The sequence below is a fragment of the Saimiri boliviensis genome, chromosome 14 (genome assembly GCF_048565385.1).
Source record: "Saimiri boliviensis isolate mSaiBol1 chromosome 14, mSaiBol1.pri, whole genome shotgun sequence".
NCBI classification, from domain to species: domain Eukaryota; kingdom Metazoa; phylum Chordata; class Mammalia; order Primates; family Cebidae; genus Saimiri; species Saimiri boliviensis.
In genome coordinates, this window is record NC_133462.1 from 51,356,150 (window position 1) to 51,426,494 (window position 70,345).

The 70,345-nt window shown below is 52.9% G+C and overlaps 1 protein-coding gene across 1 annotated transcript; it reads right to left on the bottom strand.

Moving 5' to 3' along the window:
• Positions 1-315: 315 nt before the first annotated feature.
• PKP1 (plakophilin 1) lies at positions 316-49,129 on the bottom strand. Its single transcript, XM_003938260.4, has 14 exons — positions 48,720-49,129; positions 39,770-39,873; positions 21,058-21,452; positions 17,761-17,905; positions 16,670-16,877; positions 15,695-15,872; positions 14,210-14,324; positions 12,466-12,621; positions 11,421-11,597; positions 10,066-10,219; positions 9,539-9,725; positions 8,835-8,919; positions 4,744-4,849; positions 316-3,227 (listed from the first exon to the last, which is right to left on the bottom strand). The coding sequence occupies exons 1-13, from the start codon at positions 48,919-48,921 to the stop codon at positions 4,775-4,777; spliced, it is 2,181 nt and encodes a 726-aa protein (XP_003938309.1). The 5' UTR covers positions 48,922-49,129; the 3' UTR covers positions 316-3,227; positions 4,744-4,774.
• Positions 49,130-70,345: the final 21,216 nt, after the last annotated feature.

The window sequence follows — 70,345 nt, forward strand, 5'->3', positions numbered from 1 at the left end:
ATACACCACCTGGATGGGTTCAGGCTTGGGGACATGTATAAGCTATGTGACCCTGGGGGCATTTGTTCCCTCCCTAAGTCTCACTTTACAATCCTAGCATCATGGAGCTATGGTGAGGCTCAGATGTGCTCACCATATGTGAGCTACGGTGCTCTCTCAGATGTGCAGGTATCCAGGGATAGTGTTGCCCCTGTGCCCTCGGGTGGCCTTCTCAATTCTTGCCTGATACAGGGTCTGTAAGAGGAGATCATGGAAGGAAGTGAGTAGCCCCTTCATCCCTCAACAGCACCGCAAAGAATCCACTCCTCGAAAAAGTTCAAAGAAACACTAGCAATTTATTGATTTTCTATATTTCCAAAAAAGCAAATACATTCGTGTATCACACAAGGAAACTGGTCCTGGCCAGCACAAGATTCTTCTACAAGCAGGAAGCAAGGGAAGGGTGGGCTACAGGGAGGCTCCCAGGTCCCTCACAGCAGCCCTGGGCTTCCCTTCCCTGCCCAGCCCTGGCTGCAGTCTGGGTCCTCCCAGCCATCCACCTCTCAGCCAGGTTTCAAGGTCACCGCCTCTTGCGTCCCTGGAGGGAGTGTGGAGTCAGGGCTGGTGGTGTGGTCCCCACTGCAGAGGTGGCTGGTGGCCAGTGACTGGATTTGTCTTAAGCACAGGAGGTCCCAGGGTCAGGGTAGGGGCAGAGTCTGTGTCCTTCCTCATTTGGCCCCAAATTGGAACTTCTTATTTTGGGCATTGGTCCTGGTAGTGCGATGCCAATGTGGACTTAAAATCCCAAGGTACGTGTTGGCTAAGATGAAGCCTGGCAAATTCCTGGTCTCTTTCTCTACGAAAAGCCCCTCTCGATTTTGCTCCTTCCAAAGTGACAGGCCTGGGTCAGAGGCCCAGATGACCTGAGCTGGCCTGAGAGGGAACGGGCAAGATCACCAAAGTCAAGCCTGCCCTAACTGTCCACCTGAGCCCCTGAGGCCCAGGAAGCTGCCTTGTTCCCAGGGCAGGGGCTGAGCCCACCGGGCTCTTCATCTTGCAGGGGTGGGAGGAACGTGAGGCGAGGGGCTGCAGGAGGCCAGGGCAGTGCTAAGGGGAAGGGGCTCCCTCCCACCTGGGCTGGTAAGTTTCACATGGATTTCCCTCCCGCCCTGACTGGCTGAACAGCCCCTATCTGGAGGAGCTCTAAGGCCAAGAACTCATGTCTCCTCTTTCCTCCAGGAAAACATGAGCTGCATGAGGACAGGGATGTGGTCTGTTTTCTTCCCTGATGTGGTCTAAGTGCTTAGGACACTGCCTGGCACAGATTGGTGTGCCACAAATCTCTTTTAGGAGATGAATTTCTCTGGGTTCTGATGACAGCAGAGGAGGCACCCTGAAACCTATGCCCAGAACAATCCAGGGAGACCAGCCTCCCACGTGGGACCCCAAGAGGGAGAGGTGGGCCAGGATGGGCCTCCCGGTGTGAGCAGAAGCAAGGGAGGGTATGACAGACCCTCAGCACTGCAGCACAGCTGGCTGATGGCCAGGGACACCTCTCAGAGGACAGCGTCCTCACATGTCCGGCTTCTCACCCTCAGTTGTCATTCTGAGTCCACATCAGTGTTTTCTCGTTCTGATTGCTGGGGGGCAACAGGTGGGTTTGGACTTGGGGGTGGTGCAGAAGAGGAGACTTAGGAGGAAGCTGAGAAGGAGTGAGGAGGAAGAGCATCTTATATTTGTCTAGAGAAGGGCACAGACCAGGAAGTCAATTCCTCTCTACCACCAGCAATGCTAGCCCGGAGGCGAAGGTTGGAAGGAGCAAGGCTTGGGAGCCCTGGGTTCTGCTCGGTCTTAGTCTTCACCAAGGGCCGTCCACGTGGGTTTCCTCATAAGGCCCTCGGGAGCCCTCCTGCTACTGCTCATTTGAAGTGCACAGAGTCCGGGTGCTCAATATGGCTGATGCCCCTAATGGGCCTGTTTATCACATCTCCTGGGGGTTCCGCAGAGTGGAGCCAGGACAGCTGGGTTCAGGGGAAGTGGGGGGCAGCCCCTGGCTGGGCTGTGGGCTTGCCGGTACTCTGATATGGCACTTTCCTTTCCCAGTCTACCTAAACTCCCCACCTCCAAGACTCCTGGGACCCCAAACACTCCCTCAACTGACTCACAGCAGGCTTGGTGGAAACATCTTCCTGGTTCATTTCTACCCTCCAACTCCATCCCACTAGAAGCTGGCATTCCAGCCTGGTATTTGCCCAACCCTTCCTGTTCCCCTCTCCACGCCACTGGGAATATGAAGACCAAACAGCCATTCTCAGAACAGCTCTTGGGGAAGAGCTGCAATAAAATAGCTTTGGCTAAAAAATAATAATAATCAACAAATCATGTTTTACCTTCTTTCTCCTGCAACAGGTAGATGACAAGACCTCTGAATGCAGGCACTTTGGAGGTTGAGCCTGCTCTGATGGGCACACAGCCCAAGAAAATGGCAGGTACCACCTTTCAGCTCCTACTCCCCTGAGAAAGCCTCATTTGGCAAAGCATGCGAGCGTGTCCTGCCGTCCTCTGGAGCCTCACACCTGCCCAACCTCAGTCCTTGTGGCACGGCCTGAGGGCTGGCATCATCAGACACGCCAGGTTTTCCCATGAGATACACCAGACATCCCTTCTCGGAAAGTAGCCTTGTAAGCGGGGAGGCTGGCCCAGCCCCAGTTCCTCCTGCACCCCTGGAGACCGCTGGTAGGAAGCCCGCAGGACTCCTCCAAGGGCCTGACTGCAGAGATGCCCCTTGCCCTGGGACCATACATCTCAGGAACTATGAGCAGCTCACCAAAAAGCACGTTGTCCTTGCCTATGAGTAAGAAAGTGGAGAGTCCTTTCCACCACCTTAGGAGCTGCAATAAAATAGCTTTTTGCAGTTTGCAGTTATGCTTTAAGACACTCTCTCACACACACATGCACGCTCACACGCATGCACACACTTACATTATACACATATATATATACCATTTCTCAGAGGAAGAAATATTACATATAAGCCCCTTTAACTCAAGAAAGCCCCCTCCTGACCTCCCTAACCCCCATCGCCTGCCATTTCTCCCAAGGAAAAAAAAAAATTTAAAAACATTTCTGTTATCCACAGTTTCCAGGTTTCTTCTCAATTGCGTGTGAACTTTTCCAAATACTGCACAGGATGGACAGACTAACCCATCCAGAGAGGACTGAAGCCTACTCAGCTGGGTCACATCTTCCTGGAAAAGGAGAAGTCCTACAGTTAGCGTTTACAGTGACATGTTCCCACAGCACACGCCCAGCCCGTACTGCCACCCTCTTCTCACATCTGCCCCAAGTGTGCCCTGGCCTGAGACTGGATTCAAGGCTGCCCTAGACACGTTTATAGATTGCCCTGTGGATTCAGAAGCTTGTCGGCTTTGTCTGGCATGCTGCCCCACTGTCCCCTGCCCATGCTGTCCTGCACTAAGCATGAAAGCAGTGTTCATTAAGGATTTGCCATATTGAATCACTTTCTCCTTTTCTGCCTTCAAGCTGCTGCTGTTTACCAGGAGAGGATATCTGAAGTCTTTTTTTTTTTTTTTTTTTTTTTTTTTTTGAGACAGAGTTTCGCTCTTGTTACCCAGGCTGGAGTGCAATGGCGCGATCTCGGCTCACCGCAACCTCCACCTCCTGGGTTCAGGCAATTCTCCTGCCTCAGCCTCCTGAGTAGCTGGGATTACAGGCACGCACCACCATGCCCAGCTAGTTTTTTGTATTTTTAGTAGAGACGGGGTTTCACCATGTTGACCACTTGGTCTCGATCTCTCGACCTTGTGATCCACCCGCCTCGGCCTCCCAAAGTGCTGGGATTACAGGGGTGAGCCACCGCGCCCAGCCTGAAGTCTTATTTAACCTTCACGCAGACCAAAGTTAAAGTCCTCTCTCCCCACCAGGGATGGGGTCGGGGGTGCTGGCAGACAGCCGGGGCTCAGAGGCCCCCTTCAGCTCAGGAGAGCCTGTCTTTACCCCAGGCTATTTGCAGATGGTGCCACGCTGGGCTGCCTCTGAGGCCCTTCTCTAGGAGTGATGACGTCTGGCTGGAGTATCTATTTGTGATTCTCGGCTTACCTGCTACAGAAACATTTTAGATGCTTGTTTAAAAATAGGCTTTCCTGGATCCCACTCCAGGGCTATTGAGTCAGAATAGCTGGGGTTGAGGCCAAGCGTGTGCATGCTAGCAAGCAACCCAGATGCCTCCAATGAACGCTAAGGTTTGCAAGCCTTTGTCATAGGATTGGTTCTGAGTTTTTGGGCCCTAGAATCATTAGCTTGAAATAAGCTTGTCCATACTGGGCATGTGCAGAACTGGAAAGTGAATTATGAAAGGATAAAAAAGTGAGCTGTGGATGACCAAACCCAGAATGACATATTCTAGAACTCCAGTTATCCATATTGCAGAACTCACTGTAGCTCGTGTGAATGGCACCAACTGTGTTGTTCAGTGTACATCCTGCACATCTGTACCTAGCAGTCCTGCTCAGACCCTCTGACCCCTCTGACACTCCTAGGACATTAGACACCCCTAACGTCCTGAGGGTGGGACAATCCACGACACCAGCCAAGCTGTCTACACAACTGCTTGTGTTGGGCAGAGCCAGGCGAAAGGAGGCTTCTGTGTCCTGGGAGCACAGGCCTCGCCCCTGTCTCTGAGAATGGCTGAGGCTGTCACAGTCCTGAAGGCATCCCTTGTCCTGAGGGTGGGGCGATTCTTACCTGCAAGCCAACTTGCTTGGATAGCCTCTTCTTAGAATCGGGAGGTGAAGTTCCTGAGGCTGTTGGCCCCGGCTAAGGTTCCCAGCATGTTCCTATCGAATCCTTGCTGCAAGGGAAAAAAGGCAACCAAATGACACAAAACTGTGTGGGGCTTGCTCTGGGTCAGACACTGTCCACCACCCTCCCAGAGCATCCTCGGCTCACCCAGCCTCTGCTCTTACCGCTATGTACATGTGTCAGGGCTAAAACCGGGCTCGTTAAATGTGCAACCAATTATAACTCTCCACGAGTTGGTGAAATGTGTTTGAACTTCCACTGGCATGTTTGAATTTCCTACTTGCATTCGTAGAAACCTGAGTCAAAGCATGAAGATGTAGGCTGGTACTCATTTGTTTTTAAACAGAGCAGCAACCAACAGCAGATCAGAGAAGTCGTCCGTTGTTCTTCCCTCTGACCATCTCTATCGTTTTTTTTTTGAGACGGAGTTTCATTTTTGTTACCCAGGCTGGAGTGCAATGGCGCGATCTTGGCTCACTGCAACCTCCACCTCCTGGGTTCAAGCAATTCTCCTGCCTCAGCCTCCTGCGTAGCTGGGACTACAGGCGTGCGCCATCATGCCCAGCTAATTTTTGTATTTTTAGTAGAGACGGGGTTTCACCATGTTGACCAGTATGGTCTCGATCTCTTGACCTCGTGATCCACCCACCTCGGCCTCCCAAAGTGCTGGGATTATAGGCGTGAGCCCCCACGCCCAACCTTTTTTTTTTTTTTTTAACAACTCTGACAAGACCTCTTGGGCAGAAAGGACATGCCCAGTGTTTCTCAAACACAGGAGCAGGGGCTAGCACTGGTGAGAAGCTGCTGTGCTAGAAGGTTATGTTTACTTGTCTGCTCTCCCCCTCCAGCCCCACTAGCCCCTGAGTGGCTATTTGATGGAGAGTGAGTCTTGTTCCTGTTATTCCTCCTAGCATACAGCAGGTGCAGTACATGCTTCCGAGTGAATGTGGACAGCGTAATGTGAATGCAGCAATAGACTTAGGTGCCCTGGAGAAGAGGGTCCTGTTGCCAGCCCTGAGCTCTGAGAGCCAAGCCAGCCATCACGGACCTGTGGGAACAGGAGGGGAGATGGCATAGGGGATCCGAAACAGCAGCTGGTTTGAAGCCCTGCTCCTGCCGCCTTTAAGCATGTATTACATGATGCCGTTTTTCCTCTGCAGATTTGCATGCTCATTCCTGTCGAGCTTGGCTCCTGCCCTGACTCACTGAATCAAGATAAACTCCTTGGACCCTGATTCCCATTCAGCAAAATGACACAAGCCATGTGGCCTGTCTCACCTGTGCTTGTGACAACTCAATGTGTGGTGGATGTGAAGTCACTTTGGGAACAAAAGCACCAATTAGATGATGCCCAAGGTTGTTGTCAAATGCACCTGGAGGGAGGGCTGGAGGCTGAATGGGGATGCTGGTTCCCAAAGGCATCAGGAAGAAGGGAATTCCCATGGAGGGTGATGTCAGTGGATTCTGTGTGTGTCTTAGGCCAGGGGTGGGCTCTGTTTGTGCTTTGGTGTAGGCTCAATGCTTTGGACCACCATCACACAGTGGGAGGAGGCTCTCACTGGTCCTCCTCCCTTTTCCCTTTGTTTACCTGGCAGCTGCCATTTGCCAAGCCCACCCTCACTGCAGTGCTGTTAGAAAGGAGGCCTAGCAGAGACGGGGTTTCACCATGTTGACCAGGATGGTCTTGATCTCTCGACCTCTACTAAAAATACAAAAAACTAGCTGGGCGTGGTGGCGCGTGCCTGTAATCCCAGCTACTTAGGAGGCTGAGGCAGGAGAATTGCCTGAACCCAGGAGGCGGAGGTTGCGGTGAGCCGAGATCGCGCCATTGCACTCCAGCCTGGGTAACAAGAGCGAAACTCCATCTCAAAAAAAAAAAAAAAAAAAGAAAGGAGGCCTAGCTTGTCACATGGAGAACAAGGGCCACTCTTTGCTGTTACCTTCAGGTTTCCCCAGCCATCTTTGGTCACCATGGGTTCCTGGTCTCCCTATTGTCCCCTGCTGTGCTGGAGGAAGAGCTATGCCTCCTTCTGCCCCAGGCTACTCAACCGGTCCCCAGGCTTCCCTGTCCTCCATCCCTGTCCTTCTTCCTTCTCTGCCAACTCCCTTTCCTCCCATGACAGAGATGCTTGGGTCCCCTCTGTCTTTAAACAGATCTCTTTTTACACACTCTTTTGCTCCTTTTTCTCCAGGCCAAATTGCAGTGAGCAGCGTCTCCTCTGAGAACCTCCCCATCCATCCCCACCCGCTGCCCTGCCCGCTGCAGCAGGCCCCATGAGGCTCCCCTTGCTCGGTCAGCAGTGCTCCTGGAGGGCTCCAGAGACTTCTGAAGCACCTGATCCAGGGCCTTTCCCGGTGTCCATCCCCTGGTCCTCTCAGTAGTGCTGGGAACTGCTGCCCTGACTTCCTTAGAGCTTTCTCTGCTCACCAGATCTTCAGCCCCTTCTGGCGCCCTGTGCAGTTCCTCCTGTACGGTTTCCTCCTTGTCTCCAGTGGATGGTCTGCATATTTCTGTCCTGTCCCTCAAGACTTTTCCATATACATGCATCCCGTTGTGATCTCGCCTGTTCTCATGGCTCTGCCTGCCTAAACAAAGCTCCACTCTATATGGTAGCTCTGACCCCTCTGCCAGGCCTCACACTACCTCTAGCCTGGACACCCATCCCGGTCTTCCAAACCCAACCTCTCCAAATTGGGACTCCTCTTACTCCCACCTCAAAGCCTTCTCAGCCTCCCCGATCTGATCTGTCTTTGTGAATATAACCACAGCCTCCAAGCTAAAAGCTGCAACCTCATCAGCCCCACTACTCTGTTTCTTCTGCCTCCTGTACTTTACGTCCATCCTCATCACCGAGGAATGGGAAAGACCCGGGGCCATGTGAAGATGTCATACAACGAGACCTTATACCCTAGAAGACTCTGTACCTGGTTAGGTGGGGAGGGGTTGAGGACAGAGAGGAGGCCAATGTCACCACAGGACAACATGTATTTAGCTTGTATTTAGCCACAACTGTGGAATAGAAATATAGTTATGGAATTATGCTGAAGAAGAGAATGTAAGGAATGTTCTTTATTACCTTAATTCCCCTTACTCCAGGGTTGCCACAGGCCTATGCAGGATTCAACCTTAGGGTGGATCTTGATTGGTCTGTGGTCTACCCTGGAGAAGACCATGCGTTTCTACACATGGCTTAGCAGGCCCTTCGCCCTTTGGTGATGCTGGGCTTCCGCCTCCATGTTGCCATCTGCCACCTTCCTTTCTCTGAGAGGAGGATGGAGGGTGTGGCCATTTGTAAAGGCTTTTGTGGTCTATTTTGTCTGTAATCTGCAAGACACGCAGATTACAAACAGATGTCCACTGGCAGCAGAGAACAGAAGTGGGGCTCCTCCCACCACGGCAACTACATTCACAGCAGGATCCTGTGAGGGCTTTTGTCAGGGCTGAAGTCAGTCTGTGTAGTTTGGTTGGACTTCAGATCATTCAAGTGTTCTCTTTCAATTATAGACAAGGACAGCAGCCTGCAGGCTTCTCAGCCCACCCTGCCTTGCTCACGGTGTGGGATTAGTCTTTCTAGTGCTGCTTTGATCATGAGACCCTCTATTCAAAACTTCGAATGGCCCCTGGGGCCGAAGGTACAAGTCCAAGCTCTTTAGTCTGAAATAAAAAGGGTTTTGTAATCTAGCTCCAACCTACTCTTCTAGCTAGAACACACACCATGCCCTCAAGTGGCTTGTGTGCTTTTTGTCCACCCTGCTTTTCAGTTTGCTCCTAAAGGATCCCACCCCAGGCCTCTCACACGTGTTCTTGGTTTCCTCTGCCCTCCATGTTCTCAGCATGCCTCGCAGATCCCAGAGTCTAGAGACCTGATGAGAATGTTTATCACACTCATTTTCATATAGATATGTCTTTGTTTCTCAGACTGTCCTGAGGGTAGGGTTGTTTCTCCAGTGCCCAGCCCAGAGCCCAGCATACGCCAGGCACTCCGCTCATGTGCAGGAAGAACTCAGAAGAGGAAGATGTCCTGGGCTCTTACCTGTCTGAGGACACCCTGCAGTTCCTTGCTGGACCACATGTCAGACAGGAGAAGTCGGGCAGCTTCTGCAGCCTTGGGCGAGACGCTGGGTAGTTGAGAAGCACAGTTGTGAGATGAGATTCCAGGAGGCGTGAGAAGGAACACCCTCTTCCCTCTCACCCCCATGGCCGGGGCCTGGACACAGGGGAAGCCTCAGAGGAGGCCTCAGGTGTGCAAAAGAGAGGAGCCCCATTGAAGTGTGGTGAGCCTGGTCACCGTATGCAGTGGGCACGACCCCATGCACCTGCCCACCTAGAGCTCCCCAGGACTCTCCTCAGGGGCCGTGAAGTGGTAGTGTTCTTCCACTCCAGTCCCCAGCCCTTGTCCTGGGGAGAGGGAGCTCTGCAGAGCAGGATCAAGTCCTTCTGCAGTTGCACCTGCTGCCCCACGCCTCTTGCTGGCCCTGTGAGGACCCTTTGCCCCCAAGTCCCCCAGCGGGAAGTGTGTTGCCTCTTCCCTCTGTGCAGCCCGGAGGACTGGATGCTGGACCCTTCGCTCCACGTGCTCTCGGCTTCTGGAACTTCTCCATTCAAGCCTTCCGCGTCCCCAGCTCGCCCTGCCCTGAGTGCTTCCCCTGCTCCATGGAGAGCTGCGGGACGGCCTCCTGCTGTGCAGGTGAGGAGGGGCACCGACTGGGGCCTAGCCCGTGGGGTCACCCCGCCCACCTGCTACGGCACAGATTGATGACATTGTTGAGCATGCTGCTGGAGAAGTACTGCCTGGCCAGCTGTGGCTGCGAGGTCATCAGGTTCCTCACGGTGTAGCAGGCCGAGGACAAGATGTCTTCGGAGTTGCTGGTGTTGCCAGTGTGGCTGGTGAGAAGCCTGGTCACCTCCGAGAACACCTGGTTCCCTGGGAGAGGAAGGAGTTGGGGCACAGGGTCAGGATGAGTGAGGGGTTCCCTCTGGGTCATACTCTTGGATAGCCTTCTGCCAGGCTCTGAGCCAGGTGGCCTTCAGGGCTTCCTGCCAGCTCCAACTCAGAGCTGAGAGACCCAGAGAGGGCCTTTGCAGACCTGCTCCCAGGGCTTAGGTGACAGGCCCCCTCCTGTCTCCACACCTGCCTTTGGCCAGCTTCTTTTCCTGGAATGCTTATCCCAGGGAGTGGCTTAAAGGGTGACCTTCCCACAGGCTTCGAGTTGTAGGGAGCCTGCCATGTCCTGGCTGGAGGGGGAGGAGATGGAGGGTCTTACCCATCACTCTGTGCAGCACAGGGTGGCGAGACATGTTGCTCAGGAGGGAGGCTCCGGACCGCACCACATCAGAGTTGCCAGATTGCAGGAGGCGGGCAATTTGCGGCAGGCCCTTTTCCTTCAGCCCAATCAACTGGCTCATGCCACTGGACATCTAAGAGAGGAGAAGCGGGTGAGGAGCTTGCCTGTGGCTTCCCAGGCACCACGGCAGGCAGAAAGGGGCAAGGAATCCCAAAGGCAGACATCCCAGAACCCTTTCTTGTTCACCTTGGAAACACTAGCAGACACAAAGATCTGCTCACACGTGGGCTACAGAAACCCAGGCTAACACACACCTCCCCTTTCCTGCCCTGATCCTGTCTCCCAGATCAGCCCACAGCCCAGATGGATGGAGAGAGAGAAGTCTCATTTCCCTTACTCATAGTGACCCAGAGTCAGCTTCTAGACTAACCCAAGCGTCTGACGCTGCTCTCATCCGTCTCAGCGCTGTGCCCGTTACATCTCCCAGTGCTACCTGCCCATATGAAACTATATGGCCAAGAGTGTGTGTCAGTTAAAGATCTGGCCATCTTCTTCCAACTTCCCTACCTCTCTAGAATACAACATATTTGTCGATGGCTTGCCTGAGAAAAGAGGGCTAAGAGAGGGTCTAGGCCCCCATGGAGACAGAACTGGGGTCCCCTAGAGGTAGGCTGCTTGTCCAGGCCTCTAAGCAACACGGCTGCCCTGGGTGTAACAGGTCCAGGTGGGCTTGGTGTTCTCGGAGCTGCCCAGCCTCATTCTTCACAGCTGGGGAAGTTTTCTGCCCTCAGTTCACTCTAGAGCTGCTGCTGCTCAGTTCCCTTGCCCTAAGTAAAGCTGAAGAACAGGGGCCCACCTGGCCCATCTCCACTCCTCCCGATTGCAAACAGGTTTCCTCTGGCTCCACCCCATACCACTGTGCCCCCCAACCCAACATCTATATGCATTCTGTCACATCTTCTCTGGACCTGCTTGGACCCTAAACCCTCTTTTTCCACCTTTGTCAGTTCAACAAATGGGACACTCCTTTTGCCACAAACACCCTCTCCTCCCCTCTCCCTGACCCCAGGCAGAGCCCCTGGGACCAAGAACCATGTGGCCAAGAGGGCTGTGGGCATGGACAGAATCCAACCTCAGTGGACCCACCCAATCTGTGGCCCCCAGCAGCTCCCAAAGGGCAGGGGCATTTCCCCAGTGCCCAGCCCAGAGCTCAGCATATGCCAGGCACTCTGCTCATAGGAAGCTCCGAAGCCAGGGGTCAGCGTGGGGGCAAAAGCAGGGAGCAGTGGCTGGAGGATGGGGTGCTGCGGGAGGGAAGGTGCAGCCCCACTTACCAGCCCCTTGCTGGCCGTCAGGTTCTGCAGGGCACCCGCACAGGCCTCCAGGGTGGCATCTTTCTTGCTCTTGCCCATGAGGTTCAGGTAGGTGCGGATGGCATCTGAATGGTACAACCAGCCACTGCCCTTGGGGTTGGTCTCCTCCTCGGGCAGGGGGCAGTCGAAGTTGTTGTTCTGAGGAGGGAGGGCAGGTCAGTGGGGTCAGTGAGGAGTCTCATGAGACGACATGACGCAGGCACTCTGTCCCCATCTCCCCAGCCTCAAGGTTGTGGTTCCAGATAGGGCGAGCTGAGGACCTGCCTGTGGAGGCAGGGAGCCTAGGACCGCCCCACAGCACCCCTGTCCTCTGCGCCCTGCAGCAGCTCCATGGGCTGCAGGAATGGGCCACGGTCCTCCAGAATTCCCAGGGCATGGGAGAAGAGGGCATCCTGGCATCCTGGGAACTGTGCTCCAGGGCAGCCTCGGCCCAAACCTTCAGATACATGGGGCTGCTTTGGGTTCTCCCATTATGAAGCTTCCTCTCCATCCAGACTCAGAAAGTAGGTTTAACCCACCCCGGACCAACGGGGGTGGTCCTGGATTCCACAGCAGAGTCCAGTGAAGGAGGCCTGACCGCCCCTCCCCGGCAGGCTTCTGCTTCCGGGGAAACCTGGGAGGGCTCAGGAGATGGTGGGAACCAAGGCCAGAAAGGTTGAGAGTTCCGGCTTCCCTCAGATCCTCAAGGGTAAGGGAGAAGATGGGGGAGACTTGACCCATTATGCAGTAAGAAAGACCAAGGCCTGCAAACAGAGGGCTGGAGTTTCTGACCTCTAAGGTGGTCTAGCCCCTATAGTTCCAAGAACAGATTCCCCGCTGTGCAAGACGAATGGCCTCTACCCAGTGCCCGGAGTGCAACAGGAGCCCCAGCCAAGGCTTCGGCCTGGGCCTGGCCCTTAGGACTGGCGTCAGGCCCCAGGAGGGCCCAGTGGAAAGGGCAGATGAAGCGGCGGCACCTGGTGGGTGCTCGATGGGCAGGCCCCGGCCCTGCCGATGCTGGACTCACCATCATCTTGTCACTCTTGTTGCTGAAGCAGCCAGTGGAGGATTTCTCGGTGTAGGTGTTGCGGGCGTTGTACTCCAGTTGGCGGTAGCGGGTGGGCACCTCGGCGTCCAGGCGGTAGGAGAGGTTGTGCAGGACACACATGCAGTTTTCCACGGACTGGGGACCAAGCAGAGGCAGGGGCCTGACCCTCCACCCAGTCTGATAGGCTCCTGGCCTGCCACCTACCCTAACTAATAAGAGAGCAGAGGCCCCTGGGCTGCATCGGGAGAGACGAGCCCAGGCACCCAACACTCTCAGCCCGGAAAGTCTCCCAGGGCCACCTCTGGGACCTGAGTTTGAGTCTGCCATTTCCTGGCTGTGTTAACTTGACCGGCCTCACTTCTCTGGACCTCAGCTTTCTCAGCTGTCAAATGGGACTACAGTCATCCACTTCACTAGGCTGTTGGAAATAGGATACAGAGAAAGTAATTTTCATGGGACCTAGCATGTGGTAGGACTGCTATGACAACACGCCCATGGGCAGACTGGGATACTGAAGAATGCATCTTTCCTCCCAGAACAAACTCCTCCAGAAGAAACCCCATGCCTCTAGATGCCAAAGCCATCCAGTGCCCCCATCATTCCCTCTTCCCATGACCAGTCCTCGGCTGTCAATGTCAGCGGTGCTAACTCCACGCAAACAACACCCAGGGCTTCATCATGGCAGCCGGGCCCAGAATGTTGTCAATTTCCTTTGGCAAACCTCCAAGACTAGGGTTTGGGAGCAGCATATTTACCCTCCCTAATGTCTGGGCCTTGCTGGGGTCTAAGGGAATCTGACTTCTGGGGCTTACAGGTACTGGGGATGTTGCGTCCACAGCAGAAAAGCATCTTGCCCGTTGGAACCAGGCTGAGCAGCCCAGTGACACGGCTCTCAGATGCTTGGGTGAGTCACTGTGAGCTGACTCACAGTGACCCAGAGCTACTGCTTCCAGTGCGGGGAGCAGGAGATAAAAATCCCTCCTGAGGGAAACTGTGCTGAGAACCGAGGTGCCGTGATGCCCAGCCAGTGCCCTGGTGATCTGGGGCCTGCTGGACCTGTCTCCTGAGCCACTGTCTGCCGTGGTGGGGACATAGCAGCCTTCTGTTTATCTGCCCTTCCGCACTTGTTTTTCTTTCTGTTTGTGCTGTGGGTCCAGAAGTCTAGAGAGGGCAGGAAGGTGACTCTGCCAATGGCTTTTCTGGGCGGCAGAGGGAAGACAGCAGTGGCAGAAGGAGCCTCGTCTCAGAGGACACTAAGCCCGGGAGCACCAATGTGGATTCCTTGGGGCTGCGGGGCAGGGTTCAGGCTGCGGGGCAGGGCTTGGCAGCGCCAATGCCAGCACAGCCAGCAGACACTGGCTGGGAGCTCCCTCTGTGCCAGGCCCTCTTCGTGTTTTGTTTTTTAACTAATCAAGTCCTTCACACAACCCTTGAGGTTGATATGATCATGACCATTTCCATGAGAGTGAAGCGTGAACTGGGGAACAGAGATTAGGAAGCAGCTGCATCCACTCCGCTTCTAAGTGCGGGAGATTGGATTTGCACGGGCACGCTGTCCCCAGAGCCCACCCCTGGAGCCACCACTAGGCCCTGTATCCAGATGCCCCCTCTACCACCCCTGACTCTTTGCTCCTGTCTTGTCACTGGGCCAGGCCTCGGAGGCACCCAGAAAACATAGTGGGCTGGGCCTGGGGGTCGGGGTACCACCAGGGGAGGCACTCACCTTGTCGTCACAGCGGCTGGCCGCCACACAGTTCTGGACATAGGCCATGAGGGAATCAATGAGCCCTGAGTAGTTACGCATGGCCTGGCGGCCTGCATCGGCTGAGCTCAGGTTCCTGGGGGAGAGGACAGAGGGTGGGAGAGGGGAGAGAAAGGGAGAAGAATGAACAGGGAAGGTGGGGACAAGAGAGTGTGGTGGGGGACAGGCAGGGGAGGGGAGAGCAGAGAGGAGATGACGAGGTGGAGGTTGGAGGTTGTGGTAGGTGGAAGGATGAAGAGGAAAGAGAGAAAAGGAATGAAGAGAAGAAAAGATGAAGAAAAAGGAAGGAAAGAGAAACCATTTAGCCAATTCTGCCTGGCCCTGGCTGAAGCTGAAATGAGGTCTCATTTGCACTCAGTTCTTCTCCCCCTTTGCTCTGCCCAGTAACTTTATAACTGGCAATGGCCCCTCGGCAGCTGCAGCCCAAGGCTCACACCTGCTACTAGTGGCCCTTTGTGGAACAAGAGCTGGAAGCTCCTGCATGCCCAGTCTCTTTTTTGTGGGGCAGGGAGAAGCCCTGTTGATGCTGGATCAGAAGTGGAGCTGCGGGTGGCCGGGCTGGGCACCAGAAGCTCCCTCTCCATGCAAGCTGTGTTCTGCCCCTAGCAGTAGGCTCGTTCCAAGCAATCTGGGCTCATCAGCCTGGTGCAGGCGAGGTGTGACTACAGTAGTACTTCAGCCCCATAAAACTCTTAATTACCCTGGGTTTTCATCTCCCCAACCTCTCTGCTTCCTGGGGCCTGCTGCTGAGGCTGGCAGGGAGAAGCACAAGTTGAGACACAGAGGCACATGCCAGCTGCACCTACCATTCTAGGGCGGTGAGGGGGGTGGTTCTCAGGAGTTGGGGAAGACAAACCCCATTAGACCAAGTTGGGACCCTAAAAGAGGTCCTGCTCCAGGGCTCCAAACCACCCCTCCCACCAGCTTGTAAACCTCCGCTTCTAGAACAAGCCCTCCAACCAGCTGCCACGCCCTGGTACGGAACTTAGAAAACTTTGGCCAAAGCAGTGCCATCTTCATGCCAATGCACACGGCAAACGGTTTTAACACCACAGCCGGGAAGTGACTCATTAGCAAGCAATCGGTAGACTTTTGAATAAAAGAACACTCTTCAAGATAGCACAAGAAATGCATTTTTTCAGGGGGAGGAGGAGGGAAATGATTGAACCAGTTTGGATATTCAGACCCAGGCATTTCCACTCACGGATTCCTGACTAGTGTCCGCTGCATTCTCTCAAAGTGGGTGGTAGGGTCCTGAGCCTTATCCAGATCCAGGGACGTTAGGAGGGCCTGAGCCCCTGTGTCCTGGAGCCTGCCCAGAAGAGCCAGTGCCGGCTTGTCTATTATGTTTGTTCTATGCGCTGGCAGAACGTTGGCTGAAATGGGGGCATCTGGGGAAGGGCCCAAGACTGGGACAAGAAGGCCCCATGTGTCCTCCTCTCTCACCTCAAGCAGCCCGTGGCGTTGAAGAAGACCTCAGGGTCCACCACTTCCCGGGACATGTTGCTGTTGCCATCACACCAGCCAGAGAAGGGAATGATGACGCGGTCGGCCAGAACAGGCAGGGCGTCGGCAATGAGCTCCTCCTTCAGCTCATCAGTGGAAGACAGGTTCCAGAGCAGCCCTGGGGATCAGAGACCATCAGCCCAATTTGTGCCAGGCTCGGGAAGCCCTAGGGATCAAGGTAACAGCACCAGCCTGGACTCTAGCAAATGGACCCCACTGAAACGTCACCTTCCAGGTAGGCCTGGTTTACAGAACCTATTGTCTGACTGTCCCTTGCGGCCATTTCTCACTGTCCCAACCAGACTGCAGGTTCTTTGAGGTCAGGGAACATCTCAGAGTTCTCTGTCAAGGCCAAAATTATGCATGTGGAAAGTGATTTAAAAACGTTTGATTGATCAGTGGTTTTTAGTATACATTTTAGCACTCGGGCTCTTCTAATGCTCTCTTTTCCATCTGAAAGTCATTCCAGAAATATTTATCCATCGTTACTCTGTACACAGTCTGACCTTCCCAGTCTGTGACTTCTTCCCCTTGTGCCCCCAACCTTGAGTGCTTATCATATTTCTTGAACACAGGGTATGTGCTTAAGACCCATTAACCCCTTCCCCCTCAGCCTTTCTCTCCATCACCTGCGACCCCCAGGGCTTGCGGAATATGATCTTGCCTGGACTCCAGCCTTCCCACTCTTGCTCTCCAACCTCTAAAAGATGGTGACCCCTTGTGTGTGTGCACACCACCCAGGCTCACCCTCTGGACACCCCAATCGGGTCAAGGCCAGTGTCGCTAAACTCTCAGGATATTAGCCCCAGGCCAAATCTGCCCGCTGTGTCTTGTCCCAGCCTGGAGGGATTGGCTTGCACCCCAGCCTGGGGCCACAGCCAGTGGCCTTGCACAGCCCCCACCATGGTGTCCTACCGGTCAGCTGCTTCTGGATCTCCGTGTTCCCGGTTCTCCTCAGGAGGCTGACAGCCTCGCGGATCCCATTCTGCCTCCGTGTCTCCAGCTTGTTGGTGGTGCTCCTGAACACCAGGTTGCGCAGGGCCCCCGCCGCGGCCTGCTGGACGTTCTGGTTGGGGCTGCGGAGGAGGTCCACCAGCTTGCAGATGCCTCCCAGCTGATAGACCTGCCGGGAGAGAGTCGCCGCGCCACCTGGTCAAGGGTGCTGAGGTGGAGCTGACCATTCTATACTCAGAGCTGATTTTTTTTTTTCAGACCAAAAAAGATCTATCAGTTCAGAAAGATTCAAGTCAACCAAAATAAATAAGCAATGTGAGGTCATGATAACTGACCCAGATCGTGAACAGAAAGACCGGGATTCAGATCCTAGCTCCCATATCCTAGTTGGGAGACACTCAGCGACGGTGCCTCCTGTTTTCTGAGCCCTGCTTTCCTCCTCTGGAGAATGGTGGTGAGGACCCAATAAGAAAGTGGATATAAATATATTTCAAAACCATCAAGCAGAACACAGACAAAAGGGAAACTCTCTCCTACGGTAGAAATGGATGCAAACTTATCCGGGACTCTGGGAAACACATTCATGACACGGCATCCTTGGGCTGAACTGCAGGGCCCTATGGTGTCCCTCCGGCCAGCAAAGCTTTGGAGCATCAACAGGCCCTCTTTTCTAAGATGCCTGAAGACAGAGGGGAGTGGGAGAGAGGAAGCAGGTGGGAGGGCAGGAGTTGAGAGGTGTGGAGCAGTCATATTCTTCGGCGGGATTTGAGAAAGGGGAGTTCTGTTGAACCCATGGTTGGCATTGAAATGTCTCTTCCATGACCAGCGGAGGAAATGTCTGCTGCCTAATGTCCACTTAAACAGAGGGCTTTGCTCTGCAAAAGGTTACGACACCCAGCTCTAACCTTGGGCAATGCGAAGGCCCCTGGCAGCTGGGCAGGGCAAGAAGGAGCCAACTGCAGATCCCTCAACCCATCTCTAAAAGCAGAGTCTGGCTGACACATCCAGGCCCTGTGCAGACCCACTAAGGAGGAAAGTGTGCAGCCAGCTACCTGTTGCTTGGCAGATTCATCCTGGAAGCAGGTATGCTGTATGTAATAGGCCCCAATGGCCTGGAACTTCTCATCCTGGGAGCTCAGGTACTGCACAGCCTTAGGGATGGTCAGCCCACTGCATTCGATGTCCTCACTGCAGATCCTGTGAAGAATGGGCAGTGGGGGTGGTTACAGGCTGGGCTGGGAGCCCTGGGGAGGGGGCTCAGAGTTCCTCCTGGCACACTAAGCTGACATAGCCTCATCCGCCCTCTGGAAAGCCAAAACAAGGCAGCCCAGGGCCACTTGGAGAACACCCTGGGAACGGCTCCTATCCTCCAGAGGAGGGAAGGCTACACCCATTGGATTTTCCCCACATGAGAATAGTGAGCCCCTGGTCACAGTCAATATCCAAGCAAGTATATTTTCTCTGCACTGGGGAAAATTTCCTCCCTATTCCCTGAGGTGAAGCTTCCCACCCACCTTGCCACCTCTCTTGTTTTTGCCTGTATTAGGGAAATGGAAGACAATGGCCATGAGCCTATCCACCATCCATCCATCCACCATCCATATCCACCATCCATCATCCATCCATCCATCCTCCATCCATCCATCCTCCATCCATCCATCCACCATCCATCCATCCACCATCCATATCCACCATCCATCATCCATCCATCCATCCACCATCCATCCATCCTCCATCCATCCATCCACCATCCATCCATCCACCGTCCATCATCCATCCATCCATCCACCATCCATCCATCCTCCATCCATCCATCCATCCATCCGTCCATCCATCCATCCATCCATCCATCCATCCCTCTATCCATCCCCAAGTCCAGCTGGCTCTTACACAAACATTTTCAAATCTATCCTTTCTTCTCATTCTTATAGCCACCAATTTCCTGATCTTGATTACTTTAATGGCAGCAAGAGACTCCCATAATTGGATTTCTTCCCAAGCTCCCTCATCCAACGTTTTATACCCTTTTACTTGGTAAGTCTCCCTAAAACCCTGTTCACTGTGTTGTTCTCCAGCTCAGAAACCATCAGTGGCTTCTATCTACTTCAGGCTTATGTGTATACTGTTAAGCCTGATATCCAAGGGAAGGGATGAGGTTGAATCATAGGAAATGTCTAAATTCAACCTTTTTTTGAGCCACAAAACCAGAAATTTCATACGTGTTAACCTAATCACCCAGCTCCACCATGCCCCTTGAACATTCCCCAGCCCCTACCCTGGGTCTGCTCCAGCAAGACTGTCCCCTTCACAGTACCGTGGCCAGGTCTCAGGGATGCCTCAAGGCACACCACTGACCCTGCTGAAGCCCACCTCTGTGAAGCCCTCCCAGGGAAGGGAAACTTCTCTTCTAAGAACCTCTGCAGCCTCCCTGGTTAGAGTCACAGGGTGGCGACTGGCTGTATTCAGCGTTCAGAGAGGGAGCCTTCTCCTCATGCTCTGACATACCTGGTGCTCAATAAGCACTCACAATTCTAGCTGTAGCAACCCAACTTCACTTCTAAGAAAAACACCCAAGGTGCAGAGCTCTCTGGCACTAGGTTATTAGTACTGATGCCCACACTGAGAGAATGTCACCCTGCATTCGTCAGCAAAATGTCATCCCTAGATGGGTTGACACTCATCCCTTCCATATCTCACCCAGAACCTCCACTTAGGGCCTCTGGTTGGGGCAATGAGCTAAAGCCAGAGGCTGCCCTGATCAGCCTCCAAGAGAGAGAGGTTTCTTAGTTCTCCAAATCATCCCAAATGTGCCTTACAGCCTTCAAGTAGTTAAGAAAGGTCCAGCTCTCTAACGGGGTTCTGCTTATTTTTAGAACAGGTGGTACTGGCAGAGGGGAGCACAGGATGTAGAGTCAGCTGTGTGGCCCTGGACTAGCTACTTAACATCTCTGTGCCTTGTTTTCTCCTCAGGAATACTCACGCCTGCCTTTTGGGGGTTGTGAGGCCTAAAGATGAAGAATGCAAACCTCCAGAGGCTCTCTGAAAAGGAGTTCATAGTGTAGCTCCAGGACAGCTCTGGATTGTCCCTATCATGGCTGTGTTCCTGGCACTTGCCAAAGAGCCTGACATGTACTAGATGCTCAGCAAACATTTGCCAAATAAATAAATAACAATGAGCAGTAGGTGGCGATGAAGGACAGTTTAAAGGTTCAGGGAGCCCCCAGTCCTGAAGAGCAAGCTCAGTGTCACTCAGGACACCTATGCGTCTATGGCTCCTAACGGGGCACCCCATTTGGTCTCCTTCCCTTTCTCTGGGTGATGGCCTTCAACATCTATGCACAGGAGTTGCACTCTGTTCTGCAGCACTAGATCATGAAGCCACATGAAGTCCCTCAGGGTTTTTTATTTTTTATTTTTTGAGACAGGGTCTCACTCTGTCACCCAGGCTGGACGGCAGTGGCGCTATCTCAGCTCACTGCAAACTTCACTTCCTGGGCTTTAGTGATTCTCTTGCCTCAGCCTCCTGAGTAGCTGGGACTACAGGCACCTGCCAGCCATGCTTGGCTAATTTTCTTTTCTTTTTTGAGACAGGGTTTCCCCATGTTGCCCAGGCTGGTCTCAAACTCCTGAGCTCAAGTGTCCCCTACCCCCTGCTGCCTCAGCCTCCCAAAGTACTGTGACTGCAGGCATGAGCCACCACGCCCAGGCCATATCCCTCAGTTTTTCATGTTTATTCGTCCTGTTTGTCCTTCGGATTTACCTGTCTTATAACATAACCTAAAACCCATTCTATTCCCATCATCCATATCGGGGTGCATTCCTTTGCTCTTTCTGAACATGGATATTCTGAAATTTACACACCTAAGATCAGAGGTTCTCAAACTCTAGTGTAAATCAGAATCGCTGGAGGGCTTGTTAAAATGTGCATTGCCGGCCCCTCTCCCAGTGTTTCTGAGACAGTGGGTCTGGGTGGGTCCCCACAATGAGCATTTCTAACAAATTCCTGGGCGATGCTGATGTTGCTGGTTGGAGGAGCACACTTTGAGAACCATTAACCCTGCTAACCTTCTCTAATTAGACTCCCTCGAACAGTGAGCTTTAAAATCTACACAGTCCGTGTCTGGGTTCTGTTTCACCTTCACACCAAAAACTTCTTGAAGTCAGGGGCTCATCGGGCCAGGTTCTCCCCATCAGGGAGCCCATGATGCCGGGGACAATGAACTCCCCAGTGACAGAGGCTATGCCTCTCCTGGCATCCCAGGAGCACTTTGCAGGGCGCAGCAGCCCGGCTAAGGGTTTGTGTCCCACCTGGCCCTCCTGGCTGCCCAGCCCAGCCTAGCAGCACTCACTTGGAGCTGGCCCTAGAGTGGCTGAAGGACAGGTCCTTGTTGCAGGAGATGGGCGGGACATACACGGGGTCCTGCTTGGAGGCACAGGAGGGCGGGCGCACAGGGCACTTCTTCACGGCCTTCTGGCCACTGCAGGTGCTGTAAAAGCTGTAACGGTTCTGGGTGGTCTTGTGGCCCTTGCTGCCCAGCGTGCCCTTGCGCAGGGTGCCCCGTGGGTCACAGTAGAGGTCGGGCTCACTGCGGCTCGCCTTGATTTTCTGCATGAAGCAGATGTCGCTGCCTGCGCCGGTGGTGTTACAGCTGCCCCGCGGGTAGTGCCGGCTCCAGTTCTCCATCTGGCTGTAGGAGCTGAAGCGCCTGTTGTCAGGCTCCCGCTTGAGGGTTCCATTGTAGATCTGGGGAGGGGGAAGGGAGAAAAGCTCAGTCAAGGTTCCTAAATGGGGATCCTGGACCCAGCGGGCCATGAGATACAGCCCTCCCCAGCCCCCTCATAATGCTCATACGATCACAGAATGTTTGGTGTGGAAGGAACCTGAGCCATCATCTGATATATTACTTTTTCAACTATAGGCTGTGACCGATTATGGATTATAAAATAAATGTAGGGGCCGGGCACGGTGGCTTGTGCCTGTAATCCCAGCACTTTGGGAGGCCGAGGTGAGCGGATCACAAGGTCAGGAGATTGAGACCATCCTGGCCAACATGGTGAAACGCCGTCTCTACTAAAAATACAAAGAAAAGTTGGGCATGATGGCATGTGCCTGTAGTACCAGCTACTTGGGAGGCTGAGGCATGAGAATCGCTTGAACCTGGAAGGCGGAGGTTACAGTGAGCTGAGATCACGTCACTGCACTCCAGCCTGGGTGACAGAGTGAGACTCGGTCTCAAAAAAAAAAAAAAAAAAAGGAAAGAAAAATCAATTTAGAAGACTGTGATCATCATTTTTAAAAAAGAGGGAATAGAATAATATATCCTGGAATATAAAATATCAGCGTGCAATGTAGGTAGTAAAGTGATTGTTTTGTGAAGCAGTGTGTGGGTACTGGGTTGCAACGTGTGATGCATTTCTTTTTCTTTCTTTTTTTTTTTTTTTGAGATGGAGTTTTGCTCTTGTTACCCGGGCTGGAGTGCAATGGCGCGATCTCGGCTCACTGCAACCTCCGCCTCCTGGGTTCAGGCAATTCTCCTGCCTCAGCCTCCTGAGTAGCTGGGATTACAGGCACGCACCACCATGCCCAGCTAATGTTTTGTATTTTTAGTAGAGACGGAGTTTCACCATGTTGACCAGGATGGTCTTGATCTCTCAACCTCGTGATCCACCCGCCTCGGCCTCCCAAAGTGTTGGGATTACAGGCGTGAGCCACCGCGCCCAGCCTGATGCATTTCTTACTGTGAGTTGCTGTCAAAAATTTTGACAGACTCTGATCTGGTCCCACATGGTACAGTCCAGAAGAAGGAATTGGAGGCCCAGAGAAGAGGGTCCTTCTAGTTCACTCAGTGAGGAAAGGGCAAAACCCAGACTTGAGCCTGAGTCTCCAAGCCCTGTGTCATTCCCAGACACCAGCAACTCCTCACACAGCCAGCCTTCACTGGCCACTTAAACTCGGCACACGGAAATTTCTATTTTGGCCAGGATGGTTTACTACTGTTCTTTCCGCTAAGCTCTTCATCTTGCCTCCCCTCTGCCAGGGCAAGAAGCAAATTGTAACAGGTCACTTCAAAGGCCAAAGAAGGACAACAGTCCTGCTCCCTGGACCCTTTCACAAGGAACTGTGAGCTAGGGGCCCGAGGTCGCACGTGGAGGCAGGCCTGGGGCTGCACGGGGTGGTGCAGGAGGGCCCCCTGGACTTTGTCGTCAGGCTGGCAGTGGAGAAAAGCGGGCAGAGGCTCACTCCACCACGAAAACATACGATGGACCGTGAGGTGCCTCAGGGGCTCTGTGTGAGCCCAAGTGGGGAGTCAACCTCCCTGGGAGGAGCCGGTGAGGCTGGAGGCTTGGTGGGAATTAGTTCCGGAACAGAACTGTCCAAGGAGGACTTTCCCAGGAGCTCGCAAGCCGGTAGGTCTGGCCTGCTCCAACTTGTTCTCAGAGTAGAGGATCAACATCGGGTCTGATAAAAATGTCTCCACACAGGTGCTGACTTGGAACTCACCTTTGCTGGGATGGGCCAGGGCCAAACTGAGCAACCCAGGGCCTGCCCGCCTACCTCTGCCCCTCCCTGAGAGAGAGAGAGAGAGAGAGAGAGAGAGAGAGAGAGAGAATATGTATGTGTGTAGGGGAGGTCATTAGGCAACTGGGTAATTCCCTTCCACACCAGATCCGGCCACACAAGCCTGGGGAGGGGCTGGCACTCTACCTGGTCCCTTTTCATCTCTGCAGGGAGTCATAGTCAGCAGGAACCTCCCATGGCTTGAGCTCCCAGAAAGATTGGGTGTCAAACCACCAGTCAGAAGTTGCATCCAAAACCAAGAAGCCACAGACTGTTAACCTTGCCAATGGCCTGCTCATCCCCTTCACCCACACACCCAGCTGTGCACTCAGGCAGGCACAGTTTTCTTCCCCAAACTGGGTCAAACCAACCTACCCCAAAGAGAATCCGTGTCGGGTTGTTGGGAGCAGCACAGATGGACAAGCGCAAGGCGTGGGGAGAGGAGCTGGACAATTTTCTAAGCATCTGGGCATAGAATGCGTGCCTTGCAGATTACAGGCAAACTATGCCATGAAAATCTTTACAGATGGCCACACCCTCCATTCTCCTCTCAGGGGAAGGAAGGTGGCGGATGGCAACATGGAGGGGGAAGCCCAGCATCACCAAAGGGCGAAGGGCCGGCTAAGCCTTAAATGGAAACGCAACAAGGAGCACGCTTGTTCTCCGTAGATGACACGCCTGGACGTCATCTCAGACACCTGATGAGAAGCCCAAACACTCATCCTGGCCCAAACCCAGCAAAGATGTGATCATGCTGACTGAGCCTCACAGAGGCTTTGGGCTTTGCTTTCCTGTGCTGGGAAAAGGAGCAGCCAGTACCCTTGCCAAGTCTCAGCAAGGGTGGGCTGCCCACAGAGAATGGGCACTGGCTGCACCCGCAGGGGAGTGGGCAAGGTGTGGAAGGCAGGGACGTCCCTGTGGGACTGCATTTCCCAGTCTCCCACCATCAGCTGTACACCAGTGGCATCATTGGCATCACTCATTCCTGGGAACCTCACCCCAGCTCCCAGTGTCATGGTGCTGGTGGACTGTGCTGCTTGAGGACAGCTGGGTGTGATGCTCTCACGTCATCATGGTCCTTTGCTGTCACTTTGACAAGCAGGAGTAAAGCCTCCTCTAAGTCAAACCCCATCCTCCCCAAGTACCAGGAGGAGGCCTGGATTCCCTCCAAGGCACAAGGAGACAAAATGCCCCCAGCTCTCCCTGCACCAATGGCCTGGACCTGGCTGCAGCCTGCAGCGTTGAGGGCTGAAATGGCAGCAGCTGCCTGGGACACCGGGTGCGTCCTCCGGCTCACTGGGCTGAGACCTGTAAAGTGGAGGAAGACCCCAGTGTCAAGAACACAGACTCTGGAGCCAGCGTGACCTGGCCTTGTCCGTTGCCCAGTGGAGGGTCTTGGGCAAGTTACTTAAGCCCAACGTGCCGCAGTTTTTCCATCTGTAAAACTGGTATAATTATGCCCAACATAGAAGGTTGCTGGGAGAATCCAAAGAACTACTGTTTGTAAAGCACTTAGGACAGTCCATGACATGAGTGTTTGCTCAGTAGGGACATCCGTAACCCTCTGACTCTTAGATTGGGCACAGGCTGGCTGCCTGAGGACATGGCTCCTAAAGGAGAGACTTTATGTCACCCATGACATACCTAAAGGTGCTACCAGGTGTCATAAGAGGCAAGATGAACCCAGGAAGCCAAGACAGCCCAGGTGTATGCACCAGTATCGGAGCCCCATGCTAGTCTCACCCCACAGACACAGAACAGGCCTGAATATGTCTCAGAAAAGTAGAGGAGCACAGTCTGCCCAGATGCAGCACGTCGGGTGAAGCCAGGCTTTATGACGGATGGTGCAGTGTTCCTTTACGTGGGTGCCGTTGGCATCTGAGGCAGAACAACTCTTCTTTGTACAGGCTGTCCCAAGTATCTCAGGTGTTTAGTGCCCCAACCTCCAGGCTTTAAATGCCAGTAATGCCTCACAGTCATTGCAAAATGCCCCACACATTTCCAAACACTGTCTTCCAGGTCCCGAGCGAGCAGCTGCAGCCAGAATAGGATGCCCAGGCAGTGCACGTGTGCCCGCTGCAGGTGGGAGAGCTTCACTGCCAATGCCTGCTCTCCCAGCCACACCCCCACATTCAGATAGCAATCTGTTGGCAGCATCCGGCTCTTTGAATACAAAGAACAGTGACACACACTCAACCTCTTGTCTGGTTATCCCACGCTTCCTTGGGAAACTCCAGCCTCAGGTGGGATAGTCTGTGGATCAGAGCATTCCAGAGGCTGGAAACTCAGTTTCCTGGGAGCAGAGTTGATTACCCTGCCACAGAGCAGGCTAGCCTGGACAGCCAGGCAGAAATTCACAGCATCCCAAGAGACATGTTTGCTCACTTGGGAGACCAGTGGGGCTTTTGAGGGGTCACACAGTTTGAGGTGGGCCAGGAGAAGCTGCTTTTAGCTAGGAGTCCCCCAGTGAGCCCCTGCTCTGCTTCCTGCTTGTGTCATTCCCCTTCTTCCCTTCCTGCTTGGAGAAGTGGGGTGTTTTTAACCCCACACCGTAAGCTGCCCTCTCTTCCTGTTCCTCATTAAGTCAGGAAACTCTCAGAGGCCAACCCTTTCTTTATAGGTAAGGAGACAGTCCCAGAGGGTGACTGGACCACAGTGAAGCAATACGAGCCCCAGATCCAGGGCCTCAAAGAACTGAATGTGCCCAGCTGACCCTTGAGAGAGCCACTCAGACTGGAGTGGCCCCAAAGCTGGAAAGGCTCCTGATAGCCCAGGGTCATCGGACAGGCAGCGAGTAACCATTCAGAAAGAGATGGCGTCCTCCCGTCCTTCCATTCGAGAGTCCTTACTGACTCTCTCCTTTTACACCCCTAATGCCCAGGCTCTGGCCCCTGCTCTCATCAGCTTACCACTAGGCTACCCCAGCGTCTCCCACTGCTCCCGCCTAGCCCTCAGGGCTCTGGTCCCTGCCTTGCGATGCCATCACTCCACCTTCCTCAGCAAAGCTTTCACCAGCCCATGCCACGTTAGAGAACCTACAGCATCTCTGCTCCTTACCAGACAAACTCCTCAGCCCGCCCACCCTGCCTGTCCAGCCATCTCTTCCCTCCCCAGCACACCTGCCTAAGCTGCTCCGTGACCTCAGCCACATCCTAGGCTCCCTGCTTCTGTTCAGATGCTCCCCTATCCTGCACAGATTTTCCTCACCCGCCTCCTCCCAAATCCTACATTTCTCCAAGGCCCCTCCTCAACCTGTCATCTCCGAAAGGCCTGTTCTCACCCAGCCCTGTCTCCATAACGACCAGAGTTAGAATTCTTTGCCCTGACAGCCAGGGGCCTATGGTCTTGCTTGTTTTCTAGTTGCTAATGTCGGTTTCTTTCGGATGCCCTTAATTGTGCCTGAAACAGGTCTGAGCTCACAGCAAGTGCTCAGTGAAAGGTGGACTATGACTGAGAATTTGTGTTGCGGATGGAGATTCAGAATGCTGGCACTGGAGTTCCCACAGCCTCCCGGGCACAGAGGAGAGAGGAGGTACCATGAGCAAAGTGGGCTGGCGGGAGGTAGGGCCATGATAGGCAGGGTGAGCAGCCTGTGTGGGTGTACAGGATGCAGTCTGGCTGTGACGTCCAGAAGGCTTCCCTGTAGCCTTTGACCTGAGCAAAGCAGCTGGGTGGTTGAGCCCAGAGAATTCTATCCAACTCTAGCTGGACAGACAGAAGTGGCTGGACTCCTTGGCAGCTGGGCATGTGCCTGGCAGGACAAGATGAAAAGAGTGTCTGTGTCCCCAGCTATTAGCCCATTTTGAAACCAAGCTTCTGCCAGCAGGGCGGGGCTGGCCAAACCAGTTCTCCAGCGAGACACACCCTGGTCTGCCTGCCAAGTCCCACACCCAGCAGTGCCATCTTCAGCAGCCCTTTTCATAAAAGTGAGTGCACGCAGAGTTTCACGGGGTCCTTGTCCCTCTCGGGCCTGGTGAGGGCTCGCTCCAGAAAGAACCCTGATTAGACGCCTTTCCAGGACAGGTTCCATTTGCCCCTTGCCTAGTACCTCCCAGTCCCCACTCCGTGCCCAGATGAGGGGCTCTCATGTAGTAGGCATGTAGCAACCCTTGTTCATCTTGCTGGGATTTCAGCCAGGACCGAGGGACTCGGCAGAGCTGACCCGTCACAAGGTGCTCCTCCGCATGTGGCTCAGAGGCTCTGCCGTCACCGTCACCCTCTCTAAGAGTTTGGAGAGTGCGGGTGCTCTCCCAGCAAGGCTGGCGAGGACCGAGCATATAGGTCTCCAGGCAGTTGAGAATCTTCCCAGAGGGGCAGAGGTGGCTGCTTATTCAGCAGTCTGAGTCAGCATGGGAGCCACTGGGGCCTGAGTCACAAAAGATGGGACTTCAGCAGGGGGAGTGTTGATCCCTGCCTCCTGGCTCCTCTGAGCACGGCTCCTTCTCTGAGAAGCAGGGGGTTCCACCCTGGGCTGACCCTCCTTTCTTTTCCTGGCACACTGCTCAGAAGCCCTGACGTCTGAACACAGAACAATCCCGTTTGGCCTTGGAGGAGGTGTGGTGGGTGTGCCTCGCTGTGAGACCTCAAAGGCAGAAGGAACTACACCCAAGTGCCATCACCAGCACCCTGAGACGAGCAGGGCCCACCCAGGTGAGAACTCCAGAAGGCACTTGCTAAGTGCTACTGAATTGAAGTCGCTAAGTGTCCACTGAGAGAAGGCACAGCAGAAACCGAAAACAGCGTGATGCCCAGTGTGGGCACATGTGCCACCTGAATTGTTTAAATGTTAAAAAAGACACAAAAGAAGTGTTGGTGCCTATCCTCAGAGTAGAGACTTTCCCAGAGATCTGGTTAATAATGGTGTCCCTTATAAGCTTTGAAAAGCAGAAAGTGTGAGCACGCTTCAGTCAGGCCAGTGTTAGCAAATGTCTGTGGGTAACTGAGGACAGCTTTCTAAAGTATCTGGAAAACTAAAGCACAAGCTGAAAGTACCCCATAAAACTCTGTAGCCTGTGCGTCTTTCAAGAAGATGCCTTCTCCAGTGAGGTCACAATTCTGGGGTAAAGAAGGCATCTTAGCCTCTTGGGCCCCAGGCTCTAAGCTTGCCTGCAGAGGTCAGGTCCATGGTGGTTCCTGGAGCCTGCTGTGGGGGCGACATGCATTTGTGCAGCCTGGCACCTAGCCGACACCTGGCGATCCATCAACACGCAGCTATACCAGCCCCTGCACCAGCTCTGTCTCCACCTCCCGTTCCCTGCCTATTTGCTGCACTGTGGGAAAAAGCAGGTTTTCCGAAATGCTCCTTTTTCACCTTTCCCCCTCGACACCTGAGAAGTAAGTTTTTCTCGGCTCCTAACACTGCTAGGATGGGTTTGGAAATGACAGCCTTAAGTTTCATACACAGACATCTCTGTTTCCTTTAGGCAGGGAAAACCCTGACAGCTGTTTGCCGCTTCAGACGCAGCTCTCACGGGCCTGAGTGGTGGAAGACCCCTGGCCCTCAGCCATCTCCCTTCTGTGGCCCCACGCAAACCGAAAGCAAGGTCTTGTGTTCTGAGATCACAGCTTCTGCCTTTCAAACCCAGAGGCTGGTTCCACTGTCCCAGCGATGGTTCATCATGAAGAAGGAAAGCCGACAGGGGGGCATCCTGATATGAAATAACTCCTGGAGTCCTGGATGATGGGCCAGCACTCCGGAAGAGCACACTTAAGGGTCAGAAGAACCCACTAGGCCAGATTCCCTCCACCCTATACTGGGAGGTTGGAGGGAAGGCTGGCTGGCCCCAGAGCCACTCCACGCACTGGACCAAGAGGTGCTTCCCAGCCCTAGGAAGAGGAGGGCCAATGGCTGGGAGGTGGCAGTGTCCGGAAGGGCAGGTGCTGGCCTGGCCCAGAAAAGAGCTCCCTGGAGACTCAACAGTGGAAAGAACTCACTCCTGCTGGTTAGCCAAAGGTTTTTGGTTGTTTGCTTGTTTGAGACAGCTCTGTAGCCCAGGCTGGGGTGTAGTGGTGCAATCATGGCTCACTGCAGCCTTGACCTCCTGGGTTCAAGTGATCCTCCCACCTACGCCTCTCGAGCAGATGCGACCACAGGTGCACACCACCAAGCCCAGCTGATTTTTAAATTTTTTTGTGAAATGGGGTCTCCCTATGTTGCCCAGGCTGGTCTTAAACTTCCGGCCTTAAGCTATCCTCCTACCTCAGCCTCCCAGAGTGCTGAGATTACAGGTGTGAGCCACTAGGCCCAGCCTGTTAGTCCAGAATTTTACATGAAGGGAGAGACACTTGGCTGGACCCTTCAGTTCTTGGGTAATAGCTCTCACCTGTGGAAGATGAGCATGTGGGCATGCACGCTCACACACACGTGCACACACACACACACACACAAACACACACACACACACACACACTTCCGTATGCACTCCCCACCCGTCCACATGGGGCACACATCACTTTACCAAAAGTGGACCCAGGTAAGGAAGGTCTTTGGAAGTTCCTTGAGCATATCTTGAGCACCATCACCGGTGTGGTGCTTCCCAGTGTACAAAGGGCTTTCCTGTTCATCACCTTGTGATGATCTCCCGCCTGGCCGATGAGGCGGCAGGGCAGAGAGTAGCAGCTTTGTTCTCTTTGTGAGTGTATTAAGCTCGGAAAACTTTAGGCTGGTCCAAGCCCACACAGCTAAGATGGGGCAGGCCTTAAGCCAGAACTTGGGTCTTTGGTGTCTCTTACAGTGATTGTCCTCCAGCCACTCTGCTACCAGAGTCTGGTGACACAAACACAGCCTACATGGCAAAGAGGCTTTGTAGCTAAGGGGCCTCTACAGAAACTCTAGCATCTCTGGCCAGTTGCTGGACCCAACTCCCGGAAGACCCCATCCCCAGGGGTTCTAGACACAGGAGGTGCCAGCCCTTCTTCTTTGGGCCAACTGTGGGAAGTTTTTTTTTCTTTGAAACAGAGTTTCACTCCTGTTGCCCAGTCTGGAGTGCAGTGGCGTAATCTCGGCTCACTGCAACCTCTGCCTCCTGCCTCAGCCTCCCAAGTAGCTGGTATTACAGGTGCACGCCACCACACCCAGCTAATTTTTGTATTTTTAGTAGAGATGGGGTTTCGCCATGTTGGCCAGGCTAGTCTCAAACTCCCAACCTTGGGTGATCTGCCTGCCTCGGCCTCCCAAAGTGCTGGGATTACAGGCATGAGCCATCACGCCCAGCTGGGAGGTTCTTGAAGACATTTAAAAAGTGTGTGATTTTTGTCCTTTGAGTGAGTGATATAAAGTTTCCTTTCAAAATAAACGCATTGGAATAGCTGGGCATGGTGGTGCATGCTTATAGTTCCAGCCACTTGGAAGTCTGAGGCGGGAGGATTGCTTGAACCGAGGAGTCCGAGACCAACCTAGGCAACACAGTGATACCCTGTCTCTAAAATAAATACATGAGCAAATAAATGCATTGGAACTGATAAGTAATTCCCTTAAAATAAGTAAATAATAGTTGGCATGATTTTGCAAAAATTGTGACAGCAGAACGCAAATGACGGAGGTTTGGGAAACATGATTGCCCGTACTGGCAAAAGTACCAGGATGTGACAGTGTAACCAGGAGCCCTGAGCCAGGAGTCAGGAGACCACGCTCCACTCTTGGTCTCCCGTGCCTAGCTGTGCAGCCCCAGGCCATCACCTCACCTCTCTAAACCTCAGTTTCCCCAACTGCAGCACACCCTGTAAAGCTTCTTCTGAAGGAAGGCGGTTCGGCAGTCTACGCTTCATCCCTTGCTGAAGTCACAAGCAGCCTCTTTCCCAGCCTGTCTTCATCCCCTTCCAGGCCTCACCCTTGGGCACCCTGTGGGGGTGGGAGGGGCGGGGCTCCGGGTCTAGAGCTGCTTTTCTCCTTACCTGCGTCTCTACGGATCCCCCGTCCCCTCCCCGTGCCTGGGCTGATTTTGTTTTCAGCTGAGTTTGCTCTCCTGGGGCAGGCAGGCCTCGGTAGAGACACGCCAGGGCCCTGGGGGAAAAGGTAGAGCCTCACCCTTGCGAAGGGTGGGGATGGCTCTTCCACCCACTTGGGAAATGCTGCTCCATTTGTCTTGCTGAGCTTAGTGACAAAAGGAAAACTCTCAAACCAAAAAAAAAAAAAAAAAAAAAAAAGCCACCAGAAGATCCCCCCAAGACTGTATTTTGATGACACTATCCCATGCCCTGCTTGCTGGCTTTGAAACCTGGCCAGGAGGCTTAGCTCACGTCTCCTCCTTCCCTTGTCAGTCCCTTCCTCCTCAAAGTCCACTGGGGTCCAGACTCAGTTCTGCCACATCTATCTGTGAGGTCACAGGCAAGCCCCTGCACTTCTCTGTGGTTTGATTTCCCTGTAAGTAAAATGAGAATAACAAAGTCTGGTCTACCTGCTAAGCTCACAAAAACCGAAGGATCGGGTCGGGAGATGAAAATACAGGCAGTTTGAGCAAGTTCAAAATGCTACACGAATTCAAGGGATTATTAAATAACTGGGGGGCCACGGGTTGGAGCACTTCCCCCTTGAGAGCTGACTGAGAACAGCGTGGCTGAAACAGCCTGGAAAGCAGCCACCTGCGGCTCATCCAGAACCAAGACCCCCCTCCGCAGATGCCCAAGACTCAGAACTGAAGCTGGGGAAGCAAGGCTTGGCGGTCACCTGGTCCCACGCCTTTACCGACAGATGAGGAAACCAAGCCTTGGAGAGGTTTAAGTTAGCGTGTGCTATAAAATTTAGCTTTTAATAATATCTTCTTATGCTGTTCATATCTTCTTATGCTGTTGTTTATCTGTTATTGATTTTCAACTATAGCGTAAGGACTGTAAGACTTGTTGGTTGAGTAGATTAGTTTTTGTCAGGGCTAAAAGGGGGGAAAAAAAAAAAGCCCAAAATGAAACTCTACCAATTTCTGCTGGAGCAAAATTAAAAAGTTTAGAATTATCCTTAGTTCTTTACGTCTTCTCTCTAAAGTTTCACATTAGGGGAGAAGGGGAGAGAGCCACAGTCAACTCATCCAGAAGCTTCCTTCTTGGGAGAAGACAGAATTCTGTTCTTGGTGGCCAGGGAATTGTCGGACTCACAGTATCTCATCGGAATGGAAGAAATAGAGCCCCAGGCCAATCCAAGCATAAGTGTTCCCTGCCCAGCCTCAACTCAGAGCTCTACACAAAATGAATGGAAATGATTGAGGAAGACTTGCTGATTAGCGAAGCTAAAGGAAGAACCGGCTTCTGTTGTCTGGGGAGAGTGAGTCCCCTTCTGCAGACATCCTGAGGACCCACTGCTGGCTGCGTCCTGGGCTGCGTACTCCCCACTTGCTAAGCAGCTGCCACACTGAGTCCCTTGGCAGCGACGAGTCTCCCTGAACATCCTGGCCAAATTGCCCTGGCCCTCCCTCGCCACTCCCCTACAAGGGCCCACATGTCAGGACAGTGACTGGTGGGAGTCTGCCTTCTCCTGCGTCTGGTGCTCCTCCCTGGGGCAGGAGGATGGAGGGGTCAGCGTGCTCACTCGGCCCCAAGGAGCATTTCTGTGGGTTTGTGGTGAAGGCCTGGGAGGCTTGGGACACCTTGGGAGCTGGCAACCTGAGACCAGCTGCCTTTCTTGGGGGTTACCTATTCTTCGTGAACAGTCAGCAGGGCACTCTCAGACCGCAGCCCAGACCTAGGGGCACGTGTGCTCTGCCCTCCATCCTGTCTGCTAAGGGCGGCCCTCTCTCCTTTCACACTCAGTTCAAAGCTCAGCTTCTCCAGGGGCCGATCCTGACTCCCTCCGCCTGAAGCTTGCCCTCGGAGGATACCACTTGTTCACTGGCACCATGTCCTCCTCCCCTCGCAAGCCCGTGCTGCGGACAGGGGGCCATTCTCTGACTTCTCTTCCCAAAAGAGGGACACAGAAGCCAGATGCCAGAGCTACAGGGAGGTGGTCTGGGCTGCCGTGTAGTCTTGCTGATGCTAAGCCTGAGGCGCAGCAGGAGAGGGGTCCCCTGGGGAACCAGCCCCCAGACCGGGGCTCCTTCCTTGTCTCCGCATTCTCTCTGGACTCTGAAGGGGCCTCCCTGGCTTATCCAGTCCTCAGTCAGGAGGCAGGGCCTCAACTCACCTCCATGGAGGGGAGGGCAAGTCCCGAAAGGAAGCTCCTTGAGCTCAGCCCAACCCTAAGGGTGACAAAAGCTTCTTATGGGAACACAGCCACGCTGATGGACTGTGTTTTAGAAAGGGGGGCCCCTCCCAAGGAGTACCCAGACACCGATGTGTGCCATAGGCTTGTCCTTTGGTTTGAATACAGGGAGTGTCCCAGTGGCAGCAGCTGGTCTGTGAAAGCACACGGTGTGCCCCTTCCACAGGGAGAGGTGCCCCAGAGGCCGGCCCGCCTGCTCCCGCTCGCTCACCTCCATTTTTTCTCAGAGGCACACTCCGCCTCTTGGCAAGTAGAATCATTGCCTCTTCTTGTTGGGTGAGCGCCTGGGGCCCTTGCAGGACCCTCCTATCTCCCAGGGCTGGGTGGGGGTGAGTCACGAGCTGGCAGCGGGGACACTGAGTTGGCAAACACATCAATTGCTCCCTCTTGGAGCAGGATCCATGCCTGCCTGGGAGTAGGAGGCTGTGGTCTACCCTCTATGGGTCCCTCACCTGGACTTTTCAAGAAAAGACAGAGGGTCAGCAGGCGCTGCTGAAGGAACCCAGCTCCCACACCTGGAAAGTGGCACTCAGAGCTGAGACACAGCATTTGGAAAGAGGGATTCGGGCCTGGGTTAAGTCAGCGTAGTTACTCAGCAGAGCTACTTGCCGTGCCTCAGTTTCCCTGTCTGTGAAGCTAAAGTAAATGAAGTCCTACCATCTTTCCATCCTGTTGCAAGGGCTAATTAACTGCTGTTTTCCTGGGGCCTGGAGTGCTCAGATGAAAGCAAGGAGGAAATTAAGAAGCTTTTATCCATCCATAGACTTGAAGCAAAAATCTGGGCTGGAGGGATTGACACTGCTTCTGACCCTGGAGGGACCACCACACAGGCTTTAGCTACGGAACCCTGTAGCTACTCAGAGGGCTCTCAAACCACATGCAACCCTAGTTGAGTCCTTGGCTCTGATTTAGTCCAATTGCCTTGGTCCATCCCTGAGAAAGCCAAGGTCTAGAGAGGTGAAGGCCACTCCAGATCCCTCAGTTTGTAGCAGCCCAGCTGAGACTGAAATCCACACCTCCCACTGCCGATCGGATCTGTCACATCCATAAACCTCATACTACTCTTTGAGATAGGAATTTTCACCCATTTCAGAGATAAGCAAGCTGAGGTTCAGCTGGATAGAGAACTTGAGTAGAGTCACACGGCTATGAAGTTCCTGGCCAAAGTTCAGGGCTTATTCGTCCACAGCAGGCTGTCTGTGAGCACGGCCTCTGTTGACTGGGGATCACTAAGGACCGTCTGTTTCTGCTGCTGCTAGGTAGGGGTCCTGCCGTGTTTCTCCCTGGCAGCCCCTCTGCAGTACCTGGCCCGTCGCTCTGCCCTTGTGGACACTCGATTAGCACGTCTGTGGCTGAGGGTGCCCCACAACCTGGTGGGTGCTGTGCCTACAGTTCCCACTCCCTCTGGAGCGTGACGCAACTCCAGCGCTCTCATCTGTAACAGAGGCTCGTCCACGTTGCTTCAGGTCTAGGGTGGCCAAGATCAGATCTCCTTGGGGTAAGGGTCCCTAGCACATGGGCCACAAGACTCTATCACAATGGAATCATCAAATACAGACATATCAGTTAAGCAAGTACAACTGAGAAGAAGCTGGGAGAAAGATCTGCTAGGAAGTCCTGAGTTAAAGTGGAGAAATGGGGTCAATGAATAGGGCAACGCCAAGGCAAAGACAGAATTCCCCCTGTCATATTCCTGGGAATTCTCACTCTTAGACACGTCAGGCTGGATTTCGCTGAGCATGGCTGAGTGATTCGGTGTGGCAGCCTCTGTGGTCTCCTTGTTCTAGACCTCCCGCTGATGATGCCTGAATGGTTTTCCTCTCCACTGATTAGATCCTGAGCAGGGAGGTTTAGTGCGATCCACCACCTGAGAACATTTTACTTGGTGGGACTCCCTGAACTGAATGCTCAGCATGCACTTTGTGATTTGAAACTAAGCGAACTCTTTGGAGCTGAAGTTCATAGAGAAGAGGATTGCCGTCGTGATCCAGAACCGTTCCCTGGAAGTCAAGATCATCCACACGCCTCAGCTTCGTTGAGAACAACAAGCCCATGTGGGCAAGGACTGTTTTCAGCTTTGGAGTAGAAGGGCTGTGCCTTTCTGTGGCTCCAGCTCTACTCCCCACATCCTGGTCTCTGCTGACCCAGAGGAAGATATTCAAGGGATATATTACAAGAGCGACTAAGAGGGGACAAAAATCCTCCTTTTCTCACCAGAACTGCTTCAGCCTGAAGTAATTCTGCTGGGTCCCTAGGCTAGGAGAGGAGCATGTAAAGGAGTGTTGTTTTTACTACAGGAACGAGTGGGGAGACGCTGTGACGGAGGGTTGCCAGATTTAACACATAGATGGACAGGGCACGAGGTTACATTTGAACTTTACATGACCAACAAATCATTTCTAACTTAAAGCGGGTCCTATTGTACTTTGTTGTATTTTATCTGGTAACCTTGTCCTGAAACTCATTAATGCTTTTAGCCAAATGAACCCAGCTTGAGTCTAGGAAGAAGAAAACAGAGCTGCTCTCCTGCCTCTTTTGAGCTAGGCTGACTCCCCATGGGGAGAGTAGGACTGGCTGGAGGGGATGGGAGGGGAGGAAATGAAGAACGAAGGGATTCGAACTCATGAGTGACCTGCAGATGCCTAGATTCTAGTGTGTAGTGTTTAGATGTAATGTCCACATACGGAGATCGCGGAAACACACAGAATGGCCATCCCAAGAAGTGCCAGTTTCTGGGGTAATAAAAACAAAGTCCCTTAGGTTAGGAGTTAGGAGCTCAGAGATCTAGACTGCTGCACCAGTAACCAGCTGCGTGGCCTTCAAGGAGCAATTTCTCCTCTCTGGGGCTGAATTTCCTCAACTGTAAAATGCAAACAGTGTCGGGCTCTAATATTCCACGGGTGTGGTGCTGAGAACCAGAACAGCATAGCTGCTGAGCAGGCAGCTGGGCAATCAGGCTGCAAGGCTAGAACCTGCTCCGTCTCACCAGGTGCTTCCTCTCCCTGAGGTCTGTGGGAGTCGGGGGCTCGAACGCTGTCCTTCAGCAGATCCTTCTGTCTGACAGAGGAGGAGGCTGGCATGGCCAGGAGACAGCAGGACATGGACCGGGCCAATGGCTTTCTTTGGAGCAGCCTTTTATTTTCCTTAAGCCCCTTGATGCTTTTGTGTGTCACACTACCTTTGTTTCACGTTTTATTTTATTTATAAGAAAGCCTCTCTACATTCAATTTGTGATATGAATAATCATCGATTCTAAACAGCATGATGATTTTTCTCAATTACAAGACTATTATCGATATAGATTATAAGGCAAAACTACAAGGTATGACCGCTGCTTTTTAAACAATTTTAGACCTTCTTTTTGGAATTGCCTACGGATCTTTTGCATATCTAAATGAGATAGGTATAGGAGGCGACAAAGCTTTGCTATTTGAGGATGGTTTGATATTTAGAACTGGAGCCAGATCGGAGGAGTGAGGTGCTCCAAGTGAGTAATACAGTTTCTGGTCAAACCCAGGTCATGACAACAAAGAAATGAGTCTGGTTTTCTTGTCTGGCTCCTGAAACGATGCTGAAGACAGTTCTGAAATTTTTAGAGGCTTCAGAAACACTCGGAGCAACGGCAGTATTGGTGTAATCCTCCAGTACAGAAACTGACAGCTTTATCTTATTTGTCTGTTGACCTGTGCTTCTAATTCGACTACAGTTTCATTGAGGGCAGAAGCAGATTCTTTTCAACTGTGTTTCTGTAGCGCGCCTCACTCACTGCTGTGCCCCAGCAATTGCTCAATACAAGTTGGCTGACCGAGTGAATATAAAGTATCTGTAGCAAATGATCCTTCATCAGCTCTCAGAAGCTCCTGAAAATATGCTGATGATGCTTGTGCAGACAAACTACACCCTCCTCCCCACCCTCCCTGCCTTCTGCTGCCATATTGGTTTCACCAGAGTAGAGGAATAACATCTTCCTGTGCCAGCTGTACCATCCATGGGAAAATCCCACAGGCATAGATTATCTCATGCCACAGATCTCTATTGCCCGTCCTCCTGCCCTTCTTCTCCCTACGTCTGGACCCCGTTTGGTTTTGCCCAGATTTCATCTGATTATATGTCTGGCTCCAATATCAATGATTCCACTTCCTCCCTACTTGGCCTCCTCCCTCTGCCAAATCTTCATGTGTGCTCAGCTCTCCCCTGTTCCCATAGCCTCTCCTGAACTGAGAAGAGATGGGACGTGCCTCAGCAGCTTCCCGGGCGTGAGTCACGTCTGCAATCCCGACAGTGAAGGAGCAAGGAGGGTGGGTCTTAGGGTGCGGAGGAGGAAAGAGATTTTCAGTGGTTGTCAGAAAATGAGCACAGGGAGGGGTGGGGACAGTTTGGGAGCATTGAAAGCTAGTGAGATAACTGAGGACTGAGTTAATAACCAGAAGCGAAATGTTCAACATGGGCCAAAAGACTATATATATATATATATATATATACACATATTTTACAGAAACAACTTCCGGGAAAGAGTTCCTTTACAGCTCTTGGTTACAAATTTCCATGGTTGCACTACCCATTTGACGATATTTCACAGTGAATGTCGTCTGATATCAACCCATGAGTGAAGTAGACACGCGAGTATCATCATACCCATTTTACAGATGAGAAAACTGAGGCCCAGAGAAATTAAACTATCTGAAGTCAGAGAGCCAGAGAGGGGCAGAACTAGGACTAGAACCTAAGCCTCCTAAGCTCTGATCTGGTAACGTCATGGAAGTAAAGACATGTCCCATCTGTACTGTCAGCATAATCGTCCATTCTGACTGCTGCGACAGTGATCTCTGCCTTCCTTGGGTTTCGTCTAATCCCTTTATGCTGCATTCGTAACCCATCCTCTCAATTTAGTCATCACCCTTTGTGTCAAAGCCCTTTATTCACATGTATGCTTGATGGCTCAGCTTACAGGGTTCAGTCAGCTGGGTTTATTTTGCACTCAGAGTGTCATCTGCCATCTAGAACCAGGAAAAGAGTCAGGGAAGTAAATTTGCAACAAATCTAGTTAATTGTTCCCTTTAGTTCCATGCTGTAATATGTGGGAAGGACATAGCCTCCAAAATTAGTCCTAAAAAGAACTCAGGAAGGAAAGAATCACACCAATGTCAAAAGAACACCAAACTCATCAACTACTCACCCTCTCCTTTGCCCGGGACCCAGGATCTTTGACAATCAGGGGTGACACCTGTGAGACATCTGTGTCTCAAAGCAAATACTGCTGACTCCTAAGACCCCACCAAGACAGAGCCCCAGGTTTCCACAGAAAAGCAGCCATTATTCCTTCTGACAATGTCTTGAGGGCCTTACCAAAAAAATTCCCAAGAATAATCAGGCTGATGTTGGATCCGCAAAAGTAAATGAACATCACAGAATTTGGAGGCTAGGAGATACCTTGGGTGCCATCTAGCCCAATACCCCTGATTTTTGAGCAGCAGAAAATCCCTGCCCTGGCTGCTATGGTTGAATCGGAGCAGCTACTGCAGTGCATGGCACAGAATTAGGGCTCAATAAATATTGGTTCAGTAAATGGACAGATGACGTATAGTGGATTGAGATCACTTAGAAAGACACAGACAGAGCCAGGATTAAAGGATCTAGAACAATCTCTACCCATGTTAATTTAACAAATAATCTTAAGAATTATTGAATTTTTTTCATTTATCTTAGTTCATTTAATCCTGAAAATAACCCCACAAAGTCCTTTGTTATATCCCCTTTCCATGTAAAGAAACTGAGGCCCAAACTTTAAAGTAACTTGCCCAAAGCCACATGCTCAGTGAGTGGCAGAGTTAAAATTTGAACCCAAATGTATCTGGGTTGTCAAGCAGGCTCCACTCTAGCATGCAGGGGTCAAGGCAGCCGACGTGCTCTCCTGGCTCTTGGACAATAAGCACAGAATGAAGAGAGACGACCCTTCAGGATTTTCCTAGAAACATCTATACTGGTCCATTAATAGATCTCAAGAATCCAAACATTTCCCAAATTCATGATCAAATCAGACCCATGGGGAAGTGGACTTGTTTGTGAATGCCTTTTAAAAATGCTTTTCCTAAAATGTTCCCATTTGAGACATTCAAAAATATCCAGTCAGCCCAAACGGGAGCCACCTATGAAGCAGTGGGCAAGTCAGCAGACCTAGTTGGAGCCGACGGGTCTCAGCTCACGGAGCAAAGCCTGCGTCACTCTTTTCAGCAGCTGGTGTGGGGTTTCTCCATTATAAACCCCGAACCGTCCCCACGAGCACTGCAGGCCTTTTCGGATGGAAGCAGTTCCTTACCGGATATCCCCATGAGCCATTCCCTGCCTGGAACTTGGAGTAGTAGCTGCTCCTGCTGGTGGTCCCATAGTTGTAATTGTCAGCCAAGCCATCATACATGGAACCTGTAAGACGGGGAGAAAGGACGGGGATTAGGACAGGGACAGCCACGATCTTCGTCCACCCGTCTTCCTCGGTCACTTCTGCATCCAGGTCCACCACACCCACGGAGGAGACCAGGTCTGAGCTCCTGGAGAAGGTGGGGGATGTCATCTCCTTCTATCTCCACATCCTCTGTAGCCAGGACCAAGAGAAGGGCTACCACAGACTCCCGCAGGGACAGCTCTAAAACTCTCATCCGTCCCCTTCCTGGGAGCCCACTGGTTCCCCTGCTGCTTGGGTAGGTTAACACCTACACATCAGGACTTGGTCTGGAGGGCCTTGGAGCACAGCTATTCCAACCCAGGGAATCATGACTTCGTGTCCCACAAGGATAAGATTCCCACTCCGGGGAGACAGGCAGGATCCCGACATTCCCGGTCCAGCAGCAGCAGCTGATTAGAGACCGATTCGGGGCAGGACTCTGGATTCAAATCTCAGCCCAGCCCCTAGCAGTGACCAGACACGCTTCCTCCCCTTCTTTCACCTCCAACACGCTCCAGCTGGTGAAGGGGGAGCGACGATCAACCTCAAAGGCCCAGTGAGGATTAATTAATGTTTTCGGAGTGCTTGGAGACCCACAAATGACAGGCTCCGCAGGAGGACAGAGTGTCATTAGGGTTATTAGCGGCAAAGTGGCTTAGCATCACAGAAAATAGAACTGGATTTGGGGCTCCTAGTGGGGCCAACCCCCTCCTCTCCCTTTCACTGGCCAGGAGGGAGACCAAGGGACAGCTTCGACTCTGCACAAGCTGGCCTGTCTGCTGGCCTGCTGTCCTTGAAACATGGCCAGCGGTGGCAGGCTCACCCCTTTGCTCACACCTCTCTCCATGCCGAACCTGTCTTCCCTCCTCGGCCATGACCTTCTAATCTTGCTCATCTCTCGAAGCCAAGCTCAAGACCTCACCCACTCCAGGAAGCCCTTTCTGACCAGCGCTGCCCGAGGCCATCTCTCCTGCCTCTAAACACACAGTGTCCTGCTCTCCATAGCCCAAGGCTCCTTGTGACCCGTGTTGCATTCCCTCAGCTCCACAGGAGCTCCACGACGAGCAAACCACGGCTCCGTGGCCTGTCCCACTCTCCTGTCCAGTGATGGCCTTGTGGGGTGGAGGTGAGTGGGATCCAGTGAGAACCTCCTAACAAGGAGATCCCTTCTTTTCTCTAAAGCGATGGTCAGACGCCCCCATCAGAAACCCTATCCAGGAAGAAAGGTGGTTGGAGGGTGAGCTCACCTGGCCTCCCCATCTGCCACACCCACTCAGACTCCCTGGCCATTGCCTGGGGTAGGGAGGTTGGAACATCTGAACTGGAAGTAGAGGGAATAGCTGAGGGGCAGCTTCGGAATGAGGCAGGGATCCCCCGCCTGGTGCCACCTCCTCCGTCCAGGGCCAGGTAACCACCCAAAGCCCGCAGCAGAGGCTGCTGCCTGCTTCCCTGCACCCCTCCATCATGGACATCAGGGGTCTCGAGCTGTGGCAGGCACAGCTTGCCCTGAGGCCTATCGGTGTTGCTACTGGTCCTGGTTCTGGCGCCTGGGCAAGTTGCTTATTCTCTCTGAGCCTCAGTGCCCTCTTCTGTCAAAAGAGGGGGTTGGTCTCTTTCATCCCATAGGCCCCGTCCAGTTCCAGTGTCCCGTGGTGGTGTGAAGACAGTGACACGTGCCTGAATGCATTCAGGGGAGCCGACTCCACCTTCCCAGAGGCACAGCTCAGCTTACGAGGAAGAAGAGCAGACGTCAAAGGCCACACCACTGCCTCATTCGCCACCTGCCTCGGGGTCCTCCGAGAGGCCTCCCCTATACCCCAGGCCCGGCCCTGACTCCGGAAGGGTCATCATCCTATGAGGGACATCCTGGGACTCTGCCGCATGGCCCATTGAGCCTCTGGCTTCCTCCAAGCTCTCTGTGAAGTGTACACGGCTCTCCCTCCGCCTTTCTCCAGAGGCTGCTTCTCTGGCAAGATTGTCCTTATCAGGAAGAGGCTGAAGGCAATCTCGTGGGCTCGTTCACTCAGGACAGGCGCTCCCAGGGAAGGGGGCTGCAGCCAGGCACACTCACAGTCAGGACCCTCGGCGGCCAGCAGCCAGGTCTCATCTGCCTCCCTTCCACCCAGCCCGCTTCAATCATTCTTCCAAGGTTTGGTAGGATGGAGTTCACTTGGCTCTGGCCCTGTGAGCAGGTATTTCTCACCACAGGGCAGGTGTGGGTCAGCCAGCCGCTTCTGGATGGAAAATTTGGGGTGGTGACAGACAGAGCTCTATGGAGCCCCAGGGAGGCCTCCTGCTAGGTGAAGCAGCCCCAGGGGGCTTGCACCAGACTTCTGAGAGAGAACATGTCAACATGACGCTGCTCTCCCCAGGTCATCAGACGAGACATCCCCTCCCGCCATGCCCCGCGCCTGCCTGCCTCTCATACACTCCGTGTGTAGGTGGAGCCCTCTCTGCTGTGGAGGCAGCGGTGGACACATGGAGGCAGAGGCCAGAATGCCCTACAATTCCCAAAGCCAGTCCCCATGTCCAGCATGTACTCTGGTGAAGACAGGTGTGACTGTCACCTGTTGTCGGGCCAAGGCCTGCAGGCCCTTCCAGGCAGTTCCTGAAGGCATCTCCTAAGACCTATCTATAACTGGGGTCTGCCTGGCTCCTGCGAGAATGAGGCTGACATCACACCTGCCTGCACTGCTCATCTGGCAGAAGGTGGCAGTACTTGGGGCGGAGGTGGTGAGAGAGGGGAGGAGTCCAGAGCCGTCACGCACCTGAAATCACAACGTGTGGTGTGCCACATAACCAAGGAGTGCGGGGGGCAGCTGCACTCTGTAGATCACTGCTCCCACAACTAAAGGGATGTCCCCTCTCTTGACCCTGGCGTGGCTGGCTGGAAAGCAACGCCCCCTAAAAGTCAAGTTCAACAGCAAGAGCATGGGCTTCTCATGAGTGTGATGGTGCTAGCTCACGCCTCCACCTGCTCCCTGATGTCTCTAGAGCACACTTCTAGGAAGGCTTTCCTGATGAATGACACCTATTCCCACCTCCATCTCACGCCTACACCGGTCTCCACCACCACGTACTTCAGACGCTCTCTGAAGTGCAAATAGTATCTCTTCTTTCCTTGGGACCTTGGGCTCAGGGCACTGCTCCCGCTGGGTTTGGGCCTGACTGGCCCGAGCTGGCCCTTTGTGTCAACGGCCTTTTGTCCTTTGTCCACCCCATGTGGTGAACGTGCTCTGAGGCCTGGTGCTTAGAGGCTCAGAATGGGGTCAGGCTCTCCTCCCACCCAGAGGTCCCTGGTGAGTGGGGGGAAACAGGAGGAGAGGGGGGCTACTGCAGATCTCAAATACTCAAGGCTACCTCTTTGAGGAGGATTCCTGGTTCCAGGGGGATTGGGGAGGGGCTAGTCCCCAGTTCACCCCACAGAATCACACCTACCCTCCAGCTAAGCATCTGCTTTCCCCCTCTTCTCCCCAGATGGGTGCGTGCACCATAAGCAGGGACATGGTGGCTTCTCGCTGACACTGGCAGTGTGACCAACCTGTGTGTCATCCTCAGGAGGCATCTGCCCACCCACAGAACTCCAAGGTCAAGGAGCAAGGGCGACACAATCTGCTCTGTCCTCACAGCTTGTCCAATTTTGAGTCTGTGTTTTCGGGGGGTAAGACCATCTCAGAAAATCTACCACTCGGGTGACCGGTGTCCCAGCAAGCCGCTTCTCTTTGGTGCCTTAGACAATGACCGGCTGGTTCTCTCTTGTGTCATCCGTGCAACTCAAGCCCTCTCACCTACAAAACGTTTGAAAATGGAGGCAGCTCCTTCTTTAGGATGGGTGGAAATCTCTCTCCAGCAGGGGCAGGCAAGGCTTTGCAGGGATGACTCAACCTCTTCCACTTCCAAGCTTTCAAACAGGTCACACTTACTGCACCTGAAACATTCTTTCTCTTCTTCTCAAGCCCTCTCCCTGCATTCAGAACCTTGCACAAAAATCAGCTTCTCCTAAAAATGACCCCACCCAGCTCTAAGCATTCCAAACCCACCAGCATAACCACGTCAGCACTCAATCCAGCGGCTGACTCTGCACTGGTTTGTGGGTTCCTTGGAGTATGGCTTCTGTACACTGTGTGTGTGTGTGTGTGTGTGTGTGTGTGTGTGTGTGTGACAGAGAGACACAGGTGTATGTCACTGTATAGGAGTGACCCTCGTGCAGGGTCTATGTGAGTGAAGGACAAGGGACTAGAACGGTGGTTCTCCAACTTGGCTACACATCAGAGTCACCTGAAAGTTTCTGAAGCCCTGATGCCCGTGCCATTCTTCATACTCACTAAGTCAGTCTTTGGTCAGGGTGGGGTGGGGACTCAGATGTTCGTATTTTAAATTTCCAGGTGATTCCAATATGGAGCCAAGTTTGAGAACAGTGGATGAGAAGTTTTTTTTTTTTTTTTTTTTTTTTTTTTTTTTTTTTTTTTAGTATGTTAGGATGTTTACAAGAGAGACACGATGAGCGGCATGCCTTGAGGGGAAGAGCTTTTTGGCAGTACAGCTGCTGGGAGGCTGGGCAAATGCTGTGCAGAGCTGGGGAGTTATACACTCTGTTTCCAAAGAGTGTTAGTGTTGCAAAGCACTTTGGAGATGATCTGATTCAACCTTGACAGCTGCAGAGACCCACAGAGAGGCAGTGACTTGTCCAAGATGGCACACCAGGCAGCGGTGGATGCCAGGGTGGGCTCCTGACACAGCACAGCTGCAAGGACACACATGTAACATGTGTGTGTTACACACGTGTTCATGTGTGTGCACATGTGGGTGTGTGGGTGCTTTGTGTATGCATGCGTATGTGCACGTGTAATGTATGTGTATATACATATGTGCACAGTGTGTGCCTAGAAGGGACTTCACATGACGATATCTTACATTCTTCCATTTTATTTTGTTCAAACATTACACAACTTCTAAGGGTCACGCCCCATAGCAGAAGCACTTCCCAATACCTAAACCTAGAACAACTGGCACATTGATAGGTTGGTATGGGGTTGGGGGAGGAATTTGTATTTTTAAAAAATCTCTGCCAATAAGCTTAGTAAAGGAGCAGGAGCCAGAGAAACAGCATTTGCTGTGAAACACCCTAGATAGCCAGCATTTTTGCATGTGTTGGAACAGGCCAACGGAAATTCTGGCTAAAACCCCAACTTCAAGCCAAGGTACATTGTAAAGAAACAAGAATTGGTTCATTTGCAGTTTAATTAGAATGTTTCACCAATGGAACACGCTAAAGCACACACAGCCATTACCATCTGCAATCTCAGCTTCCGTCTCAAAGAAAACAACTCCAGAAGTGATGTCTGTGGTCAGAAAATAACGACTTTCAAGACACTATAATGAGCAGAGCATTCACTCGGGCTCATGCTGAGACAGAGTCAAACACAAATGCAAAAGGCCATCAAAGTGGGGGCTCCTGAGACAAGCTCCTTCACCGTGCAGTCTGCGGAGCTGGCGAAAGTATGCTTCCCCTCCCCCGACGGGGCGGTGAATAGACACAGGAACCACAGAAAGGGAGCAGGCATCTCCCCTGGCCCAACATCGCCCCCAGCCCCTATCTCCGATCAGAGAGAAATACGGGATTAGCAATTGTAGATGGGAAACAGTACTTCTGTGAAGAAGGGAGAGAGAGAACTTCAGGCCGAGGGCTGAAATCAAAAATGACAGATGTCTAAGCAGGCAGTGGGACAAAGCAGGAATGGTGCTGGTGTTGTTAGGACTTCCCTGGAAGGAAACGTGACAGGTGAAAGGAAGCTCCTTTCTCTGAGCTGGGTATGATCCGTGTTCACAGTGGGTGCAGGGGGAGCATTTGGGTTAGGGCAAAGGAGATGCAGGTTAAGCTTTAGGAGGAGATTCCGGAGAAGTTATAAAGATCTGGAAGGTGGATGAATGCCTCCTTCCCCATCCTCAGGGAGGTCGCTTCCCTAGCAAAGATCTTTTGTTGGGTGGTGACATCCCCTCAGTTTCCCCTTGCCTCCCACATAGTCTGGGAAGAAAAGTATGCCAGACACCCTGACGCACATAGGGACAGCCTGAAGACACAGGGGAGCAATACTTCAGAACCAGTTCAAGATGGGAAGGCAGGTTCAGAGCAGACTCCTTCTCCAAGGTCTCCAGGCCATAGTGGCCACCTTCTTCCTGCCCAGGGGTTCATGACCAGGGAGAGGTGCCTGTCGGATCTGCCACATTTCAGGGAGGGCATGAGTGCACACAGGCTCCAGGGGCCCTTCTTCCAGCCCTCAGAGGCTCAAAACTCCCTTAGTGACAAGAGAGAAAAGAGCCCTAGGGGAGAGGGACTGAGAAGAAGCCAGTTCCATCACCAGGACCAAGGACGGCTGGTCCTGACTGACTTTCCCGGGGTACGAGGGGCTCTGGCTACGCTTCCAGGCAACCTGTGGGGTGTGGCCAGCCCTTCTTAACTGGGGGAACTTCGGACAGGATTCAAGGGGCTCAAGAAGACCCCAGGCGAACAACTCTCAGCTCTTAGAAGAGACTAAAGGAGAATTTGAGTCTGTGCAGGGGTGAGGGAAGAGGCCTGGGGCATGGTCCTTCCACGTCCCCCAGCTCATTCCATTCCAGGAACCCAGGCAGACTCCTGACAGGTAAACAAGCACGAGAAAGGGGGAGCAGAGTGAGTAGAGGTGGCCGCAGGGCAACTAGGGGACGCTTGGGCGTTTCTGATGGACAGGACAGAGAAATGTGATGAAAACGAAGCCAGATAAACCAGAAACACCAGCTCCAAGTGCCCAAACCGCCTCTTCCAGTGAGGATGCCTCTGGGGAAACCAGCCTCCTTTAGGGACCTCCTGAGGCCCACAGGGCCAGTCCTGGGAGTTTCTGGAGAGGTAACCATCAGCATCAACCCGCCCTGTCTGAAGACCCCCAGGGGACCTTCAGAGGAAAAACGAAGAGGGAGCAAAGGGGACCTTATCGGACAGAAATGACCCAGGAAGACCAAACCCAGAACATGCATTTCATGCCCGCTGACACAGCCCACATCCCCACAGGTGGGAAGAAGAAGGGGCCCTTGGGGCACCCAGGGCCGGCTCGAGTTTTCTGGAGCTGTGACCGAGTGGGAGTTTTCAGGCTGGGATGGAGTGGGAGTGGGAAGGGGACAGTCAAGTCTTGTGCAGAGAGGAGAGTAGGTTGGCTTGAGCTGTGCCCTGGGCTGTAGCCAGAAATGGGGGCATTTTGTTCTTCCAAACCTACTTCCAAAGAGGCTAGGAGGCAGCTACCAAGACACCAAATAAAAGGGCAGGAGATGAGCGCTCTGGAGGCGGCATGCCCTTGAGAGGAAATGTGAGGAGAGGAGCCCGGAGCTGGACAAAGGCACAGAGCACACAGAGCAGCAAAGATCTTTAGGTCTGAGGCCCAGGAAATCCTCTGCCCGCCATTTTCCCTCCCTCGGCTCTACACGGGGCCACTCAGGAAGGGGGGCTGGGGCCAGAGGTAGAGGGCGGGAGGGGGGTGTGTGTGTGTGTGCGTGCGCGTGTGTGCGTGGTGGGAGAATGGGCAGGGTCGGTTTCTTTTGTCCCCTTCCACCTTTTTACCCCCTGCCCTCACTCTCTCTTAAGGCCTGTCTTGATAAATAAGTCTTGATTGACATGTATTGGTTTGCAGTGGGTAGAGTCTTTATTAGCATTTTACTAAACTTAGCTAAATAAAATAAATAAATAAACAAGTGGAAGCTTTGCTCACTTGTGTGGAATTCTTGCCGGGCATCCTTTGTATGAAAGCGTTTCTTTGGTCTGCAAGCTCTCCCCTGTCCGGTACTGCCCCTTCCTCCTTGAGTTTCCTGGGTGCTGCCACCTTTCTCCCAGGCTGCCCCGTCATGGGATCTGGCCTGTCAGAGGCTGGAGGAGGGGGTGCCAGGCCCGGAATCCAGCTTGGAAAAGTGCCCGCGAGGGCTCAGCTGGAGGTCTCCCTGGGGCCTAGGGGGATTTCCAACCTGCCACGCTCATTCCCTGCTCTCCCCATGAGACACTTGTTTCTACCTAAGCTGGGTGGGGTAGGAAGAATCCAGTGGGGAAGAGGATTTCTGCCTTGGCTCTTGGGGAAAGAAGACATCCCTAACCCCTTCCCTGTCGTCAGTGGAACCACTGGCCATGGGGCGGCCTTCCAGCTAGGCTAGCCTCTTCCGGGAGGATCCCGATTAAGTGCCCTGAAGTTCCAGGGCCTCGTCCTGCTCCCTGTGCGGCTTCCCTGTCCCGCAGCGCCTCTCCTGAGCTGCACTCCTGTCTCAGCGACTCTCACCCCACTGTAGCGCGCACACACGCACGCACGGCCCCACAGGGACTGGGGTTCCCCTTGGCCTGGGCGCTGGGCATCGGCCGTCAGCTGAAGGCCGGGAGACCAAGCCCAGGAAGGGTGCAGGGCGACCCACAACCGTTTGCGAGCGCAGCCCCCCCCCCCCCCCCCGCACTGCCGGGGCGGGACACGATGCGGCGCCGATCTGCAGAGCGGCGTGGGAAAGAGAAAGCCGTCTAGACCCAGGCAGGGCTCAGAACACGAGAACCGCTCGCGGGGGATCCTCAGGCTTCCGGCACGCTGGGAGACGCTCCTGGCCGAGTCCCGGTGAACCACCCACCCATTCCGGCCCACCGGCGCGCCATCGAGCTCGTGGAGCTGTCGAGCCGACCTCGGGTCTCGGAACCGGCTGGGAGCTCGGCTGCTCGCGCTCGCACTCGGCGCGTAGACCCTGCCTGCGGCCGGCAGCCCCTCGCCTCCCGGCACCGCCTCGGTCCCCGCCGCTGGGCCAGGGCGCTCGGGAAAGGGGGTCGGGCCTTTACCTCGGTTGGAGTGGCTCAGGGTGGACGACTGGGAAGATTTGGACTTCTGCCGCCTGACGGTCATCATCACCTGCTCCTGCACGCGCTGCCGGCCAGACGTGCCCGTTTTCATCTTTTGGTCCGACGGCAAAGCCAGCGTGGAGTGGTCCTGGTCCTGGAAGCATTCGTACGCCAAGGCGGTCTTGAGCGGCGAGGGGTTCATGGTGGCGGGAGGCGGGAGGCGCGGGCCGGGCGCGGGAGAGCGGCGAGCGCGGCGAGGTGCGGTGCAGCGGGCGGGCGGGAGCGGGCTCTTCTCGCGCTCAGCGGCACCCTGTGGCCATAGAGTGAGTGGTCCGCGTGAGGGCTCCCGGCAGCTGCTCCTGGCGCCTCCACCCTGGCTCGTCCCTCTCTGGCACTGGCGAGGCCCGCCCTCCGTCAGACAGGATATACCACCCCTGCCCTGCACCACCCACTCCACCCGGCCGCGCGCCGCTGCCGCTCAGGCGCGGGGCTGCAGGGCACTGCCGCGGGGAGCCAGCGCTCTTGGGGGCAAGGCTGCGAGGCCCCCGTGTGGGACGCTGGGCGCCTTCCTGCTCGCTCGCTCTTTCTCTCCCTTCCCCCTCCCCATGAGCCAGAAACGTCGCGGGCCTGGAGGCCCCAGGGAGACGCCCCTCTGTCCTGTTCTGCTGGCTCATTGAGAAAGCCTGTGCTCAGCTCAGGAACAGAGGGAGACCTCTCTCTAGGAAAGAAGGAGTGTTTCTTGACCAGGCTGCCCAGGACAGCCAGGCGTCCATCTCCCTCTGTACTCAGGTCATGGCAGAGACCAGCCTTGTCGGTGGGGGCTCCCGGGTGCTGGCAGAACCATAGCTCTTGCCCCAAAGGAGTGCTCCATCTTATGGGGGCTACCCAGGCGACTCTAAAGCAGCTTCCTCTGAAGAAAGAGGGGCAGGGCCAGGAAGGCCCCATCGAGGAGCAGACTTTAGATAGCAGAGCACACAGTAGGTGTGCCTTGGTAAAACTGGTGGTTATTTCTTGTTCATGAATACACCCCGGTAAAACACCACGTAAACAGCAGATCCTCTCTGAAATTCCACACAGAGCCTCTGAAACAATGCTTGGCATAATACTAGGCACTCAATAACAAATATTATTAAATAGGTGAATACACGAGTGCTAGCTAATTTAATGTAAATTAAGTCTAACTTGGATCATAATCAGATCCTCTATGAAACACTGAAAAGCTGCTTTGCCCCAAAAGTCCACTGGGGATTTATTACTATTCTGAGACCTCTATGTGCATTCTCCTGTACACACTTACACCCCTGGGGACGCATGAGCAGTGAAGCTTCATACATGTAGCATGCTCTGCAGGCATGCAGGGAGCCCACATCAGTCAATTCGGTGTGTAACAGGAGCTGAGTGTTTTGTAAAGTATTTACTTTGATGGAAATCTTTCTAAAAGGCATCGCATTCTGTCTTGCCTCCGAAAACAAACAATACTGATCATACTTGCTGTACTTCCTGCTGCCCTGGGTTTCTCGTTCTGGACATCCATTACTGAACTGTGTGATTGTGCAGTCTGGTCGGCTTCTTAGTTTTGGGGCCTCCACCGGCTGTGTGACCCTATCACAGCTGTCGCTCTTGCTGCCATTTGTAGCTGCTGCTCACAGCTCATATGCTTCACTTTTAGTTTGCTCTTAGGGAATTTTATGTTGAGGAAGGATCCAGAAGACTGAATGACTGTCTTGGGGACCACATGAAGGCCACTTACGCACTTCCTGAGATGTGGGTGTTACACGCAGGGAGTCCCAACTTTCCGAAGGAAGGTATTTCTAGTAGCAATTTGCAGAGCAGATTATTGGAAAGCAGATTATAGTTTCCAATGGAAACAGTTTAATGATCGAGGGCTGTGTTCCTAAGAATTGCCTCAACTAAGCCAGAGATGTGACCAAAAACACGTCATAGAGGTGTACAAAACACCTGTAAACCTCTGTTGTCACTGAATGTTGTAAGATTCTGCTTCCAGAGCCTTGGACTCCATCCATCCAAGCACTGCGTTTCACTGATGAAGAGAGGAGGCAGCTTGCTTGGAATGTCACAGTTAGTATGTGGCAAAGCCTGCATCCTAACCAGGCCTTGTGACTCCTGGCACAGTGCTCGTTCCACCACATCATCCAGCTTCCCTTATAAAAGTTCTATAAAATGGACATTAAAAGTACAGCGCACACCGATTATATAAGGGCCCCAATGTACTATAAAGTATACACAGCAGCATATAAAAATATAATTCCATTGTATCACACTTTTGGTCTTTCTAAAACCTAATATGCCAGCCACAATAAATGTTAATTACATCTTTAAATAATGATAATTTTCCCATTTTAGGATATAGAAGGGCCCTGAAGGAGGGGTTAGAGTAGCTCATCTGCCTATAAAAGGCAAGTCCATGGAAGCCAAACTGATTATCTTTAAAATCATTTCCAGGTATGAAGTTCAGTTTTTCTAACTACTTCTCTCCTATGTTAATATTGACATTATTTTAACATATTGATAGCAGTAGCCCATATTTACTCTGCTCCTACACACAGCATGCATACCATCCAGGCATGGTTCTGAGCCCTGTACATGAACCACGTCATTTAAATCCTTACAATGACCCTATGAGGTGGGCGCCATCACCCTTCTTTTTCAGATGAGGAAACTGAGGTTCCATGAGGCCACCCAGCTGGTAATGGCCAGAGACAAGGCAACTGCGATCCAGAGCCTGACACTCGGTGGCAGTGCCAGGCTGCCTCCTCGAGATTTCCTGGTGACAAGCAGATCCTTTTCTGGATGGGTCTTTTAACAGCATCCATTCCCATCACAGGGCATGAAAGTCAGGCCAGCTGGGGTCCCAATCTAGTCGTGTCACTAACTGGCTTCATGTTAGATGAGTACCTTCCTCTGTCCCTCACACCGACCTGCAAAGAGAGGAGATAAACTTGGTGGTCCCCAAAGTCCACTCTAGCCCAACACTCTATAATTCCGAGGTCAATTGTGGAAATTTGTAGAGCAGGACAGCTTGAATCAGGTCCTTCAGACACAGGAGGAGAGGAAAGGGCAGTCAGGTTACATATTCTGGGCCACGGTGAGGGAGGTGTACTCAGGCTGGGAGGATTGGTTTGGGGATCAGGTGTATGTATGGTTTTGAGCCAGCAAGCCAGTGTTATTTCCATCACCTCTTTCTCTCTTCTGCCTGCCTGAACCCCATCCCATATGAGGCCTGTCTGGGAAATCAACCAGCAAGGAGGCAAACACTCCTGAAGTGAAGAAAAGAACTGAAGGAGGCACAGTCGCATGGTCTGAGCTCTGAAATGGCATGCTTTCAGGTGACTGTCAGAACATATATCTAGATGGTAAAATTCTAATGGATATAGGTTAATTTCAACATGGAAGGTACCGGGGAACCTTCCTGAAATCAGTTAATTTTGACTTGATTCTGAAATGAGTATATTTTCATCCTCAAAGGAATGAGTACGAATGGGCTTCTAATTCTCTTTGCTGCCTGCCCTAAAGCATTAAGTGTGACCCAGATTTCACTTTCAACACTCAGGCTCCCAGACTTCACATTCTGTCATCTCTATGTTCATTAAAAAGTGAAATATGAGTTCATTTATTCAACAAGTATTGGCTCAGCCTCTGCCATGTGACAGACCCTGTCCCAGGTACTAAGATACAATGGTGAGGAAGGCGAAGTTCCTGCCCTTATAGAGTTTACTGTCTTTTTTTTTTTTTTTTTTTTTTGAGAAGGTGTCTCTCTCTGTCATTCTCACTCTGTGCAATGGCGTGATCTCGGCTCACTGCAACCTCCGCCTCCCGGGTTCAAGTAATTCTCCTGCCTCCGCCTCCCCAGTAGCTGGGATTACTGGTGCACACCACCATGCCCAGCTAAATTTTGTATTTTTAGTAGAGATGGGGTTTCACCGTGTTGGTCAGACTGGTCTCAAACTCTTGATCTCAGGTGATCCACCCACCTCGGCCTTCCAGAGTGCTGGAATTACAGGCGTGAGCCACTGTGCCTATCCTAGAGCGTACTTTCTACAGAGAATAAGGAAGGCTGGGCCAGGGTTGGGTGCTGGCCCAAGGAAGGCTGAGAGGAGGTCTCTGGGGCTCCTGCTGCTTCTAAGAGTGTCTGGGCTGAATCTTCCTGCTCAGTTTCCAGCCTGCAGGTGAGGGGACCAGCTCTAGCTGAGCCCCTCCCTGATGCAAACCCCTCAGGGATCTGGGAGAGGTAGGCTTTCTTTCTGGATCCCTGGGCTTGCCCGGTGACCCCACCTTACTCCTCCCAGTCCCTCTGCAACTGATATTCCTGGACAGCGGCCAGGGGGCCAGCTCCCTGTTGTGAAGGCTTTTCTGGATGAAATCCTTTGGCCGGTTAGCAGGCTCCTCAATGGCTGCTGAACTCAGAAATCTTATGACCTTCCCTGATGAACTCACACTGCCCCCTCCCCAGTCTCTAAATCGCCTCTGTCTTCTCTCCTGCGTTATTTCGTTTTCATCCTGGCACCCACCCCATGCAGCCGCTGCCCCTGACCTCTGAATATTTGCTGTTGCCTCTGTGTGGAACACTGTCGGTGAGTTACATACCTATTGAGTGCCTGAAGGGGCTAGATGCCATGTCAACCCTGGGAATACAGTGATGAAAAAGACCAGATCGTGGGGCCTGTGTTCTAAAGAGGTAGACAAGAGTCAATTTGTAAATGACTGCAAATTATGTTAAATGCTAGAAACAAACAATGAATGGCCTAGAGGCTGCAGAGAGGGACAGCTCTAGCTATGGTGGGCAGTTAGGCTGAGACTTGAAGCATGAGAGGCAGCTGCCCATCTCAGGGTTGGGCAAAGGGGCTCTGGGCAGAGGGAATGATGATGTACCAGCCATGAACCTGGCATGTCTTCAGAACAGACCGACCAGGGAGACTGGGCAGGTGGGCATAAAATGGGCAGGTGGGTAGTGCTATCCCGTAAAGCTTTCTTTGATTATGAAAATGTTCCCTGTTTGTGCCAGCCCTTTAAATCAATTCAAATTGTATAAAGGAAACATTCAGTTCCTTAAACATACCAGCCCCATTTTAAGGGCTCGATAGCCACATGCCGATAGCGGCCACTATATTGGTCAGTGCAGGATCATGCTGCAGCTTAGAAGCTTCTGTCTGGGGGTGGAATTTTATTCTAAGAGCAATGACAGGCCACTGAAAAGTCTTAAGCAAGGAGGTGACAAGCCCCTCCTGCCTCCTGCCTCGATGCCTCTTGTCAATCCTGTCTATCCCCGTGGAAGAATCTCCAAACCGAATTCAAGACCCCCTCCTGGGGCCCTTGATACCTGGTGCCTACTGTGATTATAGCCCGTGGCCACTTTGTCATACTCGCATGTGCATAAGACCTGGAGGAGGCTGAGGGAGGGGATGCATGCTATTCATTTCTGTTTCCTCCCTGTTCACACAGGTACTCATCAGGTGCTCAATAAATGTCTTTGTTAAACTGAAGCTGCCATCTTGCTCTGGAGCAAGGCCATGTCCCAGACCTTCCCCAGGTCTCTGGAGTGGTTTGAGCTCCGGGCATCCTGGCCAAGCTTTCTCAAGGCCAGTTTCCATTAAGACCGCTGTGCTCATCTCCTGCCAGTTAGGGATGCCCTCAGGAACACACACAGCCCCTGCTCATCCCACTGGGCTTCCGCAGAGCACGGAAGACCTGTCCTTCTCACTTCTCAAGGAAAATTTATATCAGGACGCCAGAATTCATCCAACCCACTGCCCTGTCCTGGGCGTCTCAGGAAAAATCAATCCAGGAAGTCATCTTCACAAGGATCTGGACAAACAATGCCTCATAGAAACCCTGTGATGACTCCTTCCAGAATCCCAGACCCTCACTGCCCTCAGGGTACCAGGGCAAGAATGGACCAGACTCCCAGCCTGACTCCTGGTGTGATATATGCCACTGCAGGTACCAGACTGCAAGCCATTATGCCTGGAAAGTGCAGACAGTGCACAGAGAGGCTCCCAGCCACAGACAGGGAAATGGGGGCTCCTGGGGCAGGGGTGGGAACAGTAGGGGCCACTCCCTAACCCTTTGGCAAGCACCCCGATAAGAGGATCAGGGCATGTGACCATAAATCTCCAATTCATGAGGGTGGGGGCGAGAAGTCTGGCCTGTGCCCATTCACACCAACATAGCTCTGCTCTGGAAGGAGCTGAGGGGGACGTGCTGGCAATGGGAGGACAGAGACAGTGAAGGGGCTGGTGACAGAGGCCCAGAAAGGAGGGTTTGAATGAGTCTAAGGCGTGCTGGGCTAGGCCAGCTAAGGGGCGAGGCCAGGGTGTGCACCGAGGGCTCCTCCACATGAACGCTCTCAGAGCTGCCCTTCTGGTCTCTCTGGGTGGGGTGGGTGGGGTGGAGGTGATGAATAACAGCAGGGACCCAGCCCCGTGCTGACTGGCTGCTGTCAGCACTAGATTTGTCCTGGGTCCTGCCCCTCTGCCAACCCAAATTCTCATTCTGTCTCCCGACGCTGGCATGCCAGGGCCCTGCCTCTTTACCCACCATTTTCCCCTGGCCAGCAGTGCTGTTTTGTGGCTCTCCTGGAAGGACAAGTGCCCCAGGCCTGGGCCACAACCTCAGGATCCTGCTCAGCCCCCAGCTGTCTCTGGGACCAAAAGCCATTTCACATAGACTCCAAAGTGTGTCTAGTGGGACAGACTGGGAAGATAAGAACAGGGGCTTTGGGCCAGGTGCAGTGGCTCACGCCTGTAATTCCAGCACTGTGGGAGGCTGAGGAGGGCAGATCATGAGGTCAGGAGATTGAGACCATCCTGGCCAATATGGTGAAACCCTGTCTGTACTTAAAATAAATAAATAAATAAATAAATAAATAATTAGCTGGGTGTGGTGGCACATGCCTGTGATCCCAGCTACTCTGGAGGTTGAGGCAGGAGAATCACTTGAACCTGGAAGGGGGAGGTTTCAGTGAGCCTAGACCTCACCACTGCACTCCAACATGGCGACAGAGCAAGACTCCGTCTCAAAATAATAATAATAATAATAATAATAATAATAAGAAGAAGAAGAACAGGGGCTTTGGAGTCAATAGACCAAGCTGTGCACCCTAACTTTGCCACTGCTAGCTGGGTGAATTGGAACAAGCCATCTAGCTTCTCCGAACCTCAGTTTCCTCAACCATAACATTAGATTAGTGACACCTGCGTCACAGGGGCCTTACGACCGTCAATGGGTGTTATACATAAAATGCCTAACAGTGTTTGATACACCGTAGGTTTCTAATAAAGATGCAGAAGCTCTTCCTTCCTCTAGCAGCACCGCCTGGCCTGCTGTCTAACTGCCCTCTCTCCCACACTCTCCCCTTTTGGCATATTTTCCAGGGCCAAATTCCCAGCTCATGCCCTTCCTTCTTAGTTTCAGGGCCTTCAAGCATTCCTCCTTCCCCTGGGAGCGGGGCCGAACCCCACTCCGGGGTCCGGGGTCCGCTCACAGCCTCTCATCCTCTCCCCATCCAGCATTTTTGTCTCTACCTGTGGCTCTGCCATTATTGCCTTTGGAGACTTCAGAAGGGCAGAGGTGGAAGGGGCCTCAGAGCCCAGCCCTTTGAGCCCCTGCATTTGTCAGAAGAGGCAGCTGAGTACAGGGAGGCATGGTGACGTGGTCTTGCGAAGCCCTGGGTGTCTGGGTCCTACTTCCCCCACGTGGGGGCCTGGCTTCCCTCCTCCTTCCTTGGCAGGTGGATGGGGGAGGGGGCTTGGTGACAAGCTTGAGCCTTAAATGGGAAGCCGAGGCCGGAGAGGCACCCCAGAGGCGGCTCCTGCAGGTGCTGCTCCCGCTGCCCTGTGCTGGAGGCATCTGTGGTATTTGGGAGGTGGAGCAGCAGCACAGGGAAAGGCCGTGGGAGCCACAGAGCTGGCATCAGCGTGGGGTGCGTGGCGGAGTGCCGAGCAGGCCCCTGCTCACTCTTTCTCTCGGTCTCACAGTCACCGGCCCAGCCCCAACCCCAGCCCTGCACAGCCTTGATGATAATTTCATGAGTCACCTGCCCTTGCCTGCAGACAGGGCAGCCACACCCAGGGCAGCTGGCTCCCTAGTCAGGGTTTCTGCTGTGAGCTGCTGGGCCGGCAGCCTGCCAGGCCATGATGGCCACTGATGGGGAGCCAAGATGCTCCAGCGCCTCGGGCCAGGCCAGGAACCTGCTGAGTGGCAGAGCCTCCCACCTGCCTTGCCCCATTGCTACGGCCAGGGCTGTCTGTGGAAAGCCTCGGCCAGGTGCCTTCTTATTAGGATCACCAATAACAAGCAACGGGCCGGCACCTGCCCCATCTGTATTCAGTAAAGCCCTGGGCTTCAGGCTACTCCCAAAGGGTGGGAGCCTCCCTCTGACGGGGCTTGAGTCTGGAGCCATGACAGGTCACTTGCGGCTCTCTCTGCCAGACACAGCTGGGACTTCATCGCTGACCCTTTGACTCCCATCATGGCTCCACCCTTTGAAGCCCAACTCAAATGCTCTCACCTCCTCCACAACCCTCCCAGATGTCCCCAGCTGGGGGAGGCCCCTCCCTCCTTGAGCTCTCAGAGGGACTTGTACCTCCTTTGCCACTTGGTGCATCATGGGAAGTGCTGAGGTACACTGTGCATGATTGGTTTCACCAGCAGGTCTGCCACAGTGCTCTGAATATCAGAATGGCTCAAGAAATGTCTACACAGCCGATCCACAGTCCACTTACGTATTCTGCTGTGACATTCCTGGGACCAGATGCCCCTCTCTGTGCCTTTCTGCTCCCCGTCCCCTCTGCTCTTTCTAGGCCATATTATCCTACTGGACACCATCCACCAGGCCTTGACTTAGGCCCTGCTGGGGTTGGAGCTGGGCCTGGACCCATTTTGACAAAAAGCCCTCAAGGAATTGTGGGGTTTCGTGACACTCTGACCTCCCAGCCATCTCCAGCCTCAGTGCTCCACGGTTCACCGCAGCTGCCAAGGGAGCAGGGTAGGCGGCACAGCAGCCTGGGCAGAGCCTGGGAGAGTTGGGAAGAGCCCCTCTCCTGCCTTCCAAAGGGGCCTTGTGATGACGCTTTGTGGTGGCCATTCCTAGCCCTGGACTGGCCTGCTCTGAGAGTCCCTTTTGCCCGAGAAAGACCCTGGGTGACTTGTATCATGCATGGTTCTGTCCCCAACTCCACTGTCTTAGAAGCTGATCCGTCAAGCAGGGATCACTGGGATTGGATTGGTAAGAGGGGTCAACTCATCAGCTCAGTGTTCTTCTTGTGACCCCAACCCCTAGCTTAGGCCAAATAGGCCTGCCTCAGCTCTAGAACTCAGGGTGGGGGTAACAGGGACGAGGTGTTGGGGAGAGTAGGCAATGTGACAGTTGAGACAGAAGATGGGGGCCTTCTAGGAGGCTTCGAATACTGGAGACCACTGAAATTGGGAAGGTGAGTTTGCAGTCCATGGAAAATAGTTTTGTTTTTACTGCTGCAAAGGGAAATCTTACGCTGACTCCCAGAAACAGTCGGGACTTTGAGGGTTCCTTATGGTTTTGATGACCTTGCCTCTACTTTCACCTTTTTGCACACAAGACCACGATAATGTTTCAAATCTATCTGGTTCCTGACGGTCTACCAAGTGGTTTCCAGCCCTTTGTTGCCTGGGATCTGCCCATCTATTTCTTGAGCATTGCGGTCATCCTGTTATCATCCCATTATAAGGACGAGGGGACTGAGGCTCACGGAGGGTGTGTGGCTTGTCCAAAGTCACCACTGTTTAGTGGCAGAACTGGGCCTCAAAGGTGCTACCTACGGCTCCGAGCCCACTGCTTTTCCTCCATGCCGCACCATACGTGCCGCAAGATATTTCTAGGCTGGAGCGAGCTGCTGTGACATGCGGTCTTCAGGGACACTTTACTCTCATGAATGGCACCCCACCAAAAAAGGTATGTCCATGTCCTAACCCCTAAAACCGTGACTGTGACTGTACTGGGAAAAGGGTCGTTGCAGATGTCATTAAGGGAAGGATCTTGAGTTGTGATTATCCTGGGTTTAGAGCAGGTCCCCAATCCAATGACAGGAGTCCCTTCAAGAGAAAGGCAGAAGGAGACTGGAGACACAGAGAAAAAGGCCACGTCTTACAGAGTTATGCTGCCACAGCCAAGGAATGCCCAGAGCCTCCAGAAGAACCTAACCAGGCCGATACCTTGATTTTGGACTACTGGCCTCCAGAACTGCGAGCAAACACATTTCTGTTGTATTAAGACACCAAGTTAGTGCTAATTTCTGCAGTAGTCCTAGGAAATTAATAGGACATTAACCCTGAAACTCCCAGTCACATGGCATGAGCTGTCAGTCACCCAGCAAACCCTCTCAGCATGTGGCCTGGTAGGCGTGTGAGATTCATGAATGGCTTGGCGGGCAGTACCAGAGTGACATCGTCCCTTAGCAATGGTCCGTGTGAGGACCAGCTGGCTTCTGCCCGAGTGCTGGATGGCCAATCTCTCACTCCCCTACCCTGCCCCCTTCAGCACCCGCCTTTACGTCTGGTTTCACTCCACACCAAGAAAAGAATGATGCCCCAGCGGCCCTGGGAAAAGTGAAGCAGCCACGGGCTACGTCACTGTTCCTCCAGGAGGAATTTACGAAGCCAGTTACGCCTCTGCCAGGAAGTTGGGGGGGCCCAGCCCCTAATAACTGCCAGCTTCTCAGCCCTGGCAGCCGTCATCTTCATACTTCCCCACTTAATGGGATGTCTTGAGGCAGTCAAAGACAGCACAGCCACAATTAAACATAACAAGAAAACATAATAGGACTTTGTCTTTCCATGAGGCCTTTCATTCTGAGAGCTCGGGCAGTTTTATGAGCCTTGGGAGGTCCCCTGTTACTCCCTTTACAGAAGGGTAAACTGAGGTACTACACAGGAAGAGCACCAGAACAGGGCTCTAGTCAAGTTATTAATCAGTGCTACTGACCCAGAACTTAATTCTGAAGGTTCATCTAGCTCCCTTGATGGTCAGGGCCAGCAGGCTTCAACAGGAAGCTTAGTTATTATTATTATTATTATTTTTAGAAAGTTTTCAGGATTTGTGGTGTCTTCTTAGAAATGGTCAGAATGGGGCTCAGACAGCCTGCCCCGCCTGACGGGGAGTAAGGATCGGTGGGGCAGAAGGTGGGTATTGAGGCAGAAAACGCACTGCACTAGGAGTCCTTGGTACTCACTCTAGCTGGGACAAAGCAGAGTTATGGGCATGGGTTGGCTACCAATACAGAGTTATGCTGCGTGGCTTAGGACAAGCCACTTGCCCTCTCTGGTTTCAGTTTCCTTGCTTGTAAAATGAGGGGGTTGGAGTAGACGCTCTCAGTCAGTACTTCTCAAATCTTAATGCGCACTGAATCACTAGGAATCTTGTTAAAATGCACACTCTGATTCAGCAGGTCTGGGGCGGGGCCTGAGGCTTTGCCTTTCCCGCAAGCTTCCAGGTGATGTGGATGCTGCAGGTCCTCTGACCACACTTAGAACAAGTCTCAGGACAGGTCACTCAGCCACGAGCTGTAAATGCCATCACCACATCCTCTCCACTTCCTCAGGGGTGCTGTTTGGAGAACAAACGGGCTAACGTGGGTAAGAGCACTTTATAAGCTATAAAGTCCGGTACAAATATGTTTTTTAAAAAGATCACCAATATATGATTAAGACTTGGTATTTGATGCCAAAGAACTTGGTTCAAGAGCCTGGTCTTGGGGAGCCTGTGACATGGGGGTAATAAACCTACCTCCTGGGCTTGTTATGAGGACTAAATAAAACAGGATCATTGAGAGCAGAAACAGAACAGCAGCTCTTGTTCACGAACACTCAGTGGCCATTCTTCCTCTTAACCATGGTCCTACGTGCAGGATGGGAACCCATCAGCAGGGAGCGGATGCCTTCACTCTCACCTGCTTTTGTCCCTGCCATACTGGAGTCCACCTGCTGGGTTGTGACATCATGGCCATTTGGTCTCCAAGTTCCCCCCCACCCCCAAGCTCCTCCGCTTTCCTATTGTCCTAGAGGCTGGACCAGCAGCTCCTTCTGCCCAAGCCCTGACTGCCTGGGTCCTCCACTTGGAGCTACCGCAGGATCTGTGAACACAGCTCCAAGGGAGCGTAGCCACCTCCCCACCCCATCTCTGCGCCCACTGCTCCTGAAGATGCCCTGACTGGGTCGGGAGGGAGGCTACCTGGCTCAGGTCAGAGGCATGCACATTTTATTTTCCTTGGGAAACTGCCTGCCGCTTGGATATGCATGGGGATTTCCCGGAGCAGTCTCCTCTGCAATGGAGTCAGCTTGTGGGCACAGCCTCCCACCCCCATCCAGGCCTTGGTAACAACGGGGACTCCTCCAAGCACTGGCTTTTCCTGTCCCCACCCTGTCCCCCAGCATGAGCCACTTGCAGGGTGGACCCTGTGACACCAGAAGTGGCAGCGTGCAGCCTTCTGGAGGTTTCAAATGTAGACTCTCTGCCAACCTGTGGCAGTGAAGTCTGGTTATGTCTAAACAGAACAATTACCCTGATTGCTGTTTGTGCTAGTTATACTGTCATCGTTGGTCTGAGGATAGGATAGGCATTACTCACCCTACCTGGTCAAGGAACAGCAGCAGCCTGCTGCAGGCCAGAGCCCAAGCCACTGGAGAGGGAGGACCCAGAATGCAGCCCAGATGGCCCCCGGATGCCAGCCAAGTTCTGTTTGAGCCCAGGTCTACCACGCTCCACACTCCAAGCCTTTAGAAGTCTCTGATCATGATTAGGAGATCTCTTTGTTTCTAGGTTTGATTAACATTTATGGATGCACAAAGTTTACATCATATACTTAAGTGTGCAAAAAAAAAAAAGTTAATAACTTTCTTGTCTATACCCAATGCTGCTGAACTCACAGGCCCCCTTTCTGATGATGGTAGTGAATCGATAGTAGAAATCAAACCAAACTTGCCCACTAAAGGAAACTGGGATTATTATTACTGTTATTTTTTTGAGATGGAGTTTTGCTGTGTTGCCAGCCTGGAATGCAATGGTGTGATCTTGGCTCACTGCAACCTCCAACTCCTTGGTTTAAGGATTCTCCTGCCTCAGCCTCCCAAGTAGCTGGGACTACAGGCACACGCCACCACACCCAGCTAATTTTTGTATTTTTAAGTAGAGACGGGGTTTCACCATGTTGGCCAGGATGGTCTCGATCTCCTGACCTCGTGATCTGCCCATCTCAGCCTCCCAAAGTGCTAGGATTGCCAGTGTGAGCCGTGGCTCCTGGCCTGGAATTATGCATAGAAACCTGTTAGATTCATTCAAAGTGATTTGGGGATGTAGTCAATTCAGAATCAAAACTGCCTATAGGGCTGTCCCTGCCCATCTAAAGAGGCTTCTCCACTCACCCACCCCCGTGCCTCCTGCTCTAAATGCTCATGAATGGTGGGGTCTGCCCTCCGCTTTCTGAGCCCTCTGTGATATCTGAGGTCTGGGTGAGACCCCACCCCATCTGCGTGCTCACTGGTCCTAAAGAAGCTCCAAGTCCTTCTTGTGACAAGAACTGCACCTGGCCTGGGTGTGCCACCCTGTAGCTCCTGGCTGTTCCTGCCCCATCACGGAATCCCTGGCAAATCTGCCAGTCAGCACTCTCAGCCTCTTGTGCAGCTTCCTCGGGGGCATGTAGAAACTTCTAGATGTCCTGCATGCCTCTGAAAGGCCACAGGCAGTCAAGGGACAAGAGCTCAGGACCACCTCCCTCGGCATCTCTCTTGGTCATCTGTAATCTGTTGCCCTGTCCCTTTTTGGAGTCTAGTGGCTCCATGGGGACCATGAGACTTTTCTGAGAGCCTAGCGATTTTCTATGTCTATATCCTTAGAACTTATGAGCAAGGTCCTTGCCCCGGAGTCTCCCACCAACTGTCTTTGGGTATTACTACCCCTAATGATAACTTTCTTCCTCTTGCTGTGAACCTGGTAGTAGGGGAGGAGGGCAGGACACTCCCTTTGTCTGATCCCTTTATCCTCCCCCACAGCCTTTCCTGTCCCTTCTCCCAGGTCACAGGAGGGTTTTCTCTCTCCTCCTGTTGGGTGGAAGCTTCTTTCCCCTCTTCTATATCCTTCCTTAGCAATAAGCCTCCTGCCTTAGCCTAATCACAGAAGAACTTCAGGGAAAGGAAGAAAAAAAAAATCTGGATTACATCAGGAGACGTTTGAAAATCATCAGCCACATTATTCAGAAAACTCATAGCAACTTGGGGTAGAGGAACGAGCTGGGACTTGGAGCCAGAAGGACTGGTTTATGTCCTGGCACTGCTCCTTTCCTAGTTCTGCCTTTTCAGAAAGAACGTGCCCTGACAGTGACATGGACCTTTGGGGGTCCCGCTCACCTGAACTGCTCCAAGCAGTAACCCTGAATATGGAATCGGGACTGTGTGCTAATGAGCCTCTCTGGGTAGCGGGGAGCCTATTTGTCTACCATGTGGTCTGGCATACAGAGAACCCAGCTTCGGAGAGAGAGAAAATGAAGCAGAGCCACAGGGAGAACAGAAGAGACAAGTGAGCCTTGGCAGACGTCCAGCCGCTGTTTCTCACTCGGGTGGCCTTGCGGCATCCTGGTGTTTGGCACCCATGATAACTAATAGTAGACTCTTTTGAGCAAGGGAGGGGCCTGGTCCCTGGGAAATAAAAACAAGACAGCACCCCATTTACCAGGTGATTCCACACAGCCTGGCTCTCAAGATCAGACATGGCCTCCTGGCCGCCAGCCATTGTCCACCCTCTCCCAGACACTGCCTGTGGACACTTCCCTGTGGACGAAGCCTCTGTGAATAATGAATCATCCTGGACCCAGACATGGGAGCGCCATGGGACAAGGGAGTCTGGCAGTGATGGGAAGAGTCACATGGCCTGTTGGGCTCTTCCCACCGTAGGTTCTGGTTCCGAGGCACAGCTCTGCCTCGGTGTCTGTCAAGGCAGAGGGGATTAACTCTTCACCTCCCTCCCTCCCTCCCTACAGCACTGCCGCTGAGGCAGCTGGATCAGGATTGAGCCACGGGGACGAGCTTATCCCAGACAGAGCGGCTGCCATGTCGAGGGTCCAAGGCTCGCGGACACAGTGGAGTGGTGCGGGGTCCCTGCAGGCTCCTGGACACAGCGCCTGCCGGGAGAAGACTGGCTATGTCTGCATACTCCTCCAGACCAGTTTCTCGTCCCTAGTCAGGCCTCTTCATTCCAGCCAATGGTTCTCAAACTACAGAGCATGAGAATCATCTGGCAGTACTTCTTTTAAAAGGGGCATTTCAGGAACCCACCCAGATCTAGGCTGAGGCTCAGGAAAATGAACTTTTAAGGAGCACTCAGTCTAGCTAAATAATTACACATTTTTTGACTGGTGCGGTGGCTCACGTCTATACTCCCAGCACTTTGGGAGGCTGAGGCAGGCAGATCAGAAGGTCAGGAGTTTGAGACCAGCCTGGCCAATATGGTGCAACCCCATCTCTACAAAAAAATTAGCCAGGCATGGTGGTGCATGCCTGTAATCCCAGCTACTCAGGAGGCTGAGGCAGGAGAATTGCCTGAACCCAGGAGGTGGAGGTTGTGGGGAGTTATTGTGCCGCTGCACTCCAGCCTGGGCAACAGAGCAAGACTCTGTCTGAAAAAAAAAATATTATTATTGTCATTATTACACATTATTGTGCTAATATATGCAAAACATAAAATTCACCATTTTAACTATTTTTAAATGTACAATTGAATGGCATTAGTACATTCACGTTGCTGTGTTGCTCTCACTAACATCTCAGAATTATTTCATCATCGCTGACTGAAACTCCGCAGCCATTAGAAAAGGACTCCCGTTTCCTTCTCCCACTAGCCCCTGAAGCATCATCCTCTATAAATACGACCACTCTCGGCAACTCGTACCAGTAGAATCATACAGTGTTTGTCTTCCGGTAACTGGCGTATTTCTCTTAGTATAATGTCATCAAGAATCATCCTACTGTGGCACGTGGCAGAGTTTCCATCCTTTTCTGCCATGTGGATAGACCACATACTGTTTCCCCCTTTTGGCTGTAGTGAGCAATGCTATGATGAACGTGGGTAGACAAATCTCTGTTCAAGTCCCTGTTTTCAATTTTGGGGCTGTATACCAAGGCCCTTCTCTGGCATCTCCCTCTGCCATTTCATCCTGTTTACTTGCATGACCTAGAATGCTGTCTTGATTTCTGCCTTCCAAGCCTCAATCTGTTTCCCTTGCCTCGTCTAAACCTCTCTAAATCTCGCGTCCCTAAGGCCAGCTTGGGAAGCAGCCCAGTGGTGGGCTCCGGGGCGGGTCCGGAGGGCCCATGCCTGTCTCGGAGGCCTACCAGTCTGTGTCCTCCGACTACTTACCTACCTTCAGTTTTCTTTTCTGTAAAAAGAGACAGGAAAACCCGCTTGTAGGGTCACTTGAGAGGATTCACTAAAGGCCGTGTAAAGTTTCTGGCACAAAGCAGGTATTTAATAAATGGTGGTGGCGGTTGGAATTTTTTCAGAAAGCTTTTCCTGACAGGGTAGATACGAGATGCAGCACTTTGCAGAGCAAACTCTGCACTCAGAGAAGATGAGTCAAATCAAATTCCCCCTCCTCACGGAAATAACCCTAAGGTTTCTGCCACTGCAAATCAGTATAAGTTAGGAGCAGGCAAACTCTTGGAATTCAGCAAGCTATGTTTTCTGAGTAATTTCCATTTCTCTTGCTGTAATTTAAATACATTTCATCTTTTTTTGTCCTCAGTCATTTCCTAGAACTCCTCAGAATTATCTGGTGTTTTTTTTTTTTTTTTTTCTAAATGCCTTTTAGGACTTAAGAACCTGATATATTCCCAAACTCCGACAATTCGAGTCAAAACCCTGAAACCCAATTCTGTGTGCCTGCGGCCAGCCACATACCAGGGAATAGCACCAAGGCTAGAGGAGAATGAGGCGGGCTCCTTGTTTCTGAGAAGGCCACAGGCATTCAGGCAGGACTTACTCGTATGAGGCAATTCAGGGAACAATACGAGACACCTGTGACTCATGCGCTTTATATCAAAGCAAGCAGAGGGTGTGGACAGAGCTGATCATGTTAGCATCAGCAATATGAAAAGAAGGAGCACAGCGACTGTGCACAGAGACTATGGAGGGAGGGGGAAAGGCAGGAAGGAAGATAGCCTGAAAACAGGTGAAGAGTCCAGGCTGGAAGAAACCCTGAGCCAAAAAGAGAAACCAATTTTCACTGGTGTTTCATGTGTCAGAGTATGACAATACAATATAAATTCAAAGACTAGATAATTATAAAACTCGATGAGATGTAGAGATCGCAGGGTTAGGAAAACAAATTGGGAACTAGATACGATTATACAGCTAATCAACTAGTGAGAAACAACAACAAGCACGTCCAAAGACAGGATGGCCGAAGGAGAGGCTTGAAATCATCACAGCCAACGCGGAGGAAACAAGGAGCAGAGATTCAAGCAGTTCCAAGGGGGGAGCATACAAGCAAGGAAGGGAGGAAGGGGGGCAGGGAGAAAGCAAAGGAGGAGGGAGGGAAGGAGAGAGGGAGCAAAGGAGGGAGGGAGGGAAGGAGGAAGCAAGGGAGGAAGAAAAAGGGAGGGAGGGAGGGAAGAAGGAAGCAAGGGATGGAGGGAGGGAGCGAGGGAGGAAGGAAGGTAGGAAGGAAAGGAGGGAAGAGGGAGGGAAGGAGGAAGCAAGGGAGGAAGGAAGAGGGAGGGAGGGAGGAAAGAAGGAAGGAAGGGACGGAGGGAGGGAGCGAGGGAGGAAGGGATGAAGGGAGGGAGGAAGGGAGGGAGGGAGGGAGAGAGAAAGCAAAGGAGGAGGGAGGGAAGGAGAGAGGGAGGAAAGAAGGGAGGGAGGGAAGGAAGGGGAAGGAAGAGGGAGAGAGGGAGGAAAGAAGGAAGGGAGGGAGGGAGGGAGGGAGCAAGGGAGGAAGGGAAGGAAGGAAGATTAGCCAATGTAAGAATAATTAATATTCCTAAGTAGAAAACCATAAAAATGAAACAGAAAAGATTTCAGGCATATAACACAGAAAATTTTTTTCTTCAATAGGGACTGAATTTACCAAAAAAAAAAAAAAAAAAAAAAAAAAAAAAGCACATGATATACCAGAAAACAAATAGAAAATGTTCCACACAGACATATCCCGTTTTAGTTATTGAACTTCAAAGCATAAATAATTTTTCAGGACTGCAGGCAGGAAAAAAAAAACAAGTCATCACAAGAGAGAAAATGCAGGTTCTACTCAGACTTCTCCACATTTAATGCCAGAAGTCAATAAAGCAATGTCCACAAAATACTGAGTGAGAGCGAGCATGGCCCACAAATGCTGTACCCGCTAAGCTGCATCAGGTCTAAAGGCATTAGTACAAAATCAGTTCTAGAGCAGAAGGTGTGGGCGCCACTGGCTGGCATGTGACCGAAGGCTCTGACCTCCCTCTGTGAGACCTGTTGACCCTCTCCAACGACAGGGACAGGGACGGTACAGGAGTCAGCTGCTTGGAGGAGACGGAGTTGGAGCTGAGTGCCGGAGTGCATCTGTTCTGCTGGGCATTTCATGAATTATCTTCCTCCATCTTCCTAGATCTGTGGAGTAGGGAGGACGTACTGCGTTTTAAGGATGAGGAAACGGAGGCCAGAGAGCAACAGCAAGGGAGGAACACGCTAGACAGATGCACGGAGCGCAGGACCTCTGGGAACTTCAAGTGCAGCGGGAACTCCTGACTGACAGCGCTCAGACCTGGCCTCCCACGGCAGCTCAGCAGAACCCTGGGGAGAATGTTCCAGTCTGAGGGAGGGAGGTTCTATACGGAGGCTCTGGGGTGGGACCTTGGAGCGGTATGTTTGTCTTCAGAAGTAGATGGCAGGGAGACTGGACTGGGGAGGGGGCAGTAGTGGCCTCCACCTCCCATGCCACAACAGACAGGGTCCCGGGCACTGCAGACCAGCTCCCAGCAGCGACAAGCAGTGCCCGGCTGAGACTGCGGGCCCTCCACGGGGATGCCAGGCCCAAGAGAGGGGAGGCAGAGGAAGACTGAAGCTGAAGCAGCAGGCAAAGGTCATGGCGGTGACTGTACCCAACCGAACCTGCAGGGCACAGAGACTCAGCTCTCAAATGGGGTCACGCTCTCAGAGATCATAAATGACTCTCCTGCTCCTTTTGCCTCCCAAAAGGTCATTAAGTCGTTAATTATATAGCAAGTGACAATAAAATGGTCTCGGCCTTCCTCCTCTTCCCCAGAGCTCAGCTTGAGACTCATAACCCAAGGGTTCTGTTCTGAGCCAGCTGCCTTGCTGTATCTGAGCTCCAGCATCCCACTTGAAACTGGTCACTGCCTGGATGGCACAGCCGTCACGGTACAGCAGTCCTGACCTCAGGTCCAGGCCCATGACCTACCCACTGGATGATTCCAATGCAGATGCATAGAAGGACCCAGAACGTTTCAGAGAACATCGGTCCTGCCCTCATCCTTGCTTCACTCCCACCTCCGAGACTTCAACCATCTCCTGGGAAAAGCTAGAGGTGAAGAGTATGAGCTTGGAAGTCCAGTAAATTGTATTTGAATCATGGCTCTGCCACTTGCTAGGGGTGTGATCCTGGCTGAGTTAGTTACCGTCTCAGCCCAGTTTCCTCAGACATAAAATGGAGATATTATCTACCCCATCTATTTGTCTGTCCCTCCTCCTTCCCTCCCTCTCTTCTCACCCTTCCCTTCCCCTTCCCCCTCCCTGTTCCCCTCCCCTTCCCCTCCCCCTCCCCTCCCCTCCCCTCCCCTCCCCCTCCCCTCCCCTCCCCCTCCCTGTCCCCTCCCCTTCCCCTCCCCTTCCCCTCCCCCTGTTCCCTCCCCTCCCCTCCCCCCCTTCCCCTCTCCCCCTCCCCTCCCCCTCTTCTCCCCCTCCCCTTCCCCTCCCCTCCCCCTCCCCTTCTCTTCCCTTGGGCCTGGACAAAGGAAGCACAGTGAGATATTTGGGGGATTTGGGGACAGGGGAACTAGCCTCAAGTCTCCCCACAACTTCATTCAACACATATTTATGATGGCAGCCCAGCAACAGGCCTTGGGAGGAGTGGCAAATGACGCAGGCCGGCTCCTGCCCTCGTGGAGCTTCCATTTCAGAGTGGAGCAGGCTTCCTCCGGGCTCCTGAGGCGCCGCACTCTTCCAGAAAGAGCCTGAGACCCGGAGACCTTCCGAGAGGCCTGGAGAGCGCCTCCTCCCCCAAAGAGCAACTGCCAGCTGCTCAGGGCCCCGTCCGCTCCCCATCTGCCACCCCAGGTATCCCCAGTCCACTGACGCCCTGTCTTTCACCAGAGCCCATCCCCCTCCCCCATGCCACCCGCTCCTCCGGCCACTCGCAGGCCCCAAGCCCCGCCAGGGAAGCTGGCCTCCCTGGTCACAGAATTCCTGAAAGATGGCAAGCTCCCTCCTTCTGTCCTGAGGGTGGGAAAGCCCAACAGTCAAGCTTCTTGGTGACAACAGCTGCGGGACAGACTCCCCCTTCCTGCCACGACACAGACTCCTCGCTTCATGCCCGCATGCTTGCTGAGTGACTGTCGGGTGATGTAAATCTCCCAACTCAACAGAGACGCCCATTCAGACCAGGATTCGCCCACCCTCCTGAGCTCCTCACCGCAACCCGACATTCCTGGAGGCCGCGGGGTTTCTGCCACTAGCCAGTTGCACAATCTCAGGCGCGGTCCTCTCCTCTGTCAGCTTATGTCCCCATCCACAAAGTGGGGTAGTAACTCCTGCTTTGCGGGACGGTCATGAGAATGAAATTAGGTCGTAAAGACTCATGGCACACGGCCAGCACTCCATGCTAGGGAGAGCCTACCCACCATGACCTACCTCCTTGCTCAGGAAGAGGGGTCTTTTGGGGTGCCCAATGCCTCTCTCTGAGGCAAGGCCCCACCACCTCGAACTTCAAAGCATGTGTCGTGGGCCCAAGGATCTCCCTGGAGCTACCGGGGGAAGAGGCAGAAGGTTCCTCCGTGTGGGTGGGGTTCTGGACCCTTCTTGCCTAATTCTGAGTGGTTTCACTTTTGTCTGCTTCATGTACTCAGGTTCCAAATAGCATTGTTTGAAATTTCTGATGCCCTGAGAGTTTGAGGTCACTTCTTTCTAACCTCTTCGTCTTATAGATTGGGGAAATGGGGGCCTTGCCCAAGATCACAGAGAAAAGGCTATGCAGAGCTTAGCAGTGAAGCCAGAGCTCTGTGGCTATGAGCGGATTCCCTCCAGCGCTGGGGCAGGGGGCTGCTAACTAATGCCGCACAGCTTCCCCAGGTGGAGTTCAGACTCGAGCCTCGGCTGTCAACACCCCAGCACAGGCCGGGCACTCGGCTCCCAGCTCCCTACCTTCCTGGATTCTGTGGGTGCAGGGAGGCATCTCAGCCTGGGGTGAGTACTCTTAGATCTCAGAGCAGGGAGCGTCAAGACCATGGGGAGTGGATTCATTGGGGACTCTGTGAGTTCAGTGGGGTTGTCCTTCACTCTCAGAAGTCTCTGGACGCAAGCCTAGGTACCCAGAGATCCCCTCTAATAGGGAGAGAGCGTGAGGGGTGTCTGTGTAAAAGGAAGGCAAGTCAAT

Bases quoted from the DNA above. Each gene is read 5' to 3' on its own strand.
- PKP1 (XM_003938260.4), bottom strand. From the start codon at position 48,921: ATGAACCCCTCGCCGCTCAAGACCGCCTTGGCGTACGAATGCTTCCAG. The intron at 21,453-39,769 runs GTAAGGAACTGC...CCCCCTCCCCAG, and splicing joins ATGGCTCATGGGGATATCCG to ATCTACAATGGAACCCTCAA. The intron at 4,850-8,834 runs GTAAGAGCCCAG...TTTCCCTTGCAG, and splicing joins TGCAGGGTGTCCTCAGACAG to CAAGGATTCGATAGGAACAT.